Genomic DNA, 72089 nt, shown 5'->3' on the forward strand with positions numbered 1-72089 from the left:
ATCAATAAACTCATACTGATTCAACTTTATGTTCCCACCACTATCTCACACCCTTAATAGCTATTCCCCCACATATTCCCCATGTTTCTGTTTGTACATATTAGAACAGTCCTTTTGGAGTGTAGCATACCTACTCCTGGGTCACATTTTGTACTTCACTTTTTGGGGCTCACTGGGACTTAAATCTAGTTATAGGTCCAGAAGCAAAAAAGGGTGGGGTGGGGGGTTGGTCCTGGGAAAATTCAGCAACGTCTTATAAGGCATCTACCTCAGTCAATATCCCAGTCAACAGCCTAGGAGGTATCTCAAAGACTGTTTTGGCATAGCTGGGTTAATATCATCAGATGTGGGTGGAAGGGATAGTGTTTTAGTGGGGAGGGTGGCTTAACAGACAGAGATGGAGTGATCCCTTCAGATGGGAATGATTAGGCTGGTTCTGTGAACAGGCATGAGTCAACAGAATTTGGGGGCTCAATGTCCCAGTTTCCTGATTATCTGCCGATAGGTCCCCATTCCAAGTATCAGGATCCTATCTCTTCCTAATCAATGCCCTCGCCATTCAAGGTTGAGGATTCAATTGGTGTTGTAATTCAGCCATTCTTATGATAAGACTCTGGGTTTGGTTTTCAGCAATATCTGCTCTGTTATTATAAGAAATAAGGCTTTCTTTCAGGGTACAAGTGGCAACTTTGAAGTCTTGTATGCAGTGCTTGAGTTGTGACTCTGAAGCCCTGAGCTCATCTCTTTCTTTCACCACTGTGTCTAGCCAAAGTAGGACCAATGAACCAGCTTCCCTATACTTCTCATTCTAAGAAGATTGTAGAAAAGTATTAAACATGCAATCACCCACAGCCTTAGCTCTCACCAATATTTGATCTATTGGTGGTGATATTTTGTGTATTAATATTGCCACCTCATGCCATGGATTAGCAGTGCCTTCTTTATCACTGGAGGCAGACTCATCAGTGCCTTTAAGACTAGTCAGACTTGTGAACCAATTTAGAAAACTCATCCTACAATTTTTTTCTCTAGAACCACTTCTGGTACCAAATGTCTTAGGATGGATTCTCTAGAGAAGCAAAACCAGTAAAGCAAATATATATAGAGAGGTTTACCTCAAGGAAATGGCACACATGATTGTAGAGGCTGGCAAGTCCCAAATACACGGGTCAGGTGTCAGGCTAGAGGCTTCTGACTCATGTAGCTGCGGGGTCTGACAAACCCAAGATTGGCAGGTCAGAGGTCAGGCCGCTGGTTCACGGGCTGCAAAGGCTGACGAATTCCAAGATCGGCAGGCAATACAGCAGGCTATTGGCTCAAGTCCCAAGAACCAGATGTCAGATGATGACAAGCCAGATGCACAACCCAGAGCAAGCAAGCAAGCTTTGCCAGAATGTCCATATATATACTGGATGCAGGCCATGCTTCTGAGGAAATGCCCCTTACAGCTGACTGGCTGATCACATCAGATCGTCGTACCATGGAAGATGACTACATCATTATGTAACCACCAAATTACATCATTACATAACTGCCAAACCACTAAGAATCACAGTCCAGCCAAGCTGACAAACAACCTTAACCACCATATCTGGTTTCCAGCTATCTCCTCTCTCAAAGTTCCACCTCTAGCAATAAGGAGAATGAGGCATTGTACTGAGAGTGACAACTAAATGCTAAATCCTGGACCAGGCAGTCAGCTCTTCCTAGAGAAAAACAGAAAGACTGGGTGATGCTCCCCGGCAAGGCCCAGACAGCCTTTGGCAAGGGCCCCCAGAACTGAAGCAGCCATGACTACCGGCAGCCCAGCCCAGGACAGCAAGTCAAGGGCACTCTTACAGGCCAGGGCAGCATGACCACCCCATCTTCATCCATGGCTACTTCCCATGTCAGACTTCACTATCCTTCACCTAGACCAGTACAATGTCCTCCCTGGCCTCTCAGGCTCCATCTCTCCTCCATAGGCTGCCAAAACTAGAATGAGTCACTTCCCTCCTCAAGGGATTCCTTAAATGAATCCCCACTATTCAGAGAACAAAGCTGAAACTCCAGAGCACAGCTTTTGAGGCCCATCACCCAACCCCACAAACCTGTCCAACCATATCCCCACGTCTTTTTTTAATGCTCCACTGGCTCCAAGCACAATCCATTCCTTAAGCAACCTAGAGCAGGAAGGCTCTCTTAAGTCTTCCACCCATCTGAGTCCCTCTATTTCTGCTAAGCCACATCTTCTTCCTGTGCTTATGCAATTGTTTGAGGTGCCCAAAGACAGAACCATATTCTGATCCCTATGCAATTCCACTGTCTTAGTCATCTAATGCTGCTATAACACAAATATCACAAGTAGATGGCTTTCCCCCATGTGTCTGTGAGCCTGATGTACTGTGGGGGATTGTGTGTTGTTGTGATGCTGGAAGCTATGCCACAGGTATCCAGATACTAGCAGGGTCACCCATGGAGGACAGGTTTCAGCTGAGCTTCCAGACTAAGACAGACTAGGAAGAAGGACCTGGCAGTCTACTTCTGAAAAGCATTAGCCAGTAAAAACCTTATGAATAGCAGCAGAACATTGTCTGATACAGTGCTGGAGGATGAGCCCCCCAGATTGGAAGGCACTCAAAAGACGACTGGGGAAGAGCTGCCTCCTCAAAGTAGAGTCGACCTTAATGACATGGATGGAGTAAAGCTTTCAGGACCTTCATTTGCTGATGTGGTGTGACTCAAAATAAGAAGAAACAGCTGCAAACATCCATTAATAATCAGAACCTGGAATGTACGAAGTATGAATCTGGGAAAATAGGAAATCATCAAAAATGAAATGGAATCCATAAACATCGATATCCTAGGCATTAGTGAGCTGAAATGGACTGCTATTGGCCATTTTGAATTGGACAATCATATAGTCTACTATGCTGGGAATGACAACTTGAAGAGGAATGGTGTTGCATTCACCATCAAAAAAAACATTTCAAGATATATCCTGAAGTACAATGCTGTCAGTGATAGGATAATATCCATATGCCTACAAGGAAGACCAGTTAATACGACTCTTATTCAAATATACGCACCAACCACTAGGACCAAAGATGAAGAAATAGAAGATTTTTATCAGCTGCTGCAGTCTGACATTGATCGAACATGCAATCAAGGTGCATTCATAATTACTGGTGACTGGAATGAGAAAAGTTGGAAACAAAGAAGAAGAATCAGTAGTTGGAAAATATGGCCTTGGTGACAGAAACAATGCCGGAGATCGAAAGATAGAGTTTTGCAAGACCAACGACTTCTTCATTGCAAATACCTTCTTTCACCAAGATAAACGGTGACTATACACATGGACCTCACCACATGGAATACACAGAAATCCAATTGACTACATTTGTGGAAAGAAAAAATGGAAAAGCTCAATATCACCAGTGAGGACAAGGCCAGGGGCCGACTGTGGAGCAGACCATCAATTGTTCATATGCAAGTTCAAGCTGAAACTGAAGAAAATCAGAACAAGTCCACGAGAGCCAAAACATGACCTTGAGTATATCCCACCTGAATTTAGGGACCATCTGAAGAATAGATTTGACACATTGAACACTAGTGACCGAAGACCAGGCGAGTTCTGGAGTGACATCAAGGATATCATCCATGAAGAAAGCAAGAGGTTATTGAAAAGACAAGAAAGAAAAAAAAGACCAAGATGGATGTCAGAGGAGACTCTGAAACTTGCTCTGGAACGTCAAGCAGCTAAAGCAAAAGGAAGAATTGATGAAGTAAAAGAAGTGAACAGAAGACTTCAAAGGGCATCTTGAGAAGACAAAGTAAAGTATTATAATGACATGTGCAAAGAGCTGGAGATGGAAAACCAAAAGGGAAGAACACACTCAGCGTTTCTCAAGCTGAAAGAACTGAAGAAAAAATTCAAGCCTCAAGTTGCAATAGTGAAGGATTCTATGGGGAAAATATTAAAGGACGCAGGAAGCATCAAAAGAAGATGGAAGGAATACACAGTGTCATTATACCAAAAAGAATTAGTCAATACTCAACCATTTCAAGAGGTGGCATATGATCAGGAACCGATGGTACTGAAGGAAGAAGTCCAAGCTGCTCTGAAGGCACTGGCAAAAAACAAGACTCCAGGAATTGATGGAATATCAATTGAGATGTTTCAAGAAATGGATGCAGCTCTGGAGGTGCTCACTCGTCTATGCCAAGAAATATGGAAGACAGCTTCCTGGCGAACTGACTGGAAGAGATCCATATTTATGCCTATTCCCAAGAAAGGTGATCCAACCGAATGTGGAAATTATAGAACAATATCATTTTTTTTTATCATTAATATCACACGCAAGCAAAGTTTTGCTTAAGATCATTCAAAACCAGCTGCAGCAGTATATCGACAGGGAACTGCCAGAAATTCAGGCTGGTTTCAGAAGAGGACGTAGAACCAGAGATATCATTGCTAACGTCTGATGGATCCTGGCTGAAAGCAGAGAGTACCAGAAGGAAGGTTACCTGTGTTTTATTGACTATACAAAGGCATTCGATTGTGTGGATCATAACAAATTATGGATAACATTGTGAAGAATTCCAGAACACTTAATTGTGCTCATGAGGAATCTTTACATAGATCAAGAGGCAGTTGTTTGGACAGAACAAGGGGATACTGATTGGCTTAAAGTCAGGAAAGGTGTGTGTCAGGGTTGTATTCTTTCATCATACCTACTCAATCTGTATGCTGAGCAAATAATCCAAGAAGCTGGACTGTATGAAGAAGAACGAGGCATGAGGATTGGAGGAAGACTCATTAACAACCGGCATTATGCAGATGACACAACCTTGCTTGCTGAAAGTAAAGAGGACTTGAAGCACTTACTAGTGAAGATCAAAGATCACAGCCTTCAGTATGGATTACACCTCAACATAAAGAAAACAAAAATCCTCACAACGGGACCAATGAGCAACATCATGATAAACGGAGAAAAGATTGAAGTTGTCACGGATTTCATTTTACTTGGATCCAAAATCAACAGCCACGGAAGCAGCAGTCAAGAAATCAAAAAACGCGTTGCATTGGGTAAATCTGCTGCAAAGGACCTCTTCAAAGTGTTGAAGAGCAAACATGTCACTTTGAAGACGAAGGTGCACCTGACCCAAGCCATGGTATTTTCAATCACATCATATGCATGTGAAAGGTGGACAATGAATAAGGAAGACGGAAGAATTGACACCTTTGAATTTTGGTGTTGGCGAAGAATATTGAATATACCATGGACTGCCAAAAAAAATGAACAAATCCGTCTTGGAAGAAGTACAACCAGAATGCTCCTTAGAAGCAAGGATGGCGAGTTTGCATCTTACATACTTTGGACATGTTGTCAAGAGGGATCAGTCCCTGGAGAAGGACATCATGCTTGGCAGGGTACAGGGTCAGCGGAAAAGAGGAAGACCCTCAACGAGGTGGATTGACACAGTGGCTGCAACAATGAGCTCAAGTATAACAAGGATTGTAAGGATGGCTCAGGACCGGGCAGTGTTTTGTTCTGTTGTGCATAGGGTCGCTATGAGTCAGAGCCAACTCGGGCACCTAAGAACAACAACTAATGGCTTTACCAAAGAGAAAATTATTCTCTCACAGTCTAGGAGGCTAAAAGTCTGAATTCAGGGTGCCAGCTCCAGGGGAAGGCTTTCTCTCTGTGTCAGCTCTGGGGAAAGGTCCTTGTCATCAATCTTCCCCAGTCAAGGAGATTCTCAGGGCAGGGACCCCGGGTCAAAAGGACACACTATTCTCCAGGCTCTTGTTTCTTGGTGGTATGAGGTCCCCATGTCTCTGCTCCCTTCTCTTTTTTACATCTCAGAAGAGACTGACTTAAGACACAACCTAATCTTGTAGATTGAGCCCTGTCTCATTAACGTAACTGCCACTAATCTCACCTTATTAACATCATAGAGGTAGGATGTACAACACATAGGAAAATCATAACAGATGACAAAACGATGGACAATCACACAATACTGGGAATCATGCATTAGCCAAGTTGACACATTTGGGGGGGCAGGGTACAATTCAATCCATAACATTCCACCCTTTGGCCCCCCAAAATTCATGTCCTGGCCACATGTAAAACATATTCACCCAATCACAGCAAAAGTCTTAAATCAACTCCAAGTTCAAAATCCAAAAATTCCTCTTCAGCTTTGAAATCTAGAATACAAACTATCTGCTTCCAAAGTACAATGGTGGAACAGGCACAAGCTAGACACTTCCATTATAAATGGGAGAAATTGCAGAGAAAGAAGGGATAAGAGGCACCAAGCAAGTCAGCAGAACACATTATTATTAGCTCTCAAGGCTTGAAAATTATCCTCTGCTCACTAACACCATTTAGGCAATGGCCCTGCCCTCCAGACTTTGGGTGTTGGCCACACTCTCCTGATTCCAAGGGGAGGCCCCTTGGTTCTGGGCTTCAGCTCTGCCTTCCAGTGCCACTGGAATGGCAGCTCTACTCCCTCAGCTTTGGCAGCCCCATTCTCCTAGTCTATCTGTGGAACAGCTCCACCCTTGAAGACCCTAGAGATCGTGGCCATACCCTTTGAGACTGAGGCGGCTCTGCTTCCTGTGTTCCTTGTCTCTTCAGCTTCTACTTCCTGGTTCCTTGGTATCTCAGCCCCTCAGGCGTCATTTTTTGGGGGAACATAACTCAACCCATAATATCCACCATGAGATTTTTTTAAAAAATTATCACTTGTCATCCCAAATGTACACTAGCCTTCCAACTTTGTGTCCCATGCACACTTAATAAACAGATACATATCCAAGTTACTTACAGTGATTTTCAACAAGAAGTCCCAAGTTACTTACAGTGATTTTCAACAAGATGTACCTAAGAGAGGTATTCAGCACATCCTAAGAAACCTCCAGAGTAACCTTAATCTATTATCCTTTGGGCATGACAATTAACTGCTTGAATAATTAATTATCTTAATATTCAGCCAACATTCTCTACTCTGGCCACAAGCAAATTGTGTAAGATTGTTGAAGAGCTTGCTGAAGACAAAATGCTGTCTCTTCCCAACTAACATTTCCTCAACTATCAATTCAGAAACTCAGAAGGGAGTCCAACAGGCTCTGTTTTGAATTGTGGACCTATTCTGGCTCCTACCAATCCTTTTTTCCCTGTGTCAGCCCAAAACACGCTTCCTGCTCTTCCTACCAGGTGTTGGAATATATAAAGCTGTAATAATAATAAATACGTGTGCTCGGGCACGATAGAACATATGATTAATAAACAGACCCAAACACATATTGGAATTTAGGATGTAATAAAGGTGGCATTTTAAATTTGGAAAAGATGGGTTATTTATTAAATGACACTTGGACAAAATAGTGAAGTTGGCCAAAGTAAAGGCATGTACCTCCTCTCTTACACTATGATAAATCCCAAATGGATGAAAGATTTAAATGTAAAAAATAAAAGTATTAGCATCAAAAAAGCAAGGCATCAAAAATATTAGAAAAAATGTGTGAATCTTTTAATAACCTCAGAATGGTGACGGATTTTAAAAATATGACATAAAACCCAGAAGCTTTACAAGATTGGTAAGTTCGACTAAATAAAAATTAAAATTTTCAGCATGGCAAAAACCAGTATAAGCAGCCAAAAGACAAAACAAACTAAAAAAGGAAATTTACAACTTATTACAAAGGGCTAATTTTCCTAATACATACAGAACTATGAAACAACAAGAATAAAAATCAACAACTTAATAGGCAAAGGATACAGACATTTTACAAAAAAGGACATTCAAAGAAGTCTTAAACATAGTAAGAGGGCCAAACTCTAAGAGAAATGTAAGTTAAAATACATGGATGTACCATTTTCCATCTAAGACGTTGGTAAAGATCACAAAGCTTGTTAACACTCTTTGGCAAAGCTTTGGGGAAACATATTCCTGGTGGGAGCAAAAATTGGTACAACCTCCAAGAAAGTACTGAACAATTGTACTTCTAGGAATTTATCCAACGGATACTCATTCATGTACAAAATGACATGTATACATATTTGTTTTGCAGCAGCAAAAGATTAGGATTGATCTAAGTGTTCATCAGTCAGGGGCTGGTTAAATGAATTATGACATAAAATTCTATGCAGCTATAAAAAAAGAATGAGGAAGCTCTGTACCAACTGAAATGGAATGATGATCAAGTTCTGTCAATTCTACCTTCAAGAATACCTGGGTCCAGCCACTTCACCACCTGGGTCCAAGCCATCACAACTCCAAGCGTGCTCAATTAGCCTCCTCAATGGTGTCTCTGCTACCACCCTTATTCCCTTCCAGTCTATACTCCCCAACAGAGCAGCCAGACTAAATCAAAACTCTGAGTGGCTTCCCACCTCACTAACAGCCATGAGGCCCTACATTACCACCACTACCCCTCACTCCTACTCTCACCCTATTATCTCTCTGACCTCATCTCCTATTTTCAACTTCGCTGGCTTCCTGCTTTCTTGAACACCCAAGGATGCTCCTGCCTCAGGACCTTTGTATCTGCTCTGCCTCTGCCTTGACAACTCTTTCCCCAAAACTCCTTCAGGTCTTTATTCAAATATCACCTTCTCAGCGAGACCTTCCCTCGCCATTCTACTTAGGACTGAGCAAGCAAGCACCTAAATGTAGTAGTGTTAACAGACTCTAGGTGGTGGATACATTGGTATTCTCTGTATGATGGAACTTATGTTTGAAATTTTTCATAATAAATACTGAAAAACACACAACCACACAAATCTATTCCCTTCTCTTGCTTTATTTTCCCAAAGCACTTGTCACCATCTAACATAGGATATATTTTACTTGTCTACCATCAACTAGATATAAATGCCACAAGGGTAGGGCAGGGATTTTTGTCTTTTGTTTGCTGTTCTATCCCCAGCTTGAACAACAGTGCCTATCACTGGACCAACGTCAAACTCCTGGTTTTGATATTGTACTACAATCATGTAAGATTAACTATTGGAGGAAGTTGGGTAAAGAGCACATGGGACCTCTATAATACCTTTGCAACTTCCAAGAATCATTTCAAAATATATTAATGATAAAACAGTGCCTAGTACATAACTACAGCCCTGGTACCACAGTGGTTAAAGCGATCGACTGCTCACTGCAGGGTCAGTGGTTTGAAACCACCAGTGGCTCCATGGGCAATCTATTTCTGTAAAGATTTACAGCCTTAGAAACCCTGTGGGGTCACTATGAGTCAGAATCAACTCAATGGCAGTGTTTGGTTTGGTTTCTAGTACATAACTGATACTCAATAAATATTTGTTGAATTAATAAATTCCAATTATATTAAGTAAAAAGGTACAAACACACTGTGTATACTACTATTTGTGTTAGAAAAAGGTGCAGGGGCTATTCATATTTGCTTGGATCTGCATGCACTATCTCTGGAAGAATATATAAAAACTGGCCGCCCCTAGGAAGAAAATCCGGGTGGCTGGAGAACAGGGGTGAGACAACTTTAAACAAAACTTTTGTAGCTCTTGAGTTGTGAATCTACTCACAACACGATTTAAATTAGGAAAATTTCTGTTCTAGCCTCTTTCCCAGGATCAATGCCAACTTTACCTATCTACAGGTTCCAGGAATAAAGTCCTTTCCTTTTGAAAAGTTGCTATTCCAGTAGTTTTCACACATCTGTACCTTTGTTCTTGCTGTGGTCCTTAAGATTTGATGACCCTCTCCACCTAAAAAAAAATGCCTCCTGAACTTGAATCAGAGGAAAAGCAGACAGCTGCAAGACATTTCAGGGATAAAAAGGAAAATCTGAATATAACAATTTATATATTATTTAATTAATGTTATTTTTCTTAGGTTTGAGAACATTACTGTGATTATGTAGAAAAATGTCCTTATTCTTAGGAGGTAATGTTGAAGAATTTAGGGGTAAAGGGTCAGGATATTTGCAACTTTCACACTGTTCTACAGAAAAAGAAATGTGTACAGATATATAAACATATATATACACAGAAACACACAAAGATATATACATATATACAGATACACTGGGATAAAACACGGCAAATTTTTAGCGATGGTGAATTAAGGAAAAGGTCGTAATGTATCCTTAAAATTTTTCTGTAGGTTTGAAATTTTTCAAAACAAGCTAGAAGAAAACTTTTTAAATCCCTACTGAAGTTTTCAAACATTAGCTCAAATACCACCTCCTCATAAGAGGCTGCTGAGGCAAATACCACCTCCTCATAAGAGGCTGTTCCGGATACAATGAATTGGAATAAACCACTCTCTTTTCTGTATTTCCAGGTTCCCTTACTTATGTTCATACGTCAATAAAGACTGAGTGAATAAATCACGTGACATCAACCTCAGGTCCATGCATCTTGGTACCTGCTCTCACACACCTTTATGTTCCTGCTTGCATTATGTGCATCCCAGTGAGGCCGAGAGGAGCTATAACTGCTTAAAGGGACCAGACACTGACTGGGAAATTTCCAAGTCTCAAGAGTGGACAGGAAGGTCTGGGAGAGCTTATCAAACTCCTGCCAGGAAGGTGACGGGGAGGAGTATCATGTTGTAATTGGAAGGACCAGCCCAGAACAGACCTCAGACCCAGAGCCGCTGTGGATCCACCTTTAAGTTGGGATGCCAAAGGTTCAAATTTCATAGAACGCAATGACTAAACCCTTCCACACCTCTTCACAATTCTCTAAGGTTCCATCACAATCACTCAGCCTGCTCTTCAAGACCGGATGTCTGTGTGTGTTTCATTTTACACAGGTTCACTCACTAGGGCACTTAATCCCACATATCTTCCACGCTTGGATTACCAAAAGCAGGGCTACACTGGATGAAGATAGTGATAACGGAGGCACAGCTTGACAAATGTAATCAGCGTCATTGAATTGTAAATGTGGAATTTGTCGTATTGCCAGATATTCTGGTGGGTATGTTTTCACCATGATAAAAAAAAAAAAAAAAAAAAAGCAGGGCTAAATTTTATAACTCCTTGTAGTCTTAACCACACAGACAAGCCAGCACAGAGTTAGCATCACAAAGAGCAGAGGACGAGAATTCTAAAACTCTGACACCGACGTGCAGAGTGGGACGACGGTCCCTGTAGGTCAACGGTTCCTCCTCTGGACAATGGAGACAACAGGATGGCTATGGAGACACTGGGAAATAGCACGGGTACCTTGAAAAGCCCAGTAGACACTTGGGCTTCTGGCAGGGGATACAGTTGTCAAAAGGCAGAAGCAGCAGGCAATATCCAAGGACATAGCTTTATTGGAAACAGGGATTAGGGGTGCAAGAGAGGGCTAAGAATCAGGCTCTGTGGCAGGCGGTGGCTTCTCGTCATCAGGGGGACAATCAATGAAGTCGGCCAGCATGGCAGCTGTGTCATCCTGCTCCTTTTAGGGACAAGGACAAAAGATTTCAAAGTCACACACAGAAGAGTGGGCCAGGCTGGGGACAAACCTCTTCCCTAACAAAAGCAGCTGCAACCCCTTCTTCACCCCAACCCTTCCACACGAGCTAACCCCCCTACCTGGCCCTCTCACCTTTTCCTCCAGAGCTGCTGCCTCTGTCTCTGTCTCCATCTCTTCTTCGGCAGATGTCTCTGGTGGGGTTGGTACCTTGTCACCCCCATTCTCGGTCCCCTCTTCCATCAGGGTTGGGGGGGCAGGGGGCTCTTCTTCAACAAGCTCTTGCGGAGAAGGCCCTGCTGGGGGACTTCCCCCTTTCCTTTCCACCTCCCCCTGGGCGGGGAGGACCTCAGGAGCCAGTGTGGGGGCCGTCTCAGCCCCGTGCTCCTCCTCTGCCCCCGGCTCCTCCACTTCTAGCAGCAGCCCAGGTTCTGGTTCTGGCTCAGGTGGTGCCTTGGGGGACTCGGAGGTGGGTGGAGCTGGGGGCAGGGTCGGGGGTGGAGGCCCACCTTCTTCCGCCTCCCCTCCTGCTGAGCCAAACTCCAGCTCTTCTACCTCTTCCAACTCTTCTTCCTCCTCCTCGTCCTCCTCCTCTTCTTCTTCCTCTAATTCACCTTCCTCCTCCTCAAATTCTTCTTCAAACTCTTCTTCCTCTTCTTCCTCCTCTTCAAAATACTCTTCTTCATCCTCTTCTTCTTCCTCAAAATCTTCTTCTTCCTCCTCTTCCTCCTCTTCTTCCTCCTCTTCGTCCTCTTCCTCTTCGTCCTCCTCATCACTGCTGTTGATATTAATGACTGTCAAATCTTCTTCCAGGGCTGGGGGTCCTCCCCCACCAGGAGTCCCTTCAGGGACCAACTGGGGTGGTGGGAGTGTCACCGGACCAGGAACAGGAAGGGGTGGTGGTGGCGGGAGGGGCCCTGGGGCTGCAGGAAGTTCTTCAGGCTCCTCCTTGGCTGGCACAGGAGGCGAGGCTGTTGGTGGCCCAGCTGGGGCCACAGGGGGAGGTGTGCTGCCTGAGGTGGGTGGGGGCGGCAGGGGTGGTAGCCCCTCGGGCACGATTACCACGCTGTCATCAGAGTCACTCTCTAAGGAGATCTCCACATCGGATGCCTCCTCCTTATCATAGTGAACAAAGGCTGGTCTGGGCACTCTCCCACCAAATGTCTCATCAGCGGGTAGGGGAGGGGGAGGACTGCCACTAGTGGCAAGGACCGGGTCCTCGTTTGAGCCTGCCCGGTGGTTCTCAGGGCCAGGCAAGAGCCGGGGGGGTACAGACACCAGGCCTGGGACTGAGAGGCCTAGGTGGTTGGCTGTGGCTGGAGGTCCAGGGCGTGCTGAGGGCATTGGGCCTGCTGTGGGCATGGGGCCTGCTGAGGGCAGGGGGCCTGCTGAGGGCAGGGGGCCTACCGAGGGCATGGTGCCAGGGGGATGGAAAGGTGGGGCCCTGAATGGAGATGGGGCCTCGATGGGGGGAACTGGGGCAGGTGTGGGGCAGGGGGGTGCCGTGGACTGCAGGGGAGGAACCCGGGGGTGGGTCAGAGCAGCACAAGTCACCAGTGCTTCTGAGCAGAAAGAGGAGACCTAAGAAGGAAGAAAAGCAAATGTGAGCATCAGGCACACAGGGTGCCAGGGGGCTGGAGAGGGAGAGCCCGCCAGTATCAGAAACAAAGGACCCCAGAAACCAGAGGCTGACTCACCTCAAGGCTATCTTCTCGCTGGCCAAGGGAGAAGGCTTGCAGGGCACAGGAGAGAGGAGGTGGGCATCGAGGAGAAGGTGCCAACAGCAGTGCCAGCAGCAGGTGGTAGAGTTCACGGCGGCAGCGGGAGCTGGTATATGGGGAGCTGCCCAGGACCTCACCCTGCTGGACACCCATGACCAAGGGCAGGACCAGGTCATGCAGTCTCTGCAAAGGACAGGGAGCACCCCTAGAAACATCACCAAGGCCAGCCAGCCCTTCCCCAGGACCTACTCAGGTTTGACTGGGCCCACTGCTGGGGTACTCCCCGACATGAACAGGAGCAGGGGCCCTGCCCCGGGCTCCACTCACCTTGTGAGTCTCCTCCTTGATGAGAGGCCCACACATGAGGATGGTCCGGCTAAGGCCTGGGGAGGAGAGGATGTGTAAGAGGCAGGCTACTAACGGAATTCAGAGCCCAGGCTTCTGAACCACATATCCCAAGGGTGGGCAAGTCATTTAACCACTCTGAGTCTGTCTTCTTAAGTATAAAATGGAGATCAAAAAGTACCTCTACGACTTCCCTCATCACTGGACTTTTGTCTAAAGCCATTTTAAAAAAAAAGTACCTCTACTACTTAGGGCTGTTGGCAATATTCAAATGAGATAATTATGTAAAACATTATCAATGTGTATATATTTAGGGAGAGCTGGCTGTCCTCTTTAGAAAGGGTGAGATGACAGGCTGTGAAAAATATTGAGACCCAAAGGAAAGTCACCCATTCACAGTATCAGACCAGAAACTTCAGCTTATAGGTAAGACAGTATGTTGGAAACAGGAAGCAGCACTGGGCAACCTGCCCTAGGGAGAATGTAAGCTCCACCAAGGGCAGGGATTTTTTCCCCAAGTGTCCAGAACAGTACTCAGCATATAGAGTGGTTATGCGAACAACATATGTGTTAAACACATCAGATAAATGAGACCTTTGAGGTGCCGTGTGGACGACCAGAATCCCCTACCTAACGGCAAGAGCTGAGATTCCAGCCTGGTGAATATGTGGCCACTTCTGCTCCTCTGGCCCACTCTGCAGACTTTTACCTGGCTCTGCACTGGACCTATTCCGCTTCACCACCTGGTCTTGGACTCTCACCCCAGGCCACCCCAGCCCTCACCCACCTCTCAACGCAGCTGCACACACATCACTGTTGGCATTGCTATCCCCTTTTCGGTGGGTAGGCGGGGCCACCGCCTCCCCTACATCCAGCTTCAGCTTCTTGGGGGCGCTGGGCTTTCCAGTTTGCAAACTCCCATCAGGACTCCCCCGGGGGCTGCGCAGCTAGGGTGGAGGGAGACATAAAGCATCATACAGAGGCAAATGGGAAGGCAGGGTAGAGGAGAGGGCGTGGTGGATGCAGGGCACACTGGGACCACAGACGCAGGAACCACGGACACAGGATGAGAGTGCTGGAACAGGAGCCAAGGCTGCACTCACCTTGAGGCCATCAGCTGGTGGGGAGATGTCACTGAGCAGGTGGGTGAGCAGGGCCTCTGCCGACGCTCCTCCCTGGAGGACTCCTGCCGAGGCCCCACACACCTTCACCCACAGCTCCAGGACGGCATATACCTTGGCCCGCACGGTGCTGTGGTGGGAGCAACAAGGAGCGGTCATAAGGGCAAGTCTACCCACCTGGTTCTGCCTCTTCTCCTTCAGGACTCCCAACCCCTCTGAGCCTCCAGTCACCTGCATCTCCTCCCCCTTCCTCTTTATTCCCTTCCTTGATGCTCACCTGTAAGGTCTTTCCTGGCCTGGGGAAAGGGTATCTCTGCCCATGCTCCAGGCACCAAGGACCTGAGGGAGCAGGCGGCTGATCAGGCCCCCAAAACGCAAGAGCCGGCTTCCACACCTGGAGGGAGAGACAGGATGGTAAGACCTCGTTCCCAGCAAGTCCCAGTCACTTGACCACACCCTTCCCAACCACACTCACGCGAGAATGAGGGCAGAGAGCAGGTCCAGGGCTTCCAGGTGGACCGAGGGCAGCAGCAGCAGCCGCAGCGGACCGTCTCCAAGCAAACTCTGGAGGAAAAAGAACAGAGGAACTAGCAAATACAGGTAGGGGAAGAAAGTGAGACACAGGAAGAGACAGACACAGAGACACAGTAGCTGAGTGTGACCAGACACATGTGTAGACTTATGTGACATACCTCCTGACCCTCTCTTAACAAAATCAAACCCCCATCCTGTAAAACAGACCCTAGAAGGAGGGTAAGGGCAGGGATGGCTGAAACTCTCAGCAATGACTCAGCTGATCCCAAAACACCCTCCCTTTGGAAGCATTTGCTACAACTGCTCCCAGTGTATGTGAGATACCCACCCAACAGTGCGCACGTGTCTCTGAGGGTGCTCAGGGAATGATGGCACTTGGACAAAAGTCAGGAGCCCTATGAGACACACTTCAAGGATGCCAGTCTGGTGGCTTCCAGGTCCTCCAGTGCTTTCCTAGTTACCCTGGGTTCTGAGAAAGAGCTATGAACAGGGGACAAGCTCTACTTACAATATTCTTGCCACTGACACTGAGGGTCCGGCAGATGAGGTCCAGGACTTCCTGCACAGGGACGGACACGGGAGCCCCAAACTCAGAGCTACCGAGAGAATCAGAGCAGGGAGGCCCTCAGCACAGCAGCTGCAGCGTAACTCCCGGCACCCACCCTCAATCTCCTTCCACATGATGAAGACGTATCCCCGTCACAAGCCCCCTGCCCCAGGCCCTTGCTCCCTGCCCTCCCCCCGCCACACACACACCTGAGCATGAGGCCCAGGCAGCGGGCCAGGCCAGAAAACCGCTGCCGAAGCCGGAGAAGGCCATGAGCATCACCATCTTCTGAGGGGGACAGCAGCATGTCCACTCCCGGCCCCTCGTACTGCACAGGGGCTGGACAGAAACATGCCACCTTTTATACTCGATGTCTTCTTCCTTCCCCTCCACCTTTATTTCTGTGGAGGACCCACCCTAAATTCCATGCTGACTGGAAACTTACTCCCCCTACCTCCTCTGGGCCACCCCCCTCCTCCCCTCCTGCCAAGTTCCCCAGCCGCTGCCCCACAGAGTCACAGTCCCTACCCGTCTCCGCTCCTTCGTACAGGGTGCCCAGCAGGTTATGCAGTGAGGCCAGCAGGCAGTGCAGCTCCTGCTCCCAGCTCTCCGTGTGCTTCAGGCCCTGGGAAAAGCCAGCCCCTAAAGAGGGCAGCCTGGAGTAACACTCGCAGGCCAACTGCGGAAGAAGCATCAGAAATCTGGTCAGATGGGATGCAGGACCAGCCACAGAATCCTCCCACCCCACCAATACCCAAAAAAGATGGAGACCGAGAAGAGCTCTGAGGGAAACACAGGAAGGGACAGCCGGGTGGTAGAGAGATAAGAACATGGCGCAGAAGTAGACATTCAGCGTTAATAGGTTGGAAGTGGGAACAAGGTCTAAAAGCAGTAACAGAGAGAATGCTAAGAAAGGAATGAGACGAGAAACCCCAGGCTCTCCACACCCTTCCCCTCCCTTCACCTGCTGGAGATGAGGACTCAAGGCCTCTACCCGAGACAGGAAAAAGGAGGCCAGCTTGCCCTGGATTGGGAGAGAAAAAAGAGCGTGATGAGTCAGCTCCAAAGGCCAGATATACATACACACCTTGCCCGTGCTCACCAGCACAATCTAAGCCCATGCCTTTTTCTTTCCTATAGGCACAGGAAGTGAAGAACTCTAGAGGGTATCAATGCCTAGCGGCAGACATGCTTCCATGGTGGAAGGACATCCAAAATGTCTGCTCTTATCCTTAGCCTCCCTGTTTTGGGGGAAAAGGGTCTGGCCCCTGCCCTACACCCAACTGGGCTCCCTCTAGACAGTTGGTACAAAAGTCAATACCATCATCGTCCTCAAGCCAACAGGACACAGAGTACTGAACAGCACCAACGATACACCCAACTCTCTACAAGCTTATACACAGGAACAAAGGTCCCAGCTGAGAGCTGAGGGGCTAAACAGAGCTGAAGGAGCAGGACAAGGTTAAAGAGAAAGGGAAGACAGTGACCCAGAACCAAGGCAGCAAATCTCAGAGCAGCGACCTGTCAGCCAACAGTTACTGCTGTCTGCTCCGTGAAGGCGCCAGAGCAGGAGACTTCACCTGGGGTCCACAATTTACCTGGGCATAGAATCAAAGGGGCCTGGGAACACGAACGGGGAAAAAAAATTAAATCTTTATTTTCACAAACTGATAAATGAATTGTAGCACTTCCCTCAATTATAAATGTAGACAACAAACCACAGTAGTATTAGCAGTACCTGTGGCTGCCACCAATAGGAATTCCCTGTCCTCATTTCACATTATAACAGGTACCTTGATTCACAAGCATCACTACTTTGAAATTATGGTAGTTATTAGACCTGTCACAAGATCTAGTTATTTAACATGTTAATAAACAAGCACACACTACTCTATCACAATTTTATAACACATTTTGATAACTAGATTTCAACAGAATCATGCCCTTTGCAATTTCGTGTGTTTTCTTTTACAAGTCTAAAAGCACTATTCTGAGAAGAGTCCCATGGCAGGGTTAAGAACCCTGCACTAGTGATCTAGGAAGTAATGATACAGGACACTTCCATCTTCAGGGGTAGTTAGAGTCAGAAAAAGTATACAGAAAACAATAACATGGAACCAACATTGGCACCAACATGGCGAAGGGGACAGAGGGGGTCAAGAGAGGATGAGCTGAGGCTCAGAGGGCAGACGGAATCGGGCTTGAAAGAAAGGGTCAGAGCCAGACCACGACAAGCAAGTAGGGGGAAAGAGTGTGAGAGAAGCCACAGAACCAGAAGACGCCACAGAAACAGCGGGCTCAGGAGGATGGGCCTCTGCCCGGAAGCAGCAGGCATTACACGCCTAAAGGTAAACTTCTGGAAGACAAATCAGCGGTGACACCAGGCAAGAGGCAGGGAGCTTTAGGGTGGCAATTAGAAACAGAAGCTTCCACCAGTGTGTGGTTCAGACACTGATCCTCCAAGGACTGCCTCCTATCCACCCTGCAGCAGGAACCACGTTAAGTTTCCCGTGTTCCAGTTCCGGATTCTTACTAACGACAAAACAAGCCTTGTTATAGCTGACCCCAGGTAGGAGGGGACCTAGACCTTCCCTTGGGACTTGGAAAGCACATTCACGTCTGATGTTGCAGGGTTTCAGAACAACAGTGTCCACCCACAGGTCTCCCAATTCACTGGCTTCTCCAAGGGCGGTATCTCCCAGACAGCTGCCATCGGCCCAGTGAGAGTGGTGCTCAGTCTCCTCAGCCACCTTACCGCTCATACTTTCCCTGACAGCTGGAACTGACTCTGGCTCAAAAAGTTGGCTGAGGCCAAGAGAAGTCGGCTTGTGTGACTGCAGTGAAGCACAGGATAATGGCATGGCTCTGACCACAAGGTCTGCCCGAGGTAACCCACAAAGCAAACTCAAGTAATAGTTCACTTGGAACATTTCACTCAAAACATACCCCAGGTATTTCTCAGAAGTAAAGTTAGTCTTCCCACTCCTTCCAAGAACTATTAATTAATCTGGCAAGGAGGAGGAGGTGAGGTAAAGTTTGCGCAGAGATTTGCTTCGTGGACTCAAAATGCTTGAGATACATCAATTGTGGGGAGTCACCCTGAGCCTGGCAACTGCTCTAAGGGCTTCTGAGAGATGGGACACAGAACAGATAAACACTTCAAAACGATAAGCTTCCTAAGTACTCAGTCCACAAGATTTCCCAAGTACAAACTGCTTCTGGGGCCTCTGCACAAGAGATCCTTATCTGAGGTACTGCCGACAGAAGAAGCTAAAAACCCTCAAGCAAGGCCAGTTTTCCAGCTTAGAGAAATAAAAGCATACATACATACCATGTTAACAATGAACGACAGCTCTGTTTGGTTTGGAAAGGGTGCTCAAAAACCAGGCCATAACTCAAAAAGTAAACCCGTCTGAAAAAAGACTGTGGATTACAGGTGTTCTCCTTACCACTCACACTGAAAAGTAAGAGGTAGCAGCAGAGGAAACACTTAGCACTCTAGTTCCCATGACTGTTCAATTCTCTGTCCTGCAGCTAACACGCAATCGCCCTCCATTTTCAAGAAGATACAGATAACACCAAACAAAGATGAATCAAAACAGACATTGGCAGTATTACCTCACAAACGCTGACCAATGAGGGGCTCGGGGACAAGGATCTATTTGTATTCATTAGGAAGTCAAACTTTCAGAATCTTTTACAAGAAAGGCGGTTTTTATTAAACTTAATTCCATGCACTGCCTCCCCAAAGATTCTATCACCTTGATTACTGGCATCCAAATGAAAACAAAGAATTAACAGGGACATGACTCCATGTTCACTGCGACATCATCTGCACCAGGATGTCTCAGATACCGCGAGTAGCCAGTTACCACAGCCCTCGCCGACACCACTCCCCGACCACAGCAGCTGTGCCCACGGCGCTCCGAGGCTGACTCACAGTCATTCTCAAGCCAGGGATCTACGCAGCCACAGACAACTGATCGGAGCAGGCCCTAGTGTTGAAACCTATCCGCTAACCCTGTCTCCATTCGCCAAAGCTTCTAGGAAGTCTGGTTTAGTAGAAAGAACACGGGCTTTTAAGGCAAACAGATCTGGTTCACATTCTGGTTTTACAACTACCAGTTACAGAACCTTGAGGTCAGTTACTTCGACCCCACGGGCCTATTTCCTCCTCCGTAAAATGGCGTAATACCAACCCCACAGAATTATTATAATGATAAAATGAGACAACACGGCTTAAATGCTCAGCAGAGTGCCCGGCACATAGTGGCTACCCACTAAACGGCAGTTCCCCTTCCCTCACGTGGCTTATGCAGCTTGTGGGACTGCGTATGTGACTGACTCTTTAAGGGCTTACTCTCTTGATTTGGTCATAAACACACTGCCGTGGAGTAGATTCCCACTGCTAGCAACCCTGTAGGACAGAAGAGAGCTGCCCCCGTAGGGTTTCTTAGGCTGTAATCTTTAAGGGGGCAGACGGCCACACCTTCCTCCCGCAGAGCAGCTGGTGGGTTTGAGCTGCCAAGCTTCTGATTAGCAGCCGAACACCTAACCACTTCGTCATCAGGGATCCTTTGATTTGATCACAGTACCCTATAATGTTACTTCCAAGATAATTTGAAGGCTAAACTCTCTCTTAAAAAAATCGCTATAATGACCGATACAGTTAACCACACCAGTTATACAAAAAAGTTAATTTTCTGCCACTTCCAGGTCTATAGATTTATGCTTCCATTTGAATGCGGGGGTTCTGAAGCGTTTGTCAAGCCAACAACGAGTATAACACAACAAAAGAGAACGTCTGATCTCCAGGAGAACGCCTACTTGTTCTCAGTACTACTGGGTATCCAATTTTACTGCAAACAAATCTGCTAATTACCAATGGCCCTTTAACTTTTACTGCATTAGTAGAATTTGTTAACCATTCATATTTGTTATTGTATCCCTTGAAAATAAAACTAATTCTCTCACTGGCCCCTCTTCCTCCCTTGCCTGAGCCACATATCCCCTGCTTGTTTGCACTAATAAGGCTTTGCTGGCACTGGGTTGGGTGTTGGGTACAGCCACCTTGTTTGGTGTTATGACAGCTTGGAGGCAGGGGTGGGGAGTGATAGAGGGAGCTTAGTCAGGAATGTAAGAAGACAGGAGTGTTGGGGAAGTTGTCACAGGAAAGTGCTAATCAGAACAGCTTCTCTGAGGAAATTACAAGAGCTTCAGGAACAAAGAAAGACAGGATGGCAGAAAACTGGCAAGGCATTCTCGATACAGGGAAGGCAGGGAGAAAGGGGAAGAAGTCCACAGCTAAGAGCCTGGGCTCTGGCATCATACAGCTGTGGTTCTGATTCCTACTGATCTGGGGCAAGTTACTTGATTTCAGTTTCTCCATCTGTGAGGATTATAGGAGATAATGCACTTAGAGCACTATACGGTGATGTAACTATAGTTGTGGAGATGATATTATTAGCTACAATCAAGACAGCCCCCGGCTCATGGTCACCCCATGTAAAATCGAAAAAAATGCTACCAGTCTTGCACCACCCCCATGATCAGCTACAGATCAGACTATTGTGACCCACAGGGTTTTCCCTGGTTGATTTTTGGAAAGAGATCACCAGGCCTTTCTTCCTAGTTGCCTTAGTCTGGAAGCTCTGCTAAAACCTGTTCAGCATCACAGCAACACACAAGCTTCCACTAGGTAGTGGCTGCACATGAGGGGCACTGGCGGGGAATCAATCCCAGGTCTCCTGCCTGGAAGGTGAGAATTCTACTACTGAACCACCACTGCCCCCAGCCGTGGAAACAGGTAAGTCTAAGTACAACCAGAATATAACCCAAAAACCCACTGCCGTCAAATCGATTCCAACTCACAGCGACCCTACAGGACAGAGCAAAACTGCCCCCATAGAGTAACCAAGGAGCGCCTGGTGGATTTGAACTGCTCACCTCTTGGTTAGCAGCCATAGCACTTAACCACTACACCACCAGGGCTTCCAACCAGAATATAAGTGCTTAGAAATCTCAGGAACAGAAGCTGAGCTAAGAGCTGTCAAGGTTTATGTTGATGGGGAGAGGCATTCCCACAAATACTTACTTTAAGAGAACCACAAGCCCGAGGAAAATAGATCATACAAGCCTTCATCCCCTCCAGTGCCGAAAGCTCACACTGTGGGAAACACAGAAAAGGAAGAAGTTGAGTGCCCATCGCCTCCACTCCCCACCCCACCCCACTAACCCCTTAAGGTCCCTTCTCCATACAATCACATTTTCTTGGCCCACTCCTTCAATCCCAATTCCCCAAATACTTCCCACTATATTCTTTAATCCAAACAGTGTGTATGAGGGAGGACAAGCACTGTAAGGGGCCAGACTTGTTGGGGGAGGGACTCACCTCTGGTCTGAGGCCCAGCAGGGAAGTAAGAAGGCCAGGAAGGTGGTTCATGGAGATGTCCCGGAAAAGCGTAGGAAGCTGGGCTGCATATCGGAGCAGGTCCTTCAGAATGGCCACGGCCAACTCCATTGTGGGGGCAGGGTCCTGGGACTAAGAGCAACGACAGCCCATGTTCCTAACCTCACTTTTACTGCCGCCAAGAGGAGGAACAGTAGGTTTAACAACATGAGGCTTTTGAGAAACACCGCTGTTAACATCAACACTACCATTATATTCATTATCTGTAGGAATGGAGGGCATTAGAGGTAAAAAAAAAAAATTTTTTTTTTTTTTTTGGAGTACCCAAAAGTAACAAATTTACCTACAGAGAAGACATATGTTTACATTTTAGTATTAATATTAAGGGTATCTGGGCTCCTAGAAATTTGTTTTAGGGGAAAAAAAGTAAAAAAGCGACACCTTAAAGTTCTGACTAACTGGAAGATCTCAAGGGTTTCTTAGTTCTCCCATACTCTATTTCCCTGATGCGAAAGGAGCAACAGCACCTTTCAGACTGAAAACATCTCAGCTTATCCTCAGCCATAATAAACTGCCCATCTCTACATGCATGTGATCCAGCTGGCACAAACTCACCTTAGAACTCACTGAGAAAAAATGATTTGGATTTAGAAGGACCTCCCTGGAAAATTAACATGTATTAACATGCTGAATTAACATTCTGTGCACACCTCCTGCTAGACTAGAGGAGGCAATGTGTCCACAAGACAAATGAGAATGCTTATTAAAAAGTAAGGAGCTACCTGGAGCCATACAGGAGGCTCAAAGACTGCACTTGATTTTCTTTGTTGCTTTCTTGCTACAAAAATAAAATCTGCTCAACAGCCAAAAGAAAAAAAAAATATATATATCTAGATGATAGATAGATAGATTAGATAGATAGATAGATAGATAGATAGATAGATAGATAGATAGATAGATAGATAGATAGATAGATAGATAGATAGATAGATAGATAGATAGATAGATAGATAGATAGATAGATAGATAGATAGATAGATAGATAGATAGATAGATAGATAGATAGATAGATAGATAGATCGATCGATCGATCGATCGATCGATCGATCCCCGAAGTCATCTTAAAAGAGAACAATAGTTTAGGTTAACTAGTAAAAAAAGGTCTGCTTTGAGCATTACACTCTTTTTAAGACCTATCTACACGGGAACAAATTGCCAACAGTAACTGGAAAGATCAGACAGGAACCTTAGGGGGCAGTGAGTTTATGTTAACACGGGAGGAGTGAATCAAAAGGAGGGTGAGACAAGTTGCACAACCCGAAAAATATAATCAGCGTCACTGAATCGTGCATGCAGAAACTGTTGAATTGGTGTATGTTTTGCTGTGTATATTCTCAACACAAAAATAAATAATTTTTTTTAAAAAAGAAAGTAAGAAGCCTGGTAGCACAGTGGTTAAGCACTCAGCTGCTAACTGAAAGGTCCGCAGTTGGAACTCGCCAGCCATTCTGCGAGGGAAAAGATGTGGCAGTCTGACTCCATAAGGATTACAGCCTTGGAATCCCTATGGGGCAATTCTACTCTGTCCTCCAGGGTCACTACGAGTCAGAAGCAACAGGTATTAAGAAAGTAAGAACAGGCGGGCCTACCAACTACAAACAGCCTGCAATTCTACTGCATTTCTCTCTGGTGAACTCTCTCAGCTACTCAAACCTTCTCCTTGAACTTTCAAACCTCAGCTTCTTTGACCACTGTCACCTCTGTGTGACCTTGTCTACAACTTCACAAAGAAAACAGAAACCCAAAGATGGGACCCCTCTTAGCTTCCCACTACAAACCTGAAAACTCAACCTTCATCCTCACACACCCTCTCCCTCCCCCTTCCTGTTACACCAGAAGAGGTGCTCTTCCCCCTACCCAAGATAATCCCTCCACTGCGCTATAGATACCCCATCCCCTCCCATCTTCTCAGAACCACACACTAGCCATTAGCCCTCTCTCTCCTTTGTTTCCAACCAATGCCTCTCAGACGGATTCTTCCTACTGACATCCATACAACGCTCAAGCCTCTCCTATCTTAAAAATCCTTTCCTTGAATCCATACTCCACTTGCCAAATCCCAGTTACTGCCTAATTTCTCTTCCTCACCTCTACAGCCAGGAGCCTTGGTGGTACAGTGGTTAAAGCGATCAACTGCCAACCAAAAGGTTGGCAGTTCGAAACCACCAGCAGCTCCACGGGAGAAAGATGTGGCAGCCTGCTTCCATAGAGATTTACAGCCTTGGAAACCCTATAATGTCACCATGAGTCAGAATTGACTCAATGGCAGTGGGGTTTTTACCTTTACCGCCCAACAGCTAGAAGGGTTGCCTACCTCCCTTATTTCCATTCCCCTCCTCCCATTCACTTCTCTACCCACACCAAACTGGCTGCAGTCCCCCCTGCTCCATCGAAAACACTTTCACTACCCCTGAGTTGCTAAATCTGATCAACAGTTTTCAGTCCTCACCTTGGTCCACCTCACAGGAGCATAAACACAAATGACCTCTCCCTATTCTGTGAAGTACTTGTCTCTTGGATTCCACCCAGTCCCCAATAATGGTTACCTCCTTTCTCTCTGCTGTTCCGTCTCCTTTGTAAATTCATCCTCAACTGCCTGACCATTGTATGTGGAGTGCCTGAAAATTCAGTCCTTGTACTCTCTCATCTCCATCCTCTCATCCTCAAGTTTCGATTAACTCAATGCTGAAGACGTCATCCCTTTTGCATAGCATATTGACTGAAGTTCTCCAACCACTGGGCCCTCAAGACTACACTTACAGACTGCCAGTCACTTCCACTCCCACCCAGATGAGGGGTATGCGTACTAAGGGGGCTTCTCCTGAACGCCCAAGGCCATTCCCATGGTACTGTCACCCATCCCCACTGAACCTGTTGTTTCCAGTGTTCCGAAATCCAGGAGTCATCCTGGACACTTCCTTTCCCCGATCCTAATCCCAATCCACTCTGCCTCCTAAATCTCTCTCAGATCCATCCAATTCTCTCATTTCCACGATCACCACCCTAGCCCAAGCTACCATGATTGTTCTTCCAGGTTATTTTAGTAGCTTCTACATGGTCTTTCTGCTTCCATTCTGGCTACTTTCTAATCCTTTCTCCGTACAGAGCCAGAGTGATATTTCAAATGAAAATCTGATCACGTCACAACCACCACCACCTCTCACCCATTAAAAAAATTCAATGATTTGCCTCTGCTCCCAGAATAAAAACCAGAATTATTAGCATGGCCCACAAGGCCATCCATGGCTTGGCCCCCATCCATCTCCCACTCCAGCCTCATCTCATCAATTCCAGTTTACTGACAATTTTTCAAAAAGGCCAAACTCCTCTTTTCTCAGGGCTTTTCCATCCTTAGAATGCTCCTTCTCCCTTTCTTAACCTAATTAGGTCCTACTGATCAGTTCAGAAGAGCTTTCCCTACACCACTGGCCCTGATCACCACCACCCACACCACCCCTGTCGGGGTCAGGCTCTCTTGTTTTACATTCTCAGAAAATTACATTCTTGTCCTTCACTGCACGCATCTCAGTTTATCATTTCACACTCATCTGTAAAAGTATACAATTACAGTGTTTTCCACTTCAGGACACTAAGCTATGGTGTGTGGGTGCCTGTGTTGTATGGTCCACAAGCAAAAATGGCCTTTATATTTTTAAAGGGTTGGGAAACAAACAAACAATAATATGCAGCAGAGACAATAAGTGGTCTGTGAAGCCTGAAACATTTACTCTCTGGCCTTTTATAGAAAAAATCCGCTGACCCCTACACTAGACTACAAGCACCACGAAAGCTGTGTATATCTCACCTCTATCTCCCCAAAGCCTGGCATACAGCCTGCCACATGTGCTCAGAAAATGGCTGTTGAATAAGAGATGTCATCAGGGGATGTAAAAATAGGGCGAAAATTAAAACGTTAAAAGAGGAACAAAGGAGTAGGCAAAAAAAAAAAAAAAAATCAAACATCTGGAAAAAGTAACTTCAGCGATATCACACGTTAGGAAAGCTAATGAGGATGTGAAACTGTCAGAGGTTAATGTGTCAAAGGTCAGATGAGTCAAACTAACCCAGTAGATAATATCAAAAAGCTTCGACAGATGTTCCTATTTGGAGCTTATTCTCCCCTCCATCAGGAAATTACTTCTAATTATTTTGTCAGCCTGAAAACTGTATGTCCAAGCCCCAAAGAACATACCACACCCAGGATGGGGAATTAAGAGTCGCCACCTGAATCCTTACCTGCAAGACCTGCTGAATGCTCCGGAGCCAAGAGACGCAGTGCTGCTGGAACATCTCTGTGGGGCTCTCCCCTACCAGCAGCGACAGCAGACACAAGCCCTCAAACCTTGGATGAAAAAAGTGAGTGATGGCAACTGGGTTAAGGCCAACTACAGAGACGCCTGTTTCCTGTTCTCTTACTCTCACTGAGCTCCCAGATTCACTCTGCTTTCAAACCCCTGAAATATCTGGAGGACCTGGAGTGAGGTGGGGGCAGCAAGGGACAAATGGATCCGAAGAAATTCCGGGGGGAGGGGATAGGAACTTTGGAGCTGAAAAAAATCGAGCTTCAACTTAAGCAAGTTCACAAAAAGAATGAAACTCCACTCTCTAGAGAACAAAGAATCTCTAGAATCCATGGGGTGATGACAATGGATGGGCAGATACAGAGCCCGCTTCCTAGGGAACATCCCTACCCGAGAAAAAACAGAGTTAAAGACTTACCGAGTTTTGATAGATCCAAGACGTGCATTGCTGAGACCCACCAATGCCCCAAGAGCTGAAAGGTTCTGGAGAGAGAAAACAGAGAAGTGAGTAGGATGCTAAAGACACAAGAGAATTTCTCGAAGTCTTCCCTGCCGCGGTGCCTGTGAGGCCTTTTCTGAGTCACACCTCCTCTAAGGCCGAAAGACCATTCCTCTAGAGGTCCCCAACCTTTGCCCCGTTTTCTGTGGGTAACACACACAGGAGCCTGTCCCAGAGGCTTTCCTCAAGTTACATTTTGCCTGGTCCCTTCCCTCATGCCCCACACAATAAGTCAGTGCTATCTTATCCAGAGGACAGCCCTAACTCATGCGAGGTACCAGACGTCAGAAATGGGTCTGCTTCACCTCTGAATTCCCGGCCAGCACCTAGCACAGCGCAGATACTCATATATGCTTGCTAAATGAACACTGAACTCCTCCGTTATCCTTCTCCCCTCACCCCAAACAAATCCTCCACCTCCGTCTGCTCCTGGGTGCCTCAAAACTGTTAAGAACACCAGCATAGACCTAGTCAACCAGAGTCTTCCTTCCAACCCTCCCCTTCTCTCACATTCTGGGAGCCCCAAAAGATGTTTCCTCACCAGCCCTCCCACAAGTAACCTCTCCAACCCCTGAATGGCTAGACTCTCCACATGACACTTCTATCTCCCTAATGGTACTTACCACCCACCCTTTCAACAAACACACATGCACTGAGCCAGGTGAAGGAATATGGGGCTGAATAAAACAAATAAGGTCCCTGCTCTCATGGAGGAAAATGTTCATTCATTTTTTTCAGTAAATACGAATTTTTGAACATATGTCTTATGTGAGGCATTGTTTTAGGTGCTGGGGACCTTATGGTCTAGTTAGAGGAGACAAAAAATAAACAAATGACCAAGTGAATATATGACACATGGGACAGTGGTAAGTGCTATGGAGAACAACAAAGCAGGAAGGAACGGAGTGCCTAGGGGAAGGGAGAGAATATTTCATGCAGTGTGGCACAAAGGCCTCTCTATAAAGGTGACATAAGAGCAGAGATCTAAAGGGAAGTAAGAGAGCAAGCCATACTGACAGACTCGTGCAAAATGGTGCAGCTACTTTGGAAAACAGTCTGGCAGTTTCTCAAAAGATTAAACATAGATAACATATGACCCAGCAATTCCACTCAATTCCCAAAAGAAATGAAAATATATGTCCTCACAAAAACTACAGTTCACAGCAGCATTATTCACGTTAGTCAAAAAGTAAAAACAACTCAAATGTCCATCAACTGATGAATGGCTGAACGAAACGCTGCCTGTCCATACAATGGAATATATTCAGCAACGAACGAGGGAATGAAGTGCTGACAGATGTACAGCACGGCTGAACCTTAAAAACACTATGCTGAGTGGAAGAAACCAGGCCCATAAGGCTACCTATTGTATAATTCCGCTTATCTAAAATGGCCACAACAGGCAAATCTACGGAGATAAAAAGTAGATTAGTGGTTGCCGAGGACTAGATGGCAGGGGTTGAAGGGAAATGGGGAGTGGCTGCTAAAGGATGCAGGGGTTTCTTCTTAGAACGATGAATATGTTCTAAGATTGACTGTGGTGACAGTTGCAAAAATAGCAAATATACTAAAAACCACTGAATTGTATGCTTCAAATGGGTGAATTGTATGGTATGTAAACTATATCTCAATAACAGTATTTAAAAGAAAAAAGCATACTGATAACCAGAACGAAGGAATGTTCTAGGCGGAGAAAGGAACAAGGGCAAAGGTTGTGAGATGAGAGCATGCTTGGTGTATCTGAGGACCAACAAGGAGGGGAGTTGTGGCTGGAGAAGATCAAGCAAGGGGGAGAAGAGTAATAAAAGATGAAGTCAGAGAGGTGGTGGAGCCAGACCCTGCAGAGCCCTATAGGTGACTGTTGAGTTTTACTGTGCCTAAGATAAAAAGCCATAGGGAAGAGGGGAACTGAGTGCAGGAGTCACATTATCTGACTTACGTTTTTAAAAAAGCGTCAACACCACTGGAGCTGCTCTGTTGAGAAGACAGAAGCAGGTGAGTTAGGAGAAGATACAGAAGAATCAGAGATAACTTCCAAGTTTTTGGCTTGAGCAACACAAAGATGGAGTTGCCATTCACGGAAAAGGGGAATACTTGAAAGGAGCAGGTTTGGGGGTGAGGGTCAGGAGTTCCATTTTAGATTATGTTAAAACTGGGATGACTAATATCAGAATGGAGATGCCAAACAGGCAATGGATAGACAAATCCTGGTTAGAGAGATGGATTTGGGAGCTGTCAGCCATGAGACTGGATCAGTTCATGAAGGGACGGAGTGTAAATAGAGAAGAGAAGCAATGCAAGGACTGGGTTCTTGGGCACACACACCTTTTTGGACCAGAGAGAGGAGGAGGAAGCAGTAAAGGAGACTGAAAAAGAGTGGCCAGTGTGGCAAGAGAGTGATATCCCAGAAGCCAAGTGAAGAAAATTTTCCTAGAAGGAAAGAGTGATCAACTATATCAAATGCTACAGCTAGGTCAAGTATTGAGGACCCAGATTTGATCTTTGGATTAATATCTTGACAGTCACTGGTGACCTTAACAAAAGCTATTTCACCCAAGCGGTTAGGCCGGAAGTCTAAATGGAATGAGTTCAAGAGAGAACAGGACAACCATCAGAGTAATAATTCATTCATGGAAGAATCTTTAATGAATACTAAAACAAGTGGGTGAAAGGTTGGCAAAACACAAGATATTTACATAATCTCAGAATATCTCCCCACAGGACATTTATTCCTTACAAAAGGGAACGCCGTTAACTTTACAGGGAAGAAACCTGTCAGATACCACCAGAACCCACTTGTCTTAGGCTGGGTTCTCTAGAGAAGCAAAACCAGTGAAGCGTACGTATCTATAGAGAGAGACAGATGTATCCCAAGGAAACAGCTCCCGCGGGTACAAAGGCTGACAATCCTAAGATGGGTAGGTAAGCCGTTAGCTCAAGCCACAAGAACCAGAGGTCAGATGACAATGAGTTGAATGCAGAATCCAGAGCGAGAGCCTTGCTAGAATATCATTTATATACTGAAGGCAGGCCACACCCCCAAGGAAGCTCCCTTTCAACTGATGGGCTGCTTTTAGTAGATCTCATCATGGAGTTCACTACATCATCACATAACTACCAAATTACATCAGTACGTAACTGCCACATGACATAAACTGCCAAACCACTGCAAATCATAGCCCAGCCAAGTTAACACACAACCTTAGCCATCAGGTTTACCCCTTATCACCTTGGCACCTGTACACATCTCCTTAAACCATACACAGTCTTGAAATAAAGACAATTATAGTTGCATGTAACAACTAACACACATAAAACTGAAAACACACTAGCCCCGTTTACCTATCTTATAAAAAAACAAAAACATTTGATGCACACACACAAGGAAGAAATAGTAACAATTACACTCCTTGTTTCTGCAACTGATCATTTGGTCACAGCTGGTATTTACAACTACTTTTTTCCACCACCCATTCACCCTCAGTAAGCACCTCAGCTGGTAGTTGTTCTTTACCAGGTGGGGTGACCCAGAACTTCATTCCAGAAGGGTTTGAGACATCAGTAGTCATGTCGGAATTGGGCAGCTAGTTTTCCAATGACTTTAATCACAGGGCATGGCAGTACTAAGAGATGCCCTAAGGGATGTCCTGTATTCCAGAAGTACTCTTCTTTACCTCCATTATGTAACGGTAATCCAATTTCTTCTTGGTAGCCAGGATCAATCACGCCAGCAAGGTAACTCCCTTCTTTGTCTGTTGATCCAGAGGCATGAGGAACCTGAAGTGGCCAGGTGGCATTCTTAACTTCCAGTTCAATGGAATCAGTGATGTGATGGGAGCATTCCTCCTTTGAAACTAAGACCTCTAGAACCATAGAGCATGGGACCACAGAGACAGGAAGCAAAAATGTTGTGAGTGGATAACTAGGGGTAATAATGAGTGATGCCACTCCCATTTCCACCCCTTGATTCCTGGATGATGAATCCTGGCTATGGGAGAAACAGCACCAAATATTGGACTCCAGTTTAGAGCATATACAGCCTCCTGGAGAACACTGCCCCAGCTCTGCAAGGTACTGCCACCTAGCTGGTGCCGTAATTGAGTCTTTAGAAGGCTATGCAATTATTCTATCAAGCCAGCTGCTCCAGGATGATAGGGAGCATGGTAAGACCAGTGAATTCCATGAGTATGGGCCCACTGCCACAGTTCTTTGCTCTGAAGTGAGTCCCCTGATTCGAGGCAATGCTGTGTGGGATACCGTGATGGTGGATAAGGCATTCTCTAAGTCCACAAATGGGAGTTTTGGCAAAAGCATTTCATACAGGGAAGGCAAACCCATATCCAAAGTGTCTATTCCAGTGAAAATAAAATGCTGCCCTTCCCATGATCAAAGTGCTCCAATGTCATCAGCCTGCCACCAGGTTGCTGGCTGATCACCTCAAGGAATGGTGCCATATGAGGCATGCAGGGTTGGACTCTGCTGCTGGCAAGCTGGGCACTCGATAGTAGCTGAAGCCCAGTCAACCTTGGTGAGTGGAAGTCCATGTTGCTGAGCCCACGCATAACCTCCACCGCTGCCACCATGGCCACTTCATTCATGAACCCACTGGGCAATGACGGGAGTGGCTGGGGAAAGAGGGTGACTGGCTTCCGGAGACTGCATCACCCTATCCACTTGACTATTAAAATCTTCCTCTGCTGAGGTCACCCTTTGGTCAACATTCACATGAAATACAAACAGACTCACTTCTATGGCCCATTCAGAGAGGTCTATCCACATACCTCTTCCCCACACCTTTGTCTCCCAACTTCCCAATCATGTTCATTCTAAGTCGCTGATCATCCAGCCAAACCATTGGCCACAGCCCATGAATCAGTATGCAATCACACATCTGGCTTTTTCTCCTTCCAAGCAAAGTGAACAATCAGGTGCACTGCTCGAAGTTCTGCCCATTGGGAGGATTTCCCTTCATCACTGTCCTTTAGCTGCTGTTCACTTTCAAATGGTGCCTGCATATCACGGAGAACCATCTGTAAACCAGGCACGTTTTCTCTTCCTCAGTGATCATAAGGAACTCCCCATGAGGCCATAGGTGCAGACCGGGAGATGGAAGGTAATAAATATGACCGGAGTGGAGACCATGGGCATTTGGGCCACTTCCTCATGCAACTTGCTTGTGTCTTCAGGTCCTGATCCGGCCTGATCTCATACATACCACTTCCATTTAATGATGGAGTGCTGCTGTGCACGCCAACTTTAGGACTCTGTGAGTCACACTACATCCAGTTCATGATGGGCAGCTCAGGTCACACGATGACTTGGTGGCCCACGGTTAAGCATTCAATCTCTACTAAGTCCCAGTAACAAGCCAAATGCTGCTTCTCAAAAGGAGAATAGTTATCTGCAGAGGATGGCAGGGCTTTGATCCAAAATCCTAAGGGTCTGTGCTATGATTCACCAACAGGGGCCTGCCAAAGACTCCAAACAGCATCCCTATCTGCCACTGACACTTCTAGCACACTTGGACCAGCTGGATCATATGGCCCAAGTGGCAGAGCTCCTTGCATGACAGCCTGAACATGTTGCAGAGCCTTTTCTTATTCTGGGTCCCATGCAAAACTAGCACCTTTTCAAGTCACTTGATAAATAGGCTGGAGAAGCAAATCCAAATGAGGGATATGTTACCTCCGAAATCCAAAGAGGCCAACCAGGCATTGTGCCTCCTTTTTAGTTGCAGGAAGGGCCAGGTGTAACAACTTATCCTTCACGTTAGAAGTAATATGTCAACATGCCCCACACCACTGGACTTCTACAAATTTCACTAAGGTGCAAGGCACCTGAATTTCTGTTGGATTAATTTCCCACCCTCTAGCAGCACCCATGTTTTACCAGTAAGTACAGAATAATTGACACTTCTTCCTAAGTCCAATCAGCATAATGTCATCAATGTAGTGGACCAGTATGATGTCTTGTGGAGGAGAAAAGTGATCAAGGTCCCTGCAGACTAAATTACGACATAAGGCTGGAGAGGTGATATACCCCTGCAGTAGGACAGTGAAGGTTTACTTCTCGCCTTGCCAGCAGAAGGCAAAATGTTTCTGGTGTTCCTTCAAATGAGGTATGGAGAAAAAGGCATTAGCCAGATCAATGGTACCAGGATGTATTAATTTGCTGAAGGAATGAAACCACATCTGGAACAGCAGCTGCAAATGGAGTCACCACTGGTTAAGTTTTGATAATCCACTGTCATTCCCCAAGATCCACCTGTTTTTTGCACAAGCCAAATTGACACATTGAATGCGAATGTGGTGGGAATCACCACCCCTAAATCCTTCAAGTTTCTGATGGTAGCAGTAATCTCTGCAATCCGTCTAGGAATGCAGCATAGCTTTTTATTTACTATCTTCCTAGTTAGGGGCAGTTCTAATGGCTTCCGCCTGGCTTTTCCTACCATAATGGCCCCTAACCCCCCAGTCACAAATCCAATGGCATGGTTCTGTCAGTTGCTGAACCTATGTATTCTAATTATGTGTTCTGCAACTGGGGAAATTACTGTAGGCGAGTTTAGGGACCCAGTGGACCCACTGTGAGACAAACCTGAGCTAAGACTCCATTAATAACCTGACCTCCACATGTCCCCACTCTCACTGGTGGGCCACAGTGATGTTTTGGGTCGCATGGAATTAGTGTCAGTTCAGAGCCAGTATCCAGGAATCCCCAAAAAGTCTGATTACTTCTTTTTCCCTAATGAACAGTCACCTTTGTCAAATACTGGAGATTCCTTTGGGCAAGGCTGGGAGAAAGATTAACAGTATAAATTTGGTAGTGTAGTGGTGGCCTTCCTCCATGGGACTCAGTCTCTCCTTCATTCAAGGGGTTTTGAGTCTGCACACTGGCTCAAGTCTGGAAACTGATTGAGGGACCATAACCATTCTGGCCATTCAAGCTAGACTGCTGTTCATGTGATCTAAAGTTCTTCCGCTTGTATTGATCAAGTAAATATTTAGTAGATTTCCCATCTACATCATTCCTAGGGATACCATGACTAAGTGTCCAACATCATAAGTCCATACCAAACTGTTCTGATTACTGCTTTGATTCTACTGTCCATTACGGTAACCACGCCCATCTTGTCTTTGTCACTTGAGTGCCACCACTTGACCTGTACCACCACAGGATCCAATCAGCCCTACTGTGGTTAGGTGTCTTAATTCAGTTACGGCAGTTCCCACTGTCAAATCTGACTTACATAAAATAGCAATTACAGCAGTCTTCAAGGGTGCTGGGGCTCCCTTCACAAATTTGTTCCTCACAGTTGTGGTAAAAGGTATGTCCTCTGGGCACGCCATGTGTGGGTCTGTGGGTCTAACATGATAAATTCAGTCTAACATACCAATTTCCTTAAGCCTTTGGATACTTTCTTCTACAGTATACCAAGGCAGGTCTGGTACTTCAACTTGATTTAGTGTAGGCCACCACAGAATCCATGCTTCAGCGAACCAACCAAATAAACTATTAGATCCTTTCCTAAACTCTCGAGCTGAAACAGTGAATGAACAATCTTTCCTTAGTGGGCCTGTATCAATAAACTGAGACAGATCCAGCTTTACATTCCTTTCATCATTACCCCACATTCTTAATAGCCATTCCCAAGCATATCCTTCAGATTTCTGTTGTACATATTAAAAGCCAAGCAGTTCTTTTGGAGTGTAGAATACCTACTCCTGGGTCACACTTTGTACTTCATCTGTTGGGGCTCACTGGGACTTAAGTCTAGCTACAGGTCTAGAACCAAAAATGAACAGAGGAAGCAGGTCCTGGGAATACTCAGCAATGTCCTATAAGGTATCTACCTTGGTCAATGACTCACACTCTCCTTGGGGAAGACTCAGACAAAGGCTCTTCAGACACTGCTGTGTTACTCTCATCAGATGGGAGTGGAAGGGATAATGGTTTTACTGGGGAGGGTGGCTTAGCAGACAAAGATGGAGTAACCTCTTCAGATGGGCGTGAGAGGGATGGTTCTGTTGGCAGGAGTGATTCAACAGAATTTAGGGGCTCAGTGTCCACAGCTTCCTGATTATCTGCCCATATGCCCCCATCCCAAGTTTCAGGATCCTATTTCTTCCCAATCAATGTCTTCACTTTAAATTCAGACACCATTTGAGGTTGAGAATTCAACTGGCATTGTAATTCTATCATTCTTACAATAAGATTCTGGGTTCGTTTTCAGAAACATCAGCTGTTAGTATAAGAAATAAGGCTTTGAGGGCGGGGCCAAGATGGCAGAATAGCCAGACACTTCCTGTGATCCCTCTTACAGCAAAGACCCGAAAAAACAAGTGAAACGATTATATTTATGACAAGCTAGGACCTCTGAACATCAAAGGCAAAGTCTGAAAATGGACTGAGCAACAGGGGGAGGGAGAGACAGTTCAGAAGCGGAGAGGAGTTGCCGGACCTGAATTGCCAGGGTCCCCCAGGCACCATTCCCAGGAGCAGCTGTGGCAGGCTGATAGTAGCATTTGGCAGCAGTTTCCTCAGGGAGAAGCAACCAGCCACACAGCCTACTCACACCTCCAGAACCAGAGAAGAATGGCACTCTCGACAAAAGCTAAGTACTTCCTTACATTTTAAGGTGCCCCCACCCCCCAACCGATCTTCAGTGGCTGTTTATTTCTGGGCCTGAGATAGGGCCTATTAAGCACCCTGAGCCACCCGCCTGGCCTTGGAGTAGGAATAAATTAACAACTGGGGGAAAAAATAATTTGCCAGCTCTACTAACTGGGGGAGCTCAGGACAGAAGTGGCTCCTGTCCAGGCATATACAGTCTGGGGACTCTGAATACCTTTCCCCCCTGCATGGTCTTGGCTGGGCCTATTTCAGGAGAATAGGCCCTTGCTGGCAGACTGCAACCATTTCAGCTGTGTGGTGAAGAGATGGGTGTTTGATATTTGACACCGCTTTGCCTATTAAACTGGGTCCTCACCTACCCACATCAGGGGCAAAAGGACTGGTGGCTCCACTCAGGTCACCCAGCCACCCACAACAGGGGCTCAAGGATAACTGGTACCTCCCAGTCCTTACAACCAAAAGCACTGGATGCCCAATGTCCATCTGCAGAACCCACCCACCTGTACGCTCTAGGGAACAGGAACATGTTTTCCTCACAGACACTTGAGGGATGGTTCTAAGCTCCCTGCATTGTTCAGAGTATGACCCCCCGCCGCAACCAGATATCGGTGCCTACACCAATCACCCCTGCCCCTCTAAGGCTGTAGGACAGAGCCTGTACCACACACTTGAGCATCAGCTACCTGGACACCTGAGCTGCAGTCATACAAGAAAAGTGAATGGACTCCTAGACTGATATATCTGAAACAGCTCTAACCATCTGGTGACAGGATGTAAGAGCTTCAAAGGCAAAACTAATCAGGCTAGCTCACTCAAGCAATCCATTTGGGCACATCAAAACAAAGCAATAAGCCAGGATACAGTAAGCAAACATAAAATAAACTAATACCAGAACTTATACATGGCTCAGAGACAACAGTCAATATCAAGTCACATAAAGAAACAGACCATGATCGCCTCAAAAAGGTCACAAAACAAAGAATCAAGGGATCTTCTGGATGAAGTGCCTTCCTGGAATTACCGGACGCAGAATTCAAAAGATTAATATACAGAACTCTTCAAGACATCAGCAACGAGATTAGGAAGATCAGGCAATATGCAGAACAAGCCAAGGAACACAGAGATAAAGTAGTTGAAGAAATTAAAAAGGTTATTCAAGAACATAATGAAAAACGTAATAAGACGCAAGAATCCATAGACAGACAGCCATCAGAAATTCAGAAGATTAACAGTAAAATTACAGAATTAGACAACTCAATAGAAGTCAGAGGAACAGAGTTGAACAAGTGGAAGGCAGAATTGGTGAGCTTGAAGATAAAGCACTTAGCACCAATATATTTGAAGGAAATCAGATAAATGAATTTAAAAAAACGAAGAAACCTTAAGAATCACGTGGGACTCTATCAAGAGAAATAACCTACGAATGATTGGAGTACCAGAACAGTTAGGGACAACAGAAAATACAGAAAGAACTGTTGAAGATATGTTGGCAGAAAACTTCCCAGATACAGTGAAAGAACAGAAAATATCTACCCAAGATCCTCATCAAACTCTACATAAGGTAGATATTAAAAGAAAGTCACCAAGACATATTATAATCAAACTTGCCAAAACCAAAGACAAAGAGAGAATTTTAAGAGCAGCTAGGGATAAACAAAAAGCCATCTACAAAGAAGAGTCAATAAGAATAAGCTTGGACTACTCGCAGAAACCACCCAAGCAAGATGACAATGGGATGACTTATATAAAGCACTGAAGGAAAAAAATTGCCAGCCAAGAATCATATATTAAGTAAAACTGTCTCTCAAATATGAAGGTGAAATTAGGGCATTTCCAGATAAAGAGAAGTTCAGGGAATTCGTAAAAACCAAACCAAAGCTACAAGAAATACTAAAGGGCGTTCTATGGTTAGAAGATCAATAATACCAGGTATTGACCCAAGACTAGAACACTGGACAGAGCAATCAGATGTCAACCCAGACAGGAAAATCACAAAAATAAATCAAGATAAAAAAAAAAATGCTCAAAACAGGGAAACAGCGATGTCATTATATAAAAGAAGACAACATTAAAACAATAAAGAGGTACTAAGAAGTGTAGTTATAGATCTTTCATATGGAGAGGAAGACAAAGCAATATGAAGAAATACAGGTTAGATTTAAACTTAGAAAAATAGGGGTAATTATTAAGGTAACCACAAGGGAGACTAACTATCCTACTCATCAAAATAAAATACAAGAAAAAAATAGAGACTCAGCAGAAACAAAATCAGCAACAATGAAAAAGAGGAAAAGACAATAAACTACTCAGCACAAAAAATTAGGTGAGAAAAAGAAACTGTCAACAACACACAAAAACAGATATCAAAATGACAACACTAAACTCATACCTAGCCATAATTACGCTGAATGTAAATGGACTAAATGCACCAGTAAAGAGACAGAGAGTAGCAGAATGGATGAAAAAACCACAACCTATCTATATGCTGCCTACAAGAGACACACCTTAGACGTAGAGACACAAAGACTTTAAGGATGGAAAAAAATATATCAAGCGAACAACAATCAAAAAACAGCAAAAGTGGCAATACTAATTTCCGACAAAATGGACTTTAAAGTTAAATCCACCACAAAGGACAAGAAAGGATACTACATAATGATTAAGGGGACAATATACCATAAGGATTTAACCATATTAAATATGTATGCGCCCAATGGCAGGGCTGCAAGATACATAAAACAAACTCCAACAGCACTGAAAAGTGAGATAGACAGCTCCACAATTATGGTAGGGGACTTCAACATACCACTTTCGGTGAAGGACAGAACATCCAGAAAGAAGGTCAATAAAGACACAAAAGATCTAAATGCTACAATCAACCAACTTGACCTCACAGACATATACAGAACACTCCACCCAACAGCAGCCAAGCATACTTTCTTTTCTACTGCAAATGGAACATTCTCTAAAATAGACCACATATTAGGTCATAAAGCAAGCCTTAGCAGAATCCAAAACATCAAAATATTACAAAGCATCTTCTCTGACCATGAGGCCATATAGGTAGAAATCAATAACAGAAAAAGCAGGGAAAAGAAATCAAACACTTGGAAACGGAACAACACCCTGCTCAAAAATGACTGGGTTATACAAGACATTAAGGATGAAATAAAGAAATTTGTAGAATCCAATAAGAATGAAAACACTTCCTAGCAGAACCTTTGGGACACAGCGAAAGCAGTGCTCAGAGGTCAATTTATATTACTAAATGCACACATCCTAAAAGAAGGGCCAAAATCAAAGAATTACCCCTACAACTTGAACACACAGAGAGCAACAAAAGAAACCCTCAGGCACCAGAAGAAAGCAAATAATAAAAATTAGAGCAGAATTAAATGAAACAGAAAAACAACTGAAAGAGTTAGCAAGACCAAAAGCTGGTTCTTTGAAAAAATTAACAAAATTGATAAACTACTGGCGAAACTGACAAAAGAAAAACAGGAGGGGAAGCAAATAACCCAAATAAGAAATGAGATGGGCCATATCACAACAGACCCAGCTGAAATTGAAAGAATCATATCAGATTACCATGAAAAACTGTACTCTAACAAATTTGAAAACCTAGAAGAAATGGATGAATTCCTAGAAACACACTACCTACCTAAACTAACACAAACAGAGGTAGAACAACTAAATAGACCCATAAAAAAAGAAGAGATTGAAAAGGTAGTCAAAAAACTCCCAACCAAAAAAAAAGTCCTGGCCCAAACAGCTTCACTGCAGAGTTCTACCAAACTTTCAGAGAAGAGTTAACACCACTACTACTAAAGGTATTTCAAAGCATAGAAGATGATGGACTACTACCTAACTCATTCTATGAAGCCACCATATCCCTGATACCAAAACCAGGTAAAGACTCCAAAAGAAGAGAAAATTATAGACCTTTATCCCTCATGAACTTAGATGCAAAAATCCTCAACAAAATTCTAGCCAATAGAATTCAACAACATATCAAAAAATAATTCACCATGACCATGTGGGATTGATACCAGGTATGCAGGGATGGTTCAACATTAGAAAAACAATTAATGTAATTCATCAAACAAAAGACAAGAACCACATGATTTTATTAATTGATGCAGAAAAGTCATTTGACCAAGTTCAACACCCATTCATGATAAAAACTCTCAGCAAAATAGAAACAGAAGGAAAATTCCTCAACACAATAAAGGGCATTTATACAAAGCCAACAGCCAACATCATCCTAAATGGAGTCTGAAAGCATTCCCCTTTAGAATGGGGAACCAGATACGGAAGCCCTTTATCACCACTCTTACTCAATATTGTGCTGGGGTCCTAGCCAGAGCAATTAGACTAGATAAAGAAATAAAGGGCATCCAGATTGGTAAGGAAAAAGTAAAAGTATCTCTATTTGCAGACGACATGATCTTATACACAGAAAACCCTTATCAATCCTCAAGAAAACTACTGAAACTAAGAAGAGTTCATCAGAGTACGAGGATACAAGATAAACAAACAAAAACCAGCTGGATTCCTCTACATCAACAAAAAGAACATTGAAGAGGAAATCACCAAATCAATACCATTTACAGTAGCCCCCAAGAAGATAAAATATTTTGGGATAAATCTTATCTGAGACATAAAAGACCTATCCAAAGAAAACTACAGTTCACCTCTGCAAGAAACCAAAAGAAACCCACATAAGTGGAAAAGCATACCTTGCTCACAGATAGGAAGACTTAACATTATAGAAAAGTCTATCTACCAAAAGCAATATATAGATACTATGCGATTCTGATTGAAATTCCAATTACTTTTTTTTTTTAATAATTTTTATTGAGCTTTAAGTGAAAGTTTACAAATCAAGTCAGTCTGTCACGTATAAGCTTATATACACCTTCCTCCATACTCCCACTTACTCTCCCCCTAATGAGTCAGCCCTTCCGGTCTCTACTTTCGTAACAATTTTGCCAGTTTCTAACCCTCTCTACCCTCCCATCTCCCCTCCAGACAGGAGATGCCAACACAGTCTCAAGTGTCCACCTGATACAAGTAGCTCACTCTTCATCAACATCTCTCTCCAACCCATTGTCCAGTCCCTTCCATGTCTGATGAGTTGTCTTCGGGAATGGTTCCTGTCCTGGGCCAACAGAAGATTTGGGGACCATGACCACTGCGATTCCTCTAGTCTCAGTCAGAACATTAAGCCTGGTCTTTTTATGAGAATTTGGGGTCTGCATCCCACTGATCTCCTGCTCCCTCAGGGGTTCTCTGTTGTGCTCCCTGTCAGGGCAGTCATCAGTTGTGGCCGGACACCATCTAGTTCTTCTGGTCTCAGGATGATGTAAGTCTCTGGTTCATGTCGCCCTTTCTGTCTCTTGGGCTCATAGTTATCGTGTGACCTTGGTGTTCTTAATTCTCCTTTGATCCAGGTGGGTTGAGATCAATTGATGCATCTTAGATGGCCTCTTGTTAGCATTTAAGACCCCAGATGCCACATTTCAAAGTAGGATGCAGAATGTTTTCATACTAGTATTATTTTGCCAATTGACTTAGAAGGCCCCTTAAGCCATAGTCCCCAAACCCCCGCCCTTGCTTCGCTGACCTTTGAAGCATTCAGTTTATCCCAGAAACTTCTTTGCTTTTGGTCCAGTCTGGTTGAGCTGACCTGTGTATTGAGTATTGTCCTTCCCTTCACCTAAAGTAGTTCTTATCTACTAACTAATCAGTAAAAAACCCTCTCCAACCCTCCCTCCCTCCCCGCCTCGTAACCACAAAAGTACGTGTTCTTCACAGTTTATACTATTTCTCAAGATCTTATAATAGTATAGTCTTATACAATATTTGTCCTTTTGCCTCTGACTAATTTCACTCAGCATAATGCCTTCCAGGCTCCTCCACGTTATGAAATGTTTCACCGATTCGTCACTGTTCTTTATCGATGCGTAGTATTCCACTGTGTGAATATACCACAATTTATTTAACCATTCATCCATTGATGGACACCTTGGTTGCTTCCAGCTTTTTGCTATTGTAAACACTGCTGCAATAAACACAGGTGTGCATATATCTGTTTGTGTGAAGGCTCTTATTTCTCTAGGGTATATTCCGAGGAGTGGGATTTCTGGGTTGTATGGTACTTCTATTTCTAACTTTTTAAGATAACGCCAGCTAGATTTCCAAAGTGGTTGTACCATTTTACATTCCCACCAGCAGTGTATAAGAGTTCCAATCTCTCCACAGGCTCTCCAACATTTATTATTTTGTGTTTTTTGGATTAATGCCAGCCTTGTTGGAGTGAGATGGAATCTCATCATAGTTTTAATTTGCATTTCTCTAATGGCTAATGATCGAGAGCATTTTCTCATGTATCTGTTGGCTGCCTGAATATCTTCTTTAGTGAAGTGTGTGTTCATATCCTTTGCCCACTTCTTGACTGGGTTGTTTGTCTTTTTGTGGTTGAGTTTTGACAGAGTCATATAGATTTTAGAGATCAGCCGCTGGTCAGAGATGTCGGAGCTGAAAATTCTTTCCCAGTCTGTAGGTGGTCTTTTTACTGTTTTGGTGAAGTCTTTAGATGAGCATAGGTGTTTGATTTTTAGGAGCTCCCAGTTATCTGGTTTCTCTTCGTCATTTTGGGTAATGTTTTGTATACTGTTTATGCCTTGTATTAGGGCTCCTAACGTTGTCCCTATTTTTTCTTCCACGATCTTTATCGTTTTAGTCTTTATGTTTAGGTGTCTTTGATCCACTTGTAGTTTTTGTGCATGGTGTGAGGTATGGGTCCTGTTTCATTTTTTTGCAAATGGATATCCAGTTATGCCAGCACCATTGGTTAAAAAGACTATCTTTTCCCCAATTAACTGACACTGGGCCTTTGTCAAATATCAGCTGCTCATACGTGGATGGATTTATATCTGGGTTCTCAATTCTGTTCCACTGGTCTATGTGTCTGTTGTTGTACCAATACCAGGCTGCTTTGACTACTGTGGCTGTATAATAGCTTCTGAAATCAGGTAAAGTGAGGCCTCCCACTTTCTTCTTCTTTTTCAATAATGCTTTGCTTATCCGAGGCTTCTTTCCCTTCCGTATGAAGTTGATGATTTGTTTCTCTATCACCTTAAAAAATGACATTGGAATTTGGATCGGAAGTGCATTGTATGTATAGATGGCTTTTGGTAGAATGGACATTTTTACTATGTTAAGTCTTCCTATCCATCAGCAAGGTATGTTTTTCCACTTAAGTATGTCCTTTTTAATTTCTCGTAGTAGAGCTTTGTAGTTTTCTTTGTATAGGTCTTTTACATCCTTGGTAAGATTTATTCCTAAGTATTTTACCTTCTTGGGGGCTACTGTGAATGGTATTGATTTGGTGACTTCCTCTTCGATGTTCTTTTTGTTGATGTAGAGGAATCCAAGTGATTTTTGTCTGTTTATCTTATAACCTGAGACTCTGCCAAACTCTTCTATTAGTTTCAGTAGTTTTCTGGAGGATTCGTTGGGGTTTTCTGTGTATAAGATCATGTCATCTGCAAATAGAGATAATTTTACTTCCTCTTTGCCAATCCGGATGCCCTTTATTTCTTTGTCTAACCTAATTGCTCTGGCTAGGACTTCTAGCACAATGTTGAATAAGAGTGGTGATAAAGGGCATCCTTGTCTGGTTCCCGTTCTCAAGGGAAATGTTTTCAGGTTCTCTCCATTTAGAGTGATGTTGGCTGTTGGCTTTGCATAGATGCCCTTTATTATGTTGAGAAATTTTCCTTCAATTCCTATTTTGGTGAGAGTTTTTTATCATAAATGGGTGTTGGACTTTGTCAAATGCCTTTTCTGTATCAATTGATAAGATCATGTGGTTTTTGTCTTTTGTTTTATTAATACGGTGGATTACATTAATGGTTTTTCTAATATTAAACCAGCCTTGCATACCTGGTATAAATCCCACTCAGTCGTGGTGAATTATTTTTTTGATATGTTGTTGAATTCTATTGGCTAAAATTTTGTTGAGGATTTTTGCATCTATGTTCATGAGGGATATAGGTCTGTAATTTTCTTTTTTTGTGATGTCTTTACCTGGTTTTGGTATCAGGGAGATGGTGGCTTCATAGAATGACTTGGGCAGCATTCTGTCATTTTCTATGCTTTGAAGTACCTTTAGTAGTAGTGGCGTTAACTCTTCTCTAAAAGTTTGGTAGAACTCTGCAGTGAAGCCATCCGGGCCAGGGCATTTTTTTGTTGGGAGTTTTTTGATTACCATTTCAATCTCTTTTTTTTTATGGGTCTATTTAGTTGTTCTACTTCTGAATGTGTTAGTTTAGGTAGGCAGTGTTTTTCCAGGAATTCATCCATTTCTTCTAGGTTTGCAAATTTGTTAGAGTACAATTTTTAGTAATAATCTGGTATGATTCTTTTAATTTCAGTTGGGTCTGTTGTGATGTGGCCCTTCTCGTTTCTTATTCAGGTTATTTGTTTCCTTTCCTGTATTTCTTTAGTCAGTCTGGCCAATGGTTTATCAATTTTATTAATTTTTTCAAAGAACCAGCTTTTGGCTTTGTTAATTCTTTCAATTGTTTTTCTGTTCTCTAATTCATTTAGTTCAGCTCTAATTTTTATTATTTGTTTTCTTCTGGTGCCTGATGGATTCTTTTGTTGCTCACTTTCTATTTGTTCAAGTTGTAGGGACAGTTCTCTGATTTTGGCTCTTTCTTCTTTTTGTATGTGTGCATTTACTGATATAAACTGGCCTCTGACCACTGCTTTTGCTGTGTCCCAGAGGTTTTGATAGGAAGTATTTTCCTTCTTCTTGCATTCTATGAATTTCCTTATTCCCTCCTTGATGTCTTCTATAACCCAGTCTTTTTTCAGGAGGGTATTGTTCAGTTTCCAAGTATTTGATTTCTTTTCCCTAGTTTTCCTGTTATTAATTTCTAGTTTTATTGCCTTGTGTTCTGAGAAGATGCTTTGTAATATTTCGATGTTTTCGATTCTGCAAAGGTTTGTTTTATGACCTAATATGTGGTCTATTCTAGAGAATGTTCCATGTGCGCTAGAAAAAAAAGTATAGTTTGCAGCAGTTGGGTGGAGAGTTCTGTATAAGTCAATGAGGTCAAGTTGGTTGACTGTTGTAATTAGGTCTTCCATGTCTCTACTGAGCTTCTTACTGGATGTCCTGTCGTTCTCCGAAAGTGGTGTGTTGAAGTCTCCTACTATAATTGTGGAGGTGTCTATCTCACTTTTCAGTTCTGTTAAAATGATTTATGTATCTTGCAGCCCTGTCATTGGGTGCGTAAATATTTGATATGGTTATGTCTTCCTGATCAATTGTCCCTTTTATCATTATGTAGTGTCCTTCTTTATCCTTTGTGGTGGATTTAAGTTTAAAGTCTATTTTGTCAGAAATTAATATTGCTACTCCTCTTCTTTTTTGCTTATTGTTTGCTTGATATATTTTTTTCCATCCTTTGAGTTTTAGTTTGTTTGTGTCTCTAAGTCTAAGGTGTGTCTCTTGTAGGCAGCATATAGACGGATCGTGTTTCTTTATCCAGTCTGTGACTCTCTGTCTCTTTATTGGTGCATTTAGTCCATTTACTTTCAGCGTGATTATAGATAAATAAGTGTTTAGTGTTGTCATTTTGATACCTTTTTATGGGTGTTGTTGACAATTTCATTTTTCCACTTTTTTGTGCTGAGACATTTTTCTTTGTAAATTGTGAGATCCTCATTTTCATAGTATTTGACTTTATGTTTGTTGAGTCGTTGTTTTTCTTGGCTTTTATTTTGAGTTATGGAGTTGTTATACCTCTTTGTGGTTTTCTTAATGTTTACCCCTAGTTTTCTAAGTAAAAATCTAACTTGTATTGTCCTATATCGCCTTGTATCACTCTCCATATGGCAGTTCTGTGCCACCTGTATTTAGTCCCTCTTTTTGATTATTGTGATCTTTTACGTATTGACTTCAATGATTCCGTTATGAGCTTTTTTTTTTTTAATTAATCTTAATTTGTTTTTGTGATTTCCCTATTTGAGTTGATATCAGGATGTTCTGTTTTGTGACCTTGTGTTGTGCTGATATCTGATATTATTGGTTTTCTGACCAAACAATTTCCTTTAGTATTTCTTGTAGCTTTGGTTTGGTTTTTGCAAATTCTCTAAGCTTGTATTTATCTGTAAATATCTTAATTTCGCCTTCATATTTCAGAGAGAGTTTTGCTGGATATATGATCCTTGGCTGGCAGTTTTTCTCCTTCAGCGCTCTGTATATGTCATCCCATTGCCTTCTTGCCTGCATGGTTTCTGCTGAGTAGTCTGAACTTATTCTTATTGATTCTCCCTTGTAGGAGACCTTTCTTTTATCCCTGGCTGCTTTTAAAATTTTCTCTTTATCTTTGGTTTTGGCGAGTTTGATGATAATATGTCTTGGTGTTTTTCTTTTTGGATCAATCTTATATGGGGTTCGATGAGCATCTTGGATAGATACCCTTTCGTCTTTCATGATGTCAGGGAAGTTTTCTGTCAGCAGGTCTTCAACTATTTTCTCTGTGTTTTCTGCCCTCCCTCCCTGTTCTGGGACTACTATCACACTCAAGTGATCCTTCTTGATAGATTCCCACATGATTCTTAGGGTTTCTTCATTTTTTTTTTAATTCTTTTATCTGATTTTTTTTCAGCTATGTTGGTGCTAATTCCCTGGTCCTCCAGATTTCCCACTCTGCATTCTAATTGCTCGAGTCTGCTCCTCTGACTTCCTATTGCGTTGTCTAATTCTGTAATTTTATTGTTAATCTTTTGGATTTCTGCATGCTGTCTCTCTATGGATTCTTGCAACTTATTAATTTTTCCACTATGTTCTTGAATAATCTTTTTGATTTCTTCCACTGCTTTATCAGTGTGTTCCTTGGCTTTTTCTGTAGATTGCCTTATTTCATTTTCGAGGTCATCCCTGATGTCTTGAAGCATTCTGTAAATTAGTTTTTTATATTCTGCATCTGGCAATTCCAGGATTGTATCTTCATTTGGGAAAGATTTTGATTCTTTTGTTTGGGGCGTTGTAGAAGCTGTCATGGTCTACTTCTTTATGTGGTTTGATATCGACTGCTGTCTCCGAGCAAAAAAAGATATAGTAGTGGTTTATTCTATAATTGCTCACTGAGTCTTACCTTCTTTTGTTTTCTTTCCATATACGTGGATGGGCTACTGGATTGTGCTGTCTTGTTTGTTGTAGCCCTTGACTTACTTATGACCTATTACCAGCTGGTTTGGGCTGTTGCCAGATATATATGCCTGAGTCTATTCACTATTCTTGAGTAGAATCTGATTTTGGGTCATCAAGTGTGTGCTGCACCCTAACACCTATCCACCTCGAGAAGTAGTGGTGATAGTTGTGTGCACCAGATTCTATTAGCAACTGGGGTTCATCCTCCAAGGGGGGCAGGATGCTGACAGGCTTCCCCCAAGTGTCAGTGAGGTAGGTGTGTCTCTATTCCTATAGCACCTTGGTGGGAGGGCACTGCAGCTGTACCTTAGGCCTCCAATGTAAGCACCTCTACTGATTGGTAGGTGTCACCCTCCTTAGACCCCTAAGGCAAGAGGCTAGGTGGTCTGGGGGGAGCTTCAGCCCTCAGTTCCCTGTTGTGGGTCAGTTAGGACTCTGTTGAACAAGCAGAGATATCAGACCTGGGAAACTTGTTTTTCCAGTAAATCCGCTAAAAAAAAATGCAGTCAGATCCCTATCAGAACTGCCTTTGGATTATAACCGCCACCTTGTTCCCTGTAAGGATGAAAGCCCGAGATTTGGATCATATATGCTTGGCTGGAGCTGGTTCTGTGTTTTTAGTCCAATTAGGGAAGGATTTTTGGTCTCTGGGTTTTTTGTGGTTGCTTCTCTCAGGCCGGAAGAATGGGTTAGGAAAAGACCAAAAAAAAAAGGGAAAAGCAAAGCTGCCGCGGAGCCGGAGCCGAAAGCTGCCGCGGAGCCGGAGCCATTCTCCCTCTGGCTCGGGAAATTCCAATGTTAATGAAGCCGCCTGGGAAGCGGCGGGGGGGATTCAGAAAAACAGGAGAGTAGCACCCCGGAACATAGCCAAATTGCTTATCTTGCTTGGGATGACTATTTTATCTGTCGCCTATGTGTGCTGGCTGTGCGGAGATTGCCCCCGAGGGTCTGGCCCGCTAAAGCCGCGGTCAGATCCTCCTCTGCCAGTCCAAAGCCCAGCGTCAAGGTTCCCCTGCTGGGACGCTGCACTCCCAGCTCCAAAACCAGTCACTGCCTCCCAAGGACTTCTCGTCCGGCCAGCCGCGTCGCCGCGCCGCCTCCGCGGACCGGCTGGGCCCCCTTCCGGGGTTAGTTTAGGGGAGTAGGGCTGCGCCCTGTGTTTGTGCCATGAGTAGATGCCGTGTTCAGCTCCCCTGCGCCCAGTCCAAAGCCTGGCGCCAAGGTTCCCCGGCTGGGACGCTGCACTCCCGGCTCCAAAACCAGTCACTGCCTCCCGGGGATTTCTGCCACCAGCCGCGTCGCCACGCTGCCCACGTGGACCGGCTGGGTCCCCTCCCGGGGTCAGTTCAGGGGGGTAGGGCTGTGCCCCTTGTTTGCGCCGTCACAAGATTTTGTGTTCAGCTCTCCTGGGCCCAGTCCTAAGCCCGGCAACAAGGTTACCTGACTGGAACGCTCGCTCCAGGCTCCGAAAACAGTCGCTGCTTCCCCGTATTTGTTCATTCTCCGTCTCTGTCATTCAGGTCAACTCTTTAAATCTGTGTTTGTTGTTCAGGGTTCGTAGATTGTTATGTATGTCATCGATTCACTTGTTTTTCCGAGTCTTTGTTGCAAGAGGGATCCGAAGTAGCGTCTACCTAGTCAGCCATCTCGGCCCCGCCTCCAACGACATTTTTTAATGAGATAGAGAAACACATCACCAACTTCATATTGAAGGAAAGAGGCCCCAACAAAGTGGGAGGCCTCACTCCACCTGATTATGGAACATTTTATACCACCGCAGTAGTCAAAACAGCCTGGTACTGGTACAACAACAGACACAAAGACCAATGGAACAGAATTGAGAATCCAGACATAAATCCATCCATACACGAGCAGCTGATATTTGACAAAGGCCCAAAGTCAGTTAAATGGGGAAAAGACAGTCTATTTAACAAATGGTGCTAGCATAACTGGATCTCCATCTGCAAAAAAAAAAAAAAAAAACACCGATACCTTACACCATGCACAAAAACTAACATAAAATGGATCAAAGACCTAAATATAAAATCTAAAACAATAAAGTTCATGGAAGAAAAAATAGGGACAACATTAGGAACCCTAATACATGGCATAAACAGTAAACAAAACATTACTAAAAATGCACAAACACCAGAAGAGAAACTAGATAACTGGGAGCTCCTAAAAATCAAACACCTATGCTCATCCAAAGACTTCACCAAAAGAGTAAAAAGATTGCCTACAGACTGGGAAAAAGTTTTTATCTGTGACATTTCCGATCAGTGTCTAATCTCTAAAATCTACATGATACTGCAAAAACTCAACTACAAAATGACAATTAACCCAATTAAAAAATGGGCAAAGGATATGAACAGGCACTTCACTAAAGAAGACATTCAGGTAGCTAACAGATACGTGAGGAAATGCTCACCATCATTAGCCATTAGAGAAATGCAAATTAAAACTACAGTGAGATTCCATCTCACTCCAGCAAGGCTGGCAGTAATCCGAAAAACACAATAAATGTTGGAGAGGTTGTGGAGAGATTGGAACACTTATACACTACTGGTGGGAATGTAAAATGGTACAGCCACTTTGGAAAAAACTAGAAATAGAGTTACCATACGATCCAGCAATCCCACTCCTTGGAATATGTCCTAGAGAATTAAGAGCCTTTACACGAACAGATATATGTACACCCATGTTCATTGCAGCACTGTTTACAATAGCAAAAAGATAGAAGCAACTAAGGTGCCCATCAATGGATGAATGGATAAATAAATTATGGTATATTCACACAATGGTATACTACACATCAATAAAGAACAATGATGAATCCTTGAAACATTTCATAACATGGAAGAATCTGGAAGGCATTATGCTGAGTGAAATTAGTCAGTTGCAAAAGGACAAATACTGTATAGGACCACTATTATAATAACTGCAGAAATAGTTTAAACACAGAAGAAAATATTCTTTGATGGTTATGAGAGGCAAGGAGAAGGGAGGGAGGGGGTTTTCACTAATTAGATAGTAAAATAGTAGATAAGAATTATTTTAGGTGACGGGAAATACAACACACAATAAAGGCGAGGTCAGCACAACTGGGCTAAACTAAAAGCAAAGAAGCTTCCTGAACAAACATAGCAGGGCAGGGGTTTCGGGACCATGGTTTCAGGGGACATCTAAGTCAACTGGCATAATAAAATCTATTAAGAAAACGTTCTGCATCCCACTTTGGAGAGTGGCTTCTGGGGTCTTAAACTCTAGCATGCGGCCATCTAAGATGCATCAATGGCTCTCAACCCACCTGGAACAAAGAAGAATGAAGAACACCAAAGACACAAGGTAATTATGAGCCCAAGAGACAGAAAGGAGCACATAAACCAGAGACTGCATTGGCCTGAGACCAGAAGAGCTAGATGGTACCCGGCACAACTGATGACTGCCCTGACAGGCAACGCAATGGAGAGCCCCTGAGGGAGGAGAGCAGTGGGATGCAGACCCCAAATTCTCATAAAGCGGCTAGACTTAATGGTCTGACTGAGACTAGAAGGACCCCGGAGATTATGGTCCCCAGACCTTCTGTTGGCCCAAGACGAGCCATTTCCAAAGCCAAGTCTTCAGAGAAGGACTGGACTGGACTATGGGACAGAAAATGATACTGGTGAAGAATGAGCTTCTTGGATCAAGCAGACACATGAGACTATGTTGGCAACTCCTGTCTGGAGGGGAGATGAGAGGGCAGAGGGGGTCAGAAGCTGACCAAATGGGCATGAAAATAGAGAGTGGAGGGAAGGAGTGTGCTGTCTCATTAGGGGGAGAGCAATTAGGAGTATACAGCAAGGTGTATACAAATTTTTGTATGAGGGATTGGCTTGACCTGTAAACTTTCACTAAAAAGCACAATAAACATTAAAAAAAAAAAAAAAGGCTTTCTTTCAGGGCACAAGTGACAACTTTGAGGTCCTTTATGTGGCACTTGAGCCGTGACTATGAAGCCCTGAGTGCATTTCTTTCTTTCACCATTTTGTCTAGCAAAAGTAGGACCAACCAACCAGCTTCCTTACACTTCTCATCCTAATAAAACTACAGAAAAGTATCCAACATGTGATCACCCAGAGCCTCAGCTCTCACCAATACCAGGTCACTGGTGGTGATATTTTGTGTATTTCTATTGCCATTTCACATGAGGGACTAGCAGTGCCCTCTTTACTACTAGAAGCAGAGTCATCAACAACTTTTAAGACTAACCAGACTTGAGAACCAATTTAGAAAACTCATCCTTAACAATTTTGTTTCTCTAGAATCACTCTTAGTACCAAATGTCTTAGGCTGGGTTCTCTAGTGAAGCGAAGCCAGTGAACCGTGTATATAGACAGAGGAAGAGAGAAGGAATCAATCTCAAGAAAATGGCTCACTCAGTTGTAGAGGCTGACAAATCCGGAGATCGGCAGGTAAGCTTCTAGCTCAAGTCCCAAAAACTGGAGGTCAGCTGCCAACGGGACGGATGTAGGATCCAGAGCAAGAACACTCTGGAACATCCATTTATATGCTGGAGGCAGGCCACATTCTCAAGGAAACTCCCTTTCAACTGACTGGCTGCTCACAGCGAAGCTCATCATGGAGTTGATTACATCACTCCGTAACCACCAAATTACCCTATTACATAACTGCCAAAGTCTATCTTAAGCGCCAAACCAATAAGAAGCACGGCCCAGCCAAGCTTACACACAACCTTAACCATCACATCAGTAATCAAAGTCATTATTACCACATCGTGTGCCGTCTGGTATGACGCAGTAAGGACACAAAAGCCCTTCTGGGATATTCATGCTAAAAACACGCAAACTGAACCCAGTCATGAGGAAACAGGAGACAAACCAAACTAAAGGACATCCTACAAAATAACTATTCTATACCCATTGCTATCAAGTCAATTCTGACGCATAGCAACCCTACAGGACAAACTGTTCCATAGGATTTCCAAGGCTGTAATCTTTAAGGAAACAGACTGCCACATCTTTCTCCCGTGGGGCGGCTGGTGGGTTCTAACCGCTAACCTTTCAGTTAGCAGCTAAACACTTAGCCACTGCACCACCAGGGCTCCTTAACTATCCCGTACTCTTCGAAAATGTCAAGATCATGAAACAAAGACTAAGAAATTATTTCAGATTTAAAAAGACTAAACAGACATGACAACTTAATCCAGTGTGTGATCCTGAATTGGATCCTACCTAGACCAGGATTTGTTTTTCTTTTGGTGTAAGGGTCACTTGTAGGACAGCTGACAAAATTTTAACAAGATTTACAGCTAATTTTCTGATTTTGATGATGGAATGTGGTTATGTAAGAAAACATCCTTGTTTTTAAGCAAATACACACTGAAGCATTGAGATAAAAGTGCACCATGTCTGCAACTAACTCTTAAATGGACCCAGGAAAAACATACAGAGAATAACACAAATAAGCATTTAAAATGTTGACATTTAGGATATACAGGAATTCTTTATACTATTCTTTCAACTTCTCTGTAAATTTTAAATTATTGTAAAACAATGCCTGAAAAAAATTGGAGAACAATTTGAGAGCGAGTACAGACAATTCTTTTGAGGAGTTTTGCCACAAAGCGACATAAAGAAACGTTGCAGGAGCTGGAAGGGATTATTTGTTTAAAGCAGCTTTGAGCTGTATGCTGACGAAAATGATCTAACCGAGAGGGGAAAACTGATGATGGAGGAAGTGGGGAGTGTTGCTGACACAATGTCCTCGTGTAAGTGGAAAGGGGATGGATCTAGTGTACAGAGGAGCAATGGCCCTAGATAGGAGCATGCACAGCTCATCCGTAGTATTGGGAGGGAGGCAGAGTATATGTGCACAAATGCAGGTGAACACGGATATGGTGGCAGGAGGCTGGAAATTCCCATCTGCCTGCTTCTACTTTCTCAGGAAAAGGGAAGTGAGGTTATTAGCTGAGAGTGAGAATGCAGAAAAGGTATCAGAAGTTTGAATAGAAGGTGTTTAATAGCTGTCTAGAAAAGTACAAATGTAGTAGGATTGCTGGACGACACTAAGGGTCCACTTGAGGTGACAATGGCTGTGAATTTAAAATGAGACCAGTCAGCAAGGATACATGTTTTCCTCCAGCTACACTGAGCTGTGCAGTGCAGGCCCAGAATAAAGAGTTGGATTTAACATAAATGGTGGATTGCCAGGCAAGAATAATGAAGGGAGAGAGGGGCAGGAAGTGATCATAATGACCCATAGAATTCAGCCTGAGTAAGAAAGTGAAAACATGACAGAAAATAAACAAATTAATTTCTTTCCAATAGTGATAACTGCTGGGAAAGAAACAAAATAAGATAGTGTTCCAGGGAATGACTTGAAGGGGAGGGACTGTTTTATTTTAAGACAAGATAGTCAGGGAAGCCTCCTGTGAAATGGTGGCATTTAAGCTGAGACCTAAATGAGAAGCTCGCCTTCCCATGAGCCAAGAGTAAAGGAACTGATGAGAAATGGCCCCAGCTCGCTCTAGAAATGAGATAAGCCTGAGTGGCTAGAACACAGTTAAGAGAGACAGTCGTATGAGAGGAGGTCAAGAGGAAAGCAGAGGCCACACTATGTATGTATGGCCTTGTGCTATAACAAATTACCACAGGCTTTTAAGCAGGAGATTGCTGCAATTAAATTGATGTTTTTAAAAAGATCACTGGTTACCAGCTGGAGACTGGACAGTACTAAGCCCTAGGGACATAAGGCAGACCAAGACACTGTGTTTCTGTCCTTCAAAGAATGCACACATATAGAGGAAACAACGAAACAAGACTGAAAATTTTTCACTGTTAAATCTGGGGGATGGGTACATAGTACAGGATGGGGTAGTTCAAAATACTATTTTTTCTACTTTTGTCTATGTCTGAAATTTTCCATAAGTTTTTTAAATTACAGGCAGAAACAAAACAAATCAAAGCTTACTGGTATGGATGTGTAGGAGGGGGGTTGTACATACAAATGAAATAAACAGATAATTTTAGTAAGATGTAATAAAGATCAGTTAACCATAAGCGGTTAAGAAAGTATTCCCAGAGACAGCAACAAATAAGCAGAGAATTAAAAAGACTGGGGGAGGGTAGACGGGGAGGCAGCACAGGGGAAGATTCCAGAACAGTAAGTACAAAGGCCTTGAGGCAAGAAAGCCCAGCTACTGAGGATTTTATAAGGAAGCAAACAAGATCAGAATTTTACTTCAGAAAGACTCACAGCAAAGAGACCAAATAGGATATTGTTGTTATTATCTAAACTAGAAATTGTGACCTGTTCCACTTTGGAACTACTAAGTTGTGGTACCTGTGGGAAAGCAAGTTGCGATTAACCCTAGATGGATGAATCTCTTTTTCTCTCAAGCTCCAGGCCTACTTACTTACCTTCATTTCTCATTTCAATTAGAGATCTCTGAGGGAAAGGACCATGTCATATTTGCCTACCTAGAGATGAGGAACAGTACCTCACACATAAATACTCCATAAATGTTTGTTGGACAAAAGTCTATGGGAAAGCAAAGGAAACTCTTCACACAGTTCCACGTACTGAGGACCTAGTACATGAAACACGAGCAGAAAAAAATTGAAGGCAGGATATACCAAAAAAAATGTGGTACAGGCATTAAACAAGGACCCTAGTTTCCCATATCACTCTTAGCTTCTTTCCTCAAAATTCTACTAGACTTAGGTACTTAGGGAAAATAAGCACGACATTAAGTTCGTGTAGCTGGCCTTGAGGGAAGAAGGAAAGTCTCAAAAGAGATCATAAAAGAAATCACACATTCATAGGCAGGATAGATAGTATTTCAGAAATGCTTGAGAGATAAGACATTTCTGGGCCTGTTTTGAGTGTGATACAACTGAGAAAACAGCAGAGGAATCATGTGAATTAGACGGAAATTTAGAGGGAGAAGAAAATATACAATCAGCTCCTGCTTCTGAAACCGGCCTGAAATAGCAACTGTATGATTTTGTCACCCTCAACTGAGAAGTAATGTAAAAGACTATATAATAAATGAGGTCATCTCAGGTAAATTTCGGGCTAAGATTACTGAACCACGCAGCATGTTGTGACAACCCTCTTCCTGGAAGAAAACAAAGAGCTGGGAAGACCACGGTAATAAACGCTGGACAAGGAGACCTCATGAAAGAGAGTCTTGAAGGATAATTAGGTGAGGGGCTTGAGCGGGGAGGGCAGGAGATAATACTAAAAAAGCATCTACTATAGGTTGGACACATATGTCTTAGAATCATTACCTTCACCTGGGGAAGATGATGGGGGTTCAAGCTTTCTTCTGAAAGCTACTCAGAAGACAAAATCAACAGGACTGCATAGACTGCAATATGAGAATGTGTGAGCAAGAAGGAAGGGTCCAGGATAACCCCTGGGTTTCCAGCTTGCAGAACTGAGTGGAAGTTTTATTCTGCTTTTAGGGTAGTCCAGATTACCCCTCTAACTTATGTCTACAAAGCTCTGCATGACCTGTCCACTGCTGCCCATCACACCTGCCTCATCTCCACCCACTCTCTTCCGATCCATCTCTTGGCGCCAGGCACAATGACCTTCTTGACAATTTCTTCCTACCACCGGGCCTTCCCACAAAGCTTTCCTCTGAGTCGCTCCTCCCCATTTTCCTTCCCTAGCCAACCCTTGGTACCACAGTCGTTAAGTGCTACAGCCGCTAACCAAGGCTGCGACCAAAGGGTCGGCAGTTCAAATCCACCAGGCGTTCCCTGGAAACCCTATGGGGCAGTTCAAGTCTGTCCTTATCGGGTCGCTATACGGAATCCACTCGATGGCAAAGGGTTTAGTTTGTTTTTTTTAGCCAACCGCTACACATCCTTGGGATCTCAGATTAAACTCCAATTCTTCAGGAAACCCTTTGCAATTCTCCAGATTAGGTTACGTGCACTAACTCAGAGGAAACAATTCCACAGAACAGATATAACCAAAGCAAAAGAGTTTAAGGATCATTCAACTAGCGAACGACGGGGCCTGGAATTGAATCTGTTCATGTGTGCCTACCAAGAGTCTAGCAACAAAGAAATAAGGCCCATTCTCTTCCCTGGCGAAACTCATGGCTGGTCAATGAGAAATGCGTGAATCTCATTGGGAGTGATACCCAGATCTGCTTTCTGCCCCCAGCTTTTCTTCCCTCAACATCCCCATGCAGCTGCAGTGCACCGGGACTCCGTTGCACAGGTACCCCGCGCTAACCTTCCCACAGGGCCGCGGGGACGCGGGCCTAGGACTCACCTGGGCCCCGCCCACCGTCCCATGCAGCTGCAACAGGCACATGAGCCCGGGCAAATGTGGGCCCGGGCGCACTGGGGGATGCACGGAAGGAACAGTGGACCCCGTTCGCGGCTGTAGCAACCCGGACACGCTCTCCAGCAGCAACAGGCGGAGACGCGGACCCGAGCTCATCGCTGAGAGCCCCCCAGTCCCGCCAGGAACCCCAGCCGCGGAGCCCGCAGAGGGCCCACTAAGAACGGCTGCCGCCATCTTCACTCGGGCTCTAGTGGTGGCGTAGCGCGATGACGCAAACACCCAGCGACGGACGCCTCCTGTGGAGGGGGCGTGAGGAGGGGGCTGTGGTCCTGCGCACTGGGTGAATGGAGGTTGGGGGACGCCGGGCTCTGAGTGGGAGGGAGCATGCGCGCGTAGAGAGACCGAGGCTCCCGGGCGGTAAGCTTTAGCTCCCGGAGAGTAAGCAGCCTGCTGGTGAGGCAAGGCGGCCTGGGGCAGGGCGAGGGCGGTGCAATGGTGCGGTAGGAACACGTGGGTAGGAAAAAGGCGCCAAAGTCCGAAAGATTTTTCTTAAGCCAATCGAGCCTCATGACTCCTTCGCTCTAAAAAGAAACCAAATCTGTTGTCTTCGAATCCCACTCATAGCGACCCTATAGGACACAGCAGAACTACCCCATATGGTTTCCAAGGAGCGCCTGGTGGATTCCAACTGCCAACCTTTTGGTTAGCAGGCGTAGTTCTTAACCGCTACGCCACCAGGGTTTCCATCTTCGCTTTAAAGATCGGTAATTTCTACCTAAGGAACTGACCCCCTTGTCTGAAATCACTACGAAAGTGATACAATATACGTGTCTTGCAAAAATAAATTCAAACAATACAGAAGGGCATAGAGTAAAAAGAGAAAGTCCCTCCGCCCCATCTCCTCCCCAGTAATGTGTACACTTCCCTAATACTCTCTGCACGAACACATAGACGCATAGTTTATTTTACAAGAATGGGATCTGCACTTGGCTTTTTGCACGCAATATCGTCGTGAGCGTGTTTACTTTTTTTTTAAGCTACAAATTAAAACCTGAAATTGGTGCACCATGGTTTATTTAACAATTACCCAATTATTGCCTTTTTCCGGCAGCTCCAATTTTTCACTAATACAAGCAACGCAGTGAACACTCTGATACCTCTGTCTTTGAGTAATTCTGTGATAATTACATTCAAATCCAAGAGTCATCTTTTGGCACTTCTGCCTCCAAAATATATCCTGTTGGGTTCCTTTTTTCTCCATTTCTCTGTCTGCAGTGCCACTCTAGCCCAAGACACCATTTTCTCTCACCTGGCCTCTTATAATAACGTCTTACAATGGCATCTCCACTGCTTCCCTCTTAGTCTCCTCATGTTGGCCTACTACAATTCATGTGATCTGACCCATACTCACCTCTCTGACCTCAACGCATACCGCTTTCCCTCTCTTTCACTACCCTTAAGCATAACTAGCCTTCCTTCTATACTCCAACGAGTCCATTCCGACTTCAGGGCCTTCACGCATGCTGCTACTTCTGCCTGAAGGAACTTTCCTTTGACTCTATGTGAGGACACCATCTTATCATCCTTAGTGAGGGCTTCTTTTCTGTTGTTTTGTTTTTCTTTTTTTTTGAAAGAGCTTCTTTTTAAGTAGCCTCCGCTTCAACTCCCATCACCCTCCGTCACGTCACACTGCTTATTTTTTGTAACATGTATTACTACCAGAAATTATTTACTGTCTTGTTACCTATCTCTTCTGTCTAAAACCTAAACTCCAGGAGAGGGATCTTGTCTTCTCTGTTTTTTCCTCGTCATCTCTAACAGTGCTTCGCACATAAAAGGTGCTCAATAAATATTTGTTGAATGAATAAGTGTTAGAAAGAAGAAAATGCCTATTTTCAATATGGATAAAAACTGATAACTAGTAAAATGGAGTAACTTTTAATATATTTAGGAAACATTTGTATTTTTTCTTTATCATCTTTTCATGTCCTTAACCCATTTTTCTATTGGATTGTTTGTGTTTATCCTATTGTCATTGTTGTTAGGTGCTGTCGAATCGGTTCTGACTCATAGCAACCCTATGTACAACAGAACGAAACATTGCCCGGTCTTGTGCCATCTTCCCAGTTGTTGCTGCGTTTGAGCCCATTGCTGTAGCCACTGTGTCAATCCATCTCATCAAGGGTCTTCCTCTTTTTTACTAACCCTCTGCTTTGCCAAACACAATGTCCTTCTCCAGGGACTGGTCCCTCCTGATAACATGTTTAAAGTACATGAGATGAAGTCTCACTATCCTTGCTTCCAAGGAGCACTCTGGCTATATTTCTTCCAAGACAGACTTGTTCATTCTCCTGGAAGCTCATGGTATATTCAATATTCATCATGAACACCATAATTCAAAGGCATCAATTCTTCAGTCTTCCTTATTCATTGTCCAGCTTTCACATGCATATGAGGTGATTGAAAATATCGTGGCTTGGGTCAGGCACACCTTACTCCTTAAAGTGACATCTTTGCTTTTTAACCCTTTAAAGAGGTCTTTTGTAGCAGATTTGCCCAATGCAGTATGTCATTTGATTTCCTGACTGCTTCATCCATGGGTGTTGATTGTGGATCTAAGTAAAATGAAATCTTTGACAATGTCAGTCTTTTTTCCATTTATCATGATATTGCTTATTGGTCCAGTTGTGAGAATTTTTATTTTCTTTATGTCGAGGCGTAATCCATACTGAAGGTTGTAGTCTTTGATCTTCATCAATAAGTGCTTCAAGTCCTCTTCACTTTCAGCAAGCAAGGTTGTGTCACCTGCATATCACAGGTTGTCAGTGAGTCTTCCATCAATCCTGATGCCACATTCTTCTTCGTAAAGTTCAGCTTCTCAGATTGTTTGCTCAGCATACAGATTGAATAACTATGCTGGAAGGATACTACCGTGACACACACCTTTCTTGATTTTTAACCATGCAGTATCCCCTTGCTTTCTTCAAACAATTGCCTCTTGATCTATGTACGGGTTCCACATGAGCACAATTAAGAGTTCTGGAATTCTCACTCTTTGCAATGTTATCCATAATTTATTATGATCCACACAAATGCCTTTCCATACACTACAAAACACAGGTAAACATCTTTCTGGTATTCTCTGCTTTCAGCCAAAATCTATCTGACACCAGCAATGATATCCCTCATTTCACATCCTCTTGTGAATCTGGCTTGAAATTCTGGCGGTTGGTTCCCTGTCGATGTTCTGCTGCAACCACTTTTGAATAATCTTCAACAAAAGTTTACTGGTGTGTGATATTAATGATATTGTTTGATAATTTCTACATTCTGTTGGGCCACCTTTCTTTGGTAGGGACACACATATGGATCGCTTCCAATCGGTTGGCCAGGTAGCTGTCTTCCAAATTTCTTGGCATAGATGAGTGAGCACCTCCAGTGCTGCATCTGTTTGTTGAAACATCTCAATTGGTATTCTGTCAATTCCTGGAGCCTTGTTTTTTGCCAATGCCTTCAGTGCAGGTTGGACTTCTTCCTTCAGTACCATCAATTCTTGATCATATGCTACCTCCTGAAATGGTTGGACGTCAACTAGTTCTTTTTAGTACAGTGACTCTTCCATCTTCTTTTGACGCTTCCTGTGTCGTTCAGTATTTTGCCCATAGAATCCTTCGGTATTGCAGCTTGAGGCTTGAATTTTTTCTTCATCTTTTTCAGCTTGAGAAATGCGAAGTGTGTTCTCCCCTTTCGATTTACCGAGTCTAGGTCTTTGCACATTTCATTATAATATTTTACTTTGTCTTCTCAAGCTGCACTTTGAAATCTTCTGTTCAGCTCTTTTACTTCATCATTTCTTCCATTCACTTTAGCTACTCTGCATTGAAGAGCAAGTTTCAGAGTCTTTTCCGATATCCATTTTGGTCTTTTCTTTCTTTCCTGTCTTTTTAATGACCTTTTGCTTTCTTCGTGTATGATATCCTTGGTGTCATCCCACAACCTGTCCAGTCTTCGGTTTTTAGTGTGCAGTGTGTCAGATCTATTCTTGAGATGGTCTCCAAATTCAGGTGGGATACACTCAAAGTGGGAGCCCTGGTAGTGCAGTGGTTAAGAGCAGTTTCCAGCCCCTTTTTAGAAACCCTATGGGGCAGTTCTACTCTGTCCTATAGGGTAGCTATGAGTCAAAATTGACTCAATGGCAACAGGTTTTTATTTTATTATTATTGTTATTTGTATACTCAAGGTCATATTTTGGCTCTCGTGGACTTTTTTAATTTTCTTCAGCTCCAATTTAAACTTGCATATGAGCAATTGACGGTCTTTTCTGCAGTTGGCCCCTGGCCTTGTTCTGACAGGTGATATTGAACTTTTCCATCATCTCTTTCCACAAATGTAGTTGATTTGATTCCTGTATTTGCCATCCAGTGAGGTCCACGTGTATAGTTGCCATTTATGTTGTTGAAAAAAATATTTGCAATGAAGAAATTGTTGGTCTTGCACAATTTAATCATGCAATCTCTGGCATCGTTTCTATCACCAAGGCCATACTTTCCAACCACCCATCCTTCTTTGTTTCCAACTTCTTGCATTCCAATCACCAGTAATTATCAATACATCTTGATTACATGTTTGATCAATTTCAGGCTGCAGAAGTTGGTAAAAATCTTCAATTTCCTCATCTTTGGCTTTAGTGGTTAGTGTGTGAATTTGAGTAGTATTCGTATTAACTAGTCTATTACTGACAGCGTTGTACTTCAGAATAGATCTTGTTCTTTTTGACGATGAATACAGTGCCATTCCTCTTCAATTTGTCACTCCTGGCACAGTAGACCATATGATTGTCTAATTCAAAATGGTCAGTATCAGTCTATCTGAGCTCACTAATGCCTAGGAAACTCTGGTGGCATAGTGGTTAAGAGCTATGGCTGCTAACCAAAAGGTCAGCAGTTAGAATGCACCAGGCTCTCCTTAAAAACCCTATGGGGCAGTTCTACTCTGTCCTTTGGGTCGCTATGAGTCAGAATCAACTCGACAGCAACAGGTTTGGTTTTTTGGTTTTCCAATTTTCCTAGATTCATACTTCATACATTCCACGTTCCAATCATTAACGGATGTTTGCAGCTGTTTCTTTTCACTTTGAGTGTGACACCTCATGAAATGAAGGTCCCAAAAACTTTACTCCACTTCATTAAGGTCAACTCTACTTTGAGGAGGCAGCTCTTCCCCAGTCATATTTTGAGTGCCATCCAACTGAGGGGCTCATCTTCCAGCACCACATAAGACAATGTTCCGCTGCTATTCATAAGGTTTTCACTGGTCAATTTTTTTCAGAAGTAGACTTCCAGGTCCTTCTTTCTAGTCTGTCTTAGTCTGGAAGCTCTGCTGAAACCTGTCCACCATGGGTGACCCTGCTGGCATTTGAAATACCGGTGGCAAAGCTTCTAGCATCACAACAACCCACAAGCCACCACAGTATGATAAACTGACAGCTCCATGGTGGAACTCTTTGTAGGTGTGGAAAATTATTTTTGTTGGTTATATGTGTTGTATGGATATTCTTCCAATTTTTCTTTTCATGTTATTTATTTTTTAATTTCTTAGTCTCTTTGAAGGAAGATGTTGCGGTTAAGGGCACAGACTCTGAAACTAGACTGCTAGGTTCAAACATGAGCCTTGCCACTTACAAGTTGTGTGACCCTGCAAGTTACTTATTATGCCCCTATTATTTCATCTGTAAAAGAGGAACAATTTGGTGGTTTGAACCCACCAGCTGCTCTGTGGGAGAAAGAGGTAGCAGTCTGCTTCCATAAAGATTTACAGCCTTGACATATCCAAACACTCTAAGAGACCAAGCTGCTGGGCTGAGGGCTGGGGACCATGGTCTTGAGGGACATCTAGCTCAATTGGCATAACATAGTCTGTAAAGAAAACATTCTACTTCCAACTGTGGTGAACAGCAACTGGGGTCTTAAAAGCCGGTGAGCAGCCATCTAAGATACATCCACTTTGCTCCCATCCCAGCTGGAGCAAAGGAGAATGAAGAAGACCAAAGACACAAGGGAGAGATTAGTCCAAAAAACTAATGGACCACAACTATCACAACCTACACCACACTGATCCCAGAACAACTAGATGGTGCCTGGTTACCACCACCAACTGCTCTGGTAGAGATCACAATAGAGGGTCCTGGACAAAGCGGGAGAAGATTGTAGAACAAAATTCCTATTAAAAAAAAACAGGCTTGCTGTTCTGACACAGACTACAGAAACCCCAAGAATATGGCCACCAAACACCCTTTTAACTCAGTACTTAAGTCATTCCTGAGGTTTACCCTTCAGTTAAAGACTAGACAGGCCTATAGAGCCAACAATAACACATGGGAGGAACATGCTTCATAGTTCAATCATGTGTATGAGACTAATGGCCACACCAGCCCAAAAGCAAAGATGAGAAGGCAGGAAGGAACAGGAAAACTATACGAATGGAAACAGGGAACCTGGGGTGGAGAAGGGGAGAGAATTGACACATCTCAGGGTTGGCAACCAGTGTCACAAAACAATTTGTGGGGAGGCGGGGCCAAGATGGCGGACTAGGTGGACGCTACTTCGGATCCCTCTTGCAACAAAGACTCGGAAAAACAAGTGAATCGATCACATACATAACAATCTACGAACTCTGAACAACAAGCACAGACTTAGAGATGGAAAACGAACAAATACGGGCAGACAGTGACCGTTTTCAGAACTAGGAGCCAGCGTACCAGGCAGGTGACCTTCGGAGCCCGATCTGGGGCAGAGCCCAGGGGGGCAGACGGCACAGACAAGGGGCCCAGCCCTACCCCCCCAAACCCATCCCGGGAGGAAGTCTAGCTGGTTGGCGCGGGCAGCGTAGTGGCGCAGCCAGAGGGAGAAGCACCCGGGAGGCAGTGACGGATCTTGGAGCGGGGAGAGCAGCGTCCCAGCCGGGGAGCCGTCCCGCCGGGAGTTTGGCGGGAAGCGGGTGGGGCGCGAGCGGGGGGGGGGGTCAGCTATATTTCCCTAAAGCGACCCTGGGGCGGGGCCCACACGTTCGTGCGGGGGGACGCCCACCCAGTTCGCGAGTGTGGCGTGGCGCACCGGAGAGAGAAGTCCCCGGGAGGAAGTGACTGGTCTTGGAGCAGGGAAAGCAGCGTCCCAGCCGGAGTGCCGTCCCGCTGGTATTTTGGCAAAAGCGCGGGGCGTGAGCGCGGGGTCCAATTATATTCTCCTGAATAGACCCTGGGGGCGGGCCCACCCGTTCATGCGGGAGACGCCCACCCAGTTCGCGCGAGCGATGCCACACACCGGAGGGAGAAGTCCCCGGAAGGAAGTGACTGGTCTCGGAGCGGGGAGAGTAGCGTCCCAACTGGGGAGCCGTCCCGCCCAGATTTTGGTGGACGGGGGTGGAGCGTGAACGCGGTGATCAACTCTATATTCTGTGGTGCTACACTCCTAGCTCTCTGATCCCTCCCCCACCCTCCCCAGGCGGCTCCATTAACATCTGAATACCCGGAGCCAGAGGGAGAATTCAGATAGGGATCTGACTGCATTTTTTTTAGCTGATTACCTGGAAAATCTAGTTTCCCAGTGATGGCTCGGAGACAGCAGTCCATATCAAACCACATAAAGAAACAGACCATGACAGCTTCTCCAACCCCCCAAACAAAAGAATCAAAATCTTTCCCAAATGAAGACACAATCCTGGAATTATCAGATACAGAATATAAAAAACTAATTTACAGAATGCTTAAAGACATCACAAATGAAATTAGGATAAATGCAGAAAAAGCCAAGGAACACTCAAAAAGATTATTCAAGAACATAGTGGAAAAATTAATAAGTTGCAAGAATCCAGAGAGAGACAGCATGTAGAAATCCAAAAGATTAACAATAAAATTACAGAATTTGACAACGCAATAGAAAGCCAGAGGAGCAGACTTGAGCAATTAGAATGTAGACTGGGACTTCTGGAGGACCAGGGAATCAACACCAACATAGCTGAAAAAAAATCAGATAAAAGAATTAAAAAAAATGAAGAAACCCTAAGAATCATGTGGGACTCTATCAAGAAGGATAACGTGCGTGTGATTGGAGTCCCAGAACAGGGAGGGGGGACAGAAAACACAGAGAAAATAGTTGAAGAACTCCTGACACAAAACTTCCCTGACATCATGAAAGACGAAAGGATATCTATCCAAGATGCTCATCGAACCCCATTTAAGATTGATCCAAAAAGAAAAACACCAAGACATATTATCATCAAACTTGCCAAAACCAAAGACAAACAGAAAATTTTAAAAGCAGCCAGGGAGAAAAGAAAGGTTTCCTTCAAGGGAGAATCAATAAGAATAAGTTTAGACTACTCAGCAGAAACCATGCAGGCAAGAAGGGAATGGGACGACATATACAGAGCACTGAACGAGAAAAACTGCCAACCAAGGATCATATATCCAGCAAAACTCTCTCTGAAATATGAAGGCGAAATTAAGATATTTACAGATAAACACAAGTTTAGAGAATTTGCAAAAACTAAACCAAGACTGCAAGAAATGCTAAAGGAGATTGTTTGGCCTGATGACCAATAATATCAGGTACCAGCACAATACAAGGTCACAAAACAGAACGTCCTGATATCAACGCAACTCAAATAGGTAAAGCACAAAAACAAACAAATTAAGACTAATTCTAAAAAATAAATAAATAAACAAAATAATACACATAACAGGAAATCATGGAAATCAATAGATAAACGATCACAATAATCAAAAAGAGGGACTAAATATAGGAGGCATTGAACTGCCAGATGGAGAGTGATACAAGGCGATATAGAAGGATACAAGTTAGGTTTTTACTTAGAAAAATAGGGGTAAATAATAAAGTAACCACAAAAAGGAATATCAATTCCATAACTCAAGAAAAAAGCCAAGAAAAACGTCTAACGACTCAACAAACACAAAGTTAAACGTTATGAAAATGAGGATCTCACAAGCTACTAAGAAAAATGTCTCAGCACAAAAAAGCATGTGGAAAAATGAAATGGCCAACAACACACATGAAAAGGCATCAAAACGACAGCACTAAAAACTTATTTATCTATAATTACGCTGAATGTAAATGGACTAAATGCACCAATAAAGAGACAGACAGTCACGGACTGGATAAAGAAACACGATCCATCTATATGCTGCCTACAAGAGACACACCTTAGACTTAGAGACACAAACAAACTAAAACTCAAAGGATGGAAAAAAATATATCAAGCAAACAATAAGCAAAAAAGAAGAGGAGTAGCAATATTAATTTCTGACAAAATAGACTTTAGACTTAAATCCGCCACAAAGGATAAAGAAGGACACTATATAATGATAAAAGGGACAATTGATCAGGAAGACATAACCATATCAAATATTTACGCACCCAATGACAGGGCTGCAAGATACATAAATCAAATTTTAACAGAATTGAAAAGCGAGATAGACACCTCCACATTTATAGTAGGAGACTTCAACACACCACATTCGGAGAAGGACAGGACATCCAGTAAGAAGCTCAACAGAGACACGGAAGACCTACTTACAACAATCAACCAACTTGACCTCATTGACTTATACAGAACTCTCCACCCAACTGCTGCAAAATATACTTTTTTTTCTAGTGCACATGGAACATTCTCTAGAATAGACCACATATTAGGTCATAAAACAAATCTTTGCAGAATCCAGCTTCAAAGGTCAGTGGAGCAGGGGCTGGGGTCTGGGGAACTTGGTTTGAGGGGACTTCTAAGTCAATGGGCAAAATAATTCTATTACGAAAACATTCTGCATCCCACTTTGAATTGTGGCGCCTGGGGTCCTAAATGCCAACAAGCGGCCATCTAAGATACATCAATTGGTCTCAACCCACCTGGAGCAAAGGCAAAGGAAGAACACCAAGGTCACACGACAACTAAGAACCCAAGAGACAGAAAGGGCCACATGAACCAGAGACCTACATTATCCTGAGACCAGAAGAACTAGTTGGTGCCCGGCCACAATCGATGTCTGCCCTGTCAGGGAGCACAACAGACAACTCCTGAGGGAGCAGGAGACCAATGGGATACAGACCCCAAATTCTCATGAAAAGACCATACCTTTTTTTTTTTAATGGTATGACTGCGACTAGAGGAATCCCAGAGACAATGCTCCCCAGAACTTCTGATGGCACAGGGCAGGAACCATCCCCGAAGACAAATCATCAGGTATGAAAAGGACTGGTCAGTGGGGAGGAGAGAGATGCTGATGAAGACTGAGCTAATTAAATCAGGTGGACACTGGAGAGTGTGTTGGCAACTCTTCACTGGAGGGGGGATGGGAAGATAGAGAGAGAGGGAAGATGGCAAAATTGGCACGAAACGAGAGACTGAAAGGGCTGACTCAATAGGGGGAGAGCAAGTGGGAGAAGGGAGTAAGATGTATGTAAACCTACATGTGACAGACTGATTGGAATGGTAAATGTTTACTTGAAGCTTAATAAAAATTAATTTAAAAAAATTTGTGTATTAACTGTTAAATGAGAAACTAATTTGCTCTGTAAACTTTCACCTAAATTACAATTTAAAAAAAAAAAAGGCTCTACAGCCTTGGAAACCCTATGGGACACTTCTACTATGTCCTGTAGGGTCACTATGAGTCAGAATCGACTCAACAGCAATGAATTTTAACTCAGAGTTGTGAGAATTAAATGAGCTTATATTTGTAAAGTGCTGAAACAATGTTTGGCATATAGTAAATGCTATAAAGTGGTGGTGGTGTTAGCTGGCATCAAATCCGTTCCCTACTCATGGCGACCCCATGCCCAACAGTCCTGTGCCATCCCCATGATTGACTGCAGATCAGACTCTTATAATCCATAGGGTTTTCATTGGCTGGTTTTCTGAAGTAGATTGCCAGGCCTTTCTTGCTAGTCCTTCTTACTCTGGAAACTCTGCTGAAAGCTGCTCAGCATTATAGCAACACACAAGCCTCCACTGACAGACAATTGGTCTGTCATGAGGTGCATTGGCTGGGCAGCAAACCCCAAGACAGGTGAGAATTATACCATTAAACCACCACTATCCCCTGTAAAGTATTAGCTATTATTATTTCTAGCCAAGGGAATTGATATCTTGGAGGCCTTCCCCAATCTCCAAGATTTTAAAAATATTCTCCTGTATTTTCTTCTAAAATTTTCATAGTTTTATCCTGTACATTTAAATATTTAATCCATCTGGAATTTATTTTGTCTAAGATGTGAGAAAGAGATCTAACTTTTGGATGGATAATGGATACCCTCTTGTCCCAACCCTATTTAATGAATATGCCATTCTTTCTCCACTGGCTTGAAATACTGCTGCATGGGTCTGTATCTCGATTCTCTACTCTGCTTCGTTGCTCTATTTATTATTATTGTAACTTATAGTAAATTATCTTCTCTGGTAAGACACATTTATTCTTTTCAGCTTTTTCTTGGCTATATTTGAAAGTTGATTTTTCTGATTGCATTTAGAATCAAATTGTCAACAGTCCCCTCAAAAAATCCCATTGTTATTTTGTTTGATATGGTGTTAAATTTATAGACAATTTGGGAGAAAAGACATCTTTATGATCTGACTCAGGATATGATGCATTTCTTCATTATTTCTGGCCTTTCTCATACCTCATACCACTCCTCGACCAGGGAAGATTGTTGACAAAGACCTTCCACAGAACCGAGAGAGAGAAAGCCTTCCCCTGGAGCTGGCACGCTGAATTTGGACTTCTAGCCTCCTAGACTGCTAGAGAATAAATTTCTCCAATTGTGGTATCTCCGTTATAGCAGCACTAGATGACTAAGAATTTGGTACCAAGAGAGTGGGGTGCTGCTCTACAGATACCTAAAATGTAGAAGCCATTTTGAAACTATGAATGGATAGAGGCTGGAAGAGTTTTAAAATGCCTTAGAGTAAAAGACTATTGCCTCGAAGAGACTGTTGGTGGAAATATGGACATCAAAGAGAATTCTGGTGAGGACTCAGAAGGAAATGACGAGAGCTGTTACATTGGAGTCGGCACAGACGTGGAGAAGCAGCAGAAAAACAAGGAGACCAGCATGAGACAGCGCCAGAGCCCACCCTTTGACGGAGACAGCTGAGTGCCCTTCCATAGGATGCTTCCTGGCAGAGTGGGGTGCCTCTGAGTATTTATCGGAGGAGCTAGGCTTGCCAACCCACGGAGCAAGAGAGCTGAGTGCCTTCCAACTGAAGTCTGCTGGAAATGTGGGGTGCCTCCAGGTACTTATCAGTGGAGTTACGGAGCTTTGGAACACTTGCCCCAGCAGGGCATATGGGGCAGAGAGGCCCAAGGGGCCAAGAGGCAAAGGAACTAGGAAGCAGAAGCTGAAGAGATAAGGAACGCAAGAAGCAGAGCTGCCTCAGTTTCAAAGGGTATGGCCACAACTTCTGGGGTCTCAAAGGGTGGAACCACAGTCTCCTAGGTTTCAAAGAGTCGGATCTTCACCAACTTGGCTCTAGAGTGTGGGGCTGCTGTTCACTAGTGCCAGCTGGATAGGGCCAAATCCACTGCCCAAAGCTGAGGGGGCGGGGCTGCCATGCGTAAGCAGCAGAAGAATGGGGCCTCCTAGACACCTGGAGTTGCCCCTCAGATGGACTAGGTGAATGAGGTTAGCCATATCGAAGGGAGCAAGATTGCCATTCCAGTAGGCCTGGAAGGTGGAGCTGAAGCCCAGGGTGGAGGGTCCTCCCCCCAGGGTCTAGAGGGCAGGGCCATTGTGTAAATGGTGTCAGAGAACAGAGGATTATTTTCACGCTTTGGGGGCTAATGTAACGTGTTCTGCTGACTTACTTGATGCCTGTTATCCCTTCTTTCCTTCCAGTTTCTTCCATCTGTAGTACAAATGTCTAGCTTGTGGCTGTCCTACCATTGTATTTTGGAAACAGATAACTTGTATTATAGATTTCAGAGATGAAAAATTTTTAGATTTTGGACTTGGAGTTGATTGAAGACTTTTACTGTGATATGATGGGGTAAATGCGTTTTACATGTGGCAAGGACATGAATTTTGGGGGGCCAAAGGGTAGAATGTCATGGATTGAATTGTGTCCCCCCAAAATATCTGTCAACTTGGCTGAGCCATGATTCCCAGTATTGTGTGATTGTCCACCATTTTGTCATCTGATGTGATTTTCCTATGTATTGTAAATTCTACCTCTGTAATGTTGATGAGATGGGATTAGCCGCAATAATGTTAATGTTGTTGTTGTTGTCGTCAGGTGCCCTCAAGTCGGTTCCAACTCATAGCGACCCTATGCACAACAGAACGAAACACTGCCTGGTCGTGCGCCATCCTCACAATCGTTGTTATTCTTGAGCTCATTGTTGCACCCACTGTGTCAATCCACCTCGTTGAAGGTCTTCCTCTTTTCGGCTGACCCTGTACGCTGCCAAGCATGATGTCCTTCTCCAGGGACTGATCCCTCCTGACAACATGTCCAAAGTATGTAAGATGCAAACTCGCCATCCTTGCCTCTAAGAAGCATCCTGGGTGTACTTCTTCCAAGACAGATTTGTTCGTTCTTTTAGCAGTCCACGGTATATTCAATATCCTTTGCCAACACCATAATTCAAAGGCGTCAACTCTTCTTCGGTCTTCCTTATTCATTGTCCAGCTTTCACATGCATATGATGCTTTTGAAAATACCATGGCTTGAGTCAGGCGCACCTTAGTCTTCAGGGTGATGTCTTTGCTCTTCAACACTTTGAAGAGGTCCTTTGCAGCAGATTTGCCCAATGCAATGTGTCTTTTTGATTTCTTGACTGCTGCGTCCATGGCTGTTGATTGTGGATCCTAGTGAAATGAAATCCTTGGCAACTTCAATCTTTTCTCCGTTTATCATGATGTTGCTCATTGGTCCAGTTGTGAGCATTTTTGTTTTATGTTGAGGTGTAATCCATACTGAAGGCTGTGGTCTTTGATCTTCATTAGTAAGTGCTTCAAGTCCTCTTCACTTTCAGCAAGCAAGGTTGTGTCTGTCATCTGCATGATGCAGGTTGTTAATGAGTCTTCCTCCAATCCTGATGCCCCATTCTTCTTCATATAGTTCAGCTTCTTGTATTATTTGTTCAGCATACAGATTAAATAGGTATGGTGAAAGAATACAACCCTGACGCACACCTTTCCTGACTTTAAGCCAAGCAGTATCCCCTTGTTCTGTCCGAACAACTGCCTCTAGATCTATGTAAAGGTTCCTCATGAGCACAATTAAGTGTTCTGGCATTCTTCACAATGTTATCCATAATTTGTTATGATCCACACAATCGAATGCCTTTGCATAGTCAATAAAACACAGGTAACCATCCTTCTGGTATTCTCTGCTTTCAGCCAGGATCCATCTGACATCAGCAATGATATCTCTGGTTCCACATCCTCTTCTGAAACTGGCCTGAATTTCTGGCAGTTCCCTATTGATATACTGCACTGCTGCAGCCGGTTTTGAATGATCTTAAGCAAAACTTTGCTTGCGTGTGATATTAATGATATTGTTCTATAATTTCCACATTCGGTTGGATCACCTTTCTTGGGAATAGGCATAAATATGGATCTCTTCCAGTCAGTTCGCCAGGAAGCTGTCTTCCATATTTCTTGGCATAGACGAGTGAGCACCTCCAGAGCTGCATCCATTTCTTGAAACATCTCAATTGATACTCCATCAATTCCTGGAGTCTTGTTTTTTGCCAATGCCTTCAGAGCAGCTTGGACTTCTTCCTTCAGTACCATCGGTTCCTGATCATTGCCACCTCTTGAAATGGTTGAGTATAGACTAATTCTTTTTGTTATAATGACTCTGTGTATTTCTTCCATCTTCTTTTTTTTTTTTTTTTGCTCACGTTTGGGTTTTTTTATAATAATTTTTATTGAGCTATAAGTGAACGTTTACAAATCAAGTCAGTCTGTCACATATAAGCTTATATACACCTTACTCCATACTCCCACTTACTCTCCCCCTAATAAGTCAGCCCTTCCATTCTCTCCTTTCGTGACAATTTTGCCAGTTTCTAACTCTCTCTACCCTCCCATCTCCCCTCCAGACAGGAGACGCCAACACAGTCTCAAGTGTCCACCTGATACAAGTAGCTCACTCTTCATCATCATCTCTCTCCTACCCATTGCCCAGTCCCTTCCATGTCTGATGAGTTGTCTTCAGGAATGGTTCCTGTCCTGGGCCAACAGAAAGTTTGGGGAACATGACCGCCAGGATTCCTCTAGTCTCAGTCAGACCATTAAGTCTGGTCTTTTTATGAGAATTTGGGGTCTGCATCCCACTGATCTCCTGCTCCCTCAGGGGTTCTCTGTTGTGCTCCCTCTCAGGGCAGTCATCGGTTGTGGCCGGGCACCATCTAGTTCTTCTGGTCTCAGGATGATGTAAGTCTCTGGTTCATGTGGCCCTTTCTGTCTCTTGAGCTCATAGTTATCGTGTGACCTTGGTGTTCTTCATTCTCCTTTGATCCAGGTGGGTTGAGACCAATTGATGCATCTTAGATGGCCGCTTGTTAGCATTTAAGACCCCAAACGCCACATTTCAAAGTGGGATGCAGAATGTTTTCATAATAGAATTATTTTGCCAATTGACTTAGAAGTCCCCTTAAGCCATGGTCCCCAAACCCCCGCCCTTGCTCCACCGACCTTTGAAGCATTCACTTTATCCCGGAAACTTCTTTGCTTTTGGTCCAGTCCGGTTGAGCTGACCTTCCGTGCATTGAGTATTGTCCTTCCCTTCACCTAAAGTAGTTCTTATCTGCTAACTAATCAGTAAATAACCCTCTCCCACCCTCCCTCCCTCCCCGCCTTGTAACCACAAAAGTATGTGTTCTTCTCAGTTTATACTATTTCTCAAGATCTTATAATAGTGGTCTT

General features: G+C 43.9%; 1 protein-coding gene across 1 annotated transcript; it reads right to left on the bottom strand.

Annotated features, from left to right (window-relative positions):
- Positions 1-7651: 7651 nt before the first annotated feature.
- Positions 7652-56394, bottom strand: PELP1 (proline, glutamate and leucine rich protein 1). Its single transcript, XM_049859993.1, has 17 exons — positions 56134-56394; positions 26892-26956; positions 26409-26514; positions 22095-22244; positions 21798-21869; positions 16668-16727; positions 16232-16382; positions 15913-16042; positions 15665-15752; positions 15098-15186; positions 14900-15016; positions 14605-14752; positions 14289-14448; positions 13484-13539; positions 13133-13339; positions 11571-13016; positions 7652-11420 (listed from the first exon to the last, which is right to left on the bottom strand). Exons 1-17 carry the CDS (start codon positions 56380-56382, stop codon positions 11328-11330), a joined length of 3387 nt encoding a protein of 1128 aa, XP_049715950.1. The 5' UTR covers positions 56383-56394; the 3' UTR covers positions 7652-11327.
- Positions 56395-72089: the final 15695 nt, after the last annotated feature.

This window comes from Elephas maximus, chromosome 19 (genome assembly GCF_024166365.1).
Source record: "Elephas maximus indicus isolate mEleMax1 chromosome 19, mEleMax1 primary haplotype, whole genome shotgun sequence".
NCBI lineage: Eukaryota > Metazoa > Chordata > Mammalia > Proboscidea > Elephantidae > Elephas > Elephas maximus.

Bases quoted from the DNA above. Each gene is read 5' to 3' on its own strand.
- PELP1 (XM_049859993.1), bottom strand. From the start codon at position 56,382: ATGGCGGCAGCCGTTCTTAGTGGGCCCTCTGCGGGCTCCGCGGCTGGG. The intron at 22,245-26,408 runs GTAAGGATTCAG...CGTTGCTCTTAG, and splicing joins GCATTCAGCAGGTCTTGCAG to TCCCAGGACCCTGCCCCCAC. The intron at 13,017-13,132 runs GTGAGTCAGCCT...CTTCCTTCTTAG, and splicing joins AGCGAGAAGATAGCCTTGAG to GTCTCCTCTTTCTGCTCAGA.